This window comes from Mixophyes fleayi, chromosome 2 (assembly GCF_038048845.1).
Source record: "Mixophyes fleayi isolate aMixFle1 chromosome 2, aMixFle1.hap1, whole genome shotgun sequence".
NCBI classification, from domain to species: domain Eukaryota; kingdom Metazoa; phylum Chordata; class Amphibia; order Anura; family Limnodynastidae; genus Mixophyes; species Mixophyes fleayi.
This window is the reverse complement of record NC_134403.1, coordinates 325,632,860-325,703,023: the sequence shown is the minus strand read 5'-3', so window position 1 is coordinate 325,703,023 and position 70,164 is coordinate 325,632,860. Positions and strand designations below refer to the sequence as shown.

At 38.2% G+C, this 70,164-nt stretch overlaps 1 protein-coding gene across 1 annotated transcript; it reads left to right on the top strand.

Annotated features, from left to right (window-relative positions):
• The first annotated feature begins 17,638 nt into the window (after positions 1-17,638).
• On the top strand, positions 17,639-64,678 carry AIPL1 (AIP like 1 HSP90 co-chaperone). The gene is made up of 6 exons (XM_075196777.1): positions 17,639-17,752; positions 30,425-30,604; positions 47,577-47,765; positions 50,036-50,212; positions 53,032-53,173; positions 64,396-64,678. The coding sequence occupies exons 1-6, from the start codon at positions 17,657-17,659 to the stop codon at positions 64,596-64,598; spliced, it is 987 nt and encodes a 328-aa protein (XP_075052878.1). The 5' UTR covers positions 17,639-17,656; the 3' UTR covers positions 64,599-64,678.
• The last annotated feature ends 5,486 nt before the right edge of the window (positions 64,679-70,164 follow it).

Sequence of the window (70,164 nt, the reverse complement as noted above, 5' to 3'; positions counted from 1 at the left end):
CAGATGGAACAATAATACATTTCAATACAAACCAGTGCTCTTTTTATACAGTTTTTGAGACTTAGCATGGCAGGAGGTAATCCAGCCTCCTGTCCCTTTAACCGATCTGAGCTGATTCATGCAACCTGCAAGTGAATCAGCCCAGGGAGGTTAACGCCTTTTTACATAGAAGTTAGTGGCAGGGGAAAGTGTACTTCCCCCCTGTCCATGAGATACCAGGGAGAGGTGGGCTCAGTGCACTCTCCTCCCTGGTGCGATTCTGTTTGAGGCTGAAGATTTATCTTTTAAATCTCCCGCCTAAAGTTTCTTCCAGGGACTTTGCTCCAGGGGCTGGCTCTGCCCCCTGGCCGAAAATAGTACCAGGGGAGAGCAGTCAGATCCCGGGGCAGCAGTCCCTGCCCTGTCACTAGTTGAAGCTCTTTGAGCTCCAGAAAGCGACTTAGCCTCCCGGGTCCCCCTGGAGGCGCTGCACCTCCTGGATCTACTTTCATCCAGGGGTTACTGTGGAAGTCCCTCTGGCAGCCACTGAAAGCTGGCTGCTGGGGGGGTGAAGGATCCAGGGCTGCCCCTGCAGCCCTCGTTGGACCACCAGGGACAGGGTAAGTACTTTCCTTTATTGACATATATACACTTACATCTTACATTTAAATACACATTTACTTTATGCACATTAAAATTGCACATAGCTACACTCCCTTGGTGCACGCCTGCGCTGCAGCACCTATACACATTCATTTTTACATTTCAACATTGTACACTTGAAATACACATTTTTACACTCCCAGACATTTCAAAATACATTTTTATTTAATTAACGGACATTTTTATTAACGGACATTTAAAGATGGAACACTGCAGGGACCCGGCCACAATGTTCTCATTATAAATCTCTGGAGGCTCCATATAGATTTCCTGCACTAATTCCTCATTTAACAAAGCAGAGTCAAATTCTAATTGGTAAAGCACCAAATAATGCAATGTAGATAAGGCAATAAGTAAACGAAGTGTACTGTACCTTGCCTTGCGAGAAGAATCCCTGTAATCAATTCCGGATGTTTGAATAAAACCCTCTGCAACAAGACAAGCTTTGTAATGGGTAAGTCGTCTGCAATCAACTATTTACAGAAAGCTCATTTATTTATATTTGTTTTACGGTGGCAGTGCAGGTTTTGTTTTAATCTAGAGATTTTATTATTATTACCATATATTTATATAGCGCCACTAATTCCACAGCGCTGTACAGAGCTCACTCACATCAGTCCCTGCCTCATTGGGGCTTACAGTCTAAATTCCCTAACACACACACACACAGACAGACACACAGACACAGACTAGGGTAAATTTGTTAGCAGCTAATTAACCTACCAGCATGTTTTTGGAGTGTGGGAGGAAACCGGAGCACCCAGAAGAAACCCACGCAAACACAGAGAGGACATACAAACTCCTCACAGATAAGGCCATGATCGGGAATTGAACTCATGACCCCAGTGCTGTAAGGCAGAAGTGCTAACCACTTAGCCAGAGATCACATCTCTTTTTCTACGGCTGATTTCCAATATTCCCTTTCGTCACTGAGTTTTACTTCCTGCAAATTCTGTGGTTCTGAGAATGCAGTGTTGGCATATTGCTCAGTATATCTCCTTGGAGGTTTCCCTTTATTATTTCTTAAAGAAGTTATTTTCTCCTGGTGGTTGTCAAATTTTAAAGTGTCTGAATTGATGTACTGGAGGGTATATATTACCCAGTATTGTCTAATTAATGTTTGTTCCCAATTGTAAAGTTCTACAGAATTTGCTGGCGCTATATAAATAAATGTTGATGATGATGATGATGAGGGTATGAGTATATCAAAATTGCTACCTCTTCTTGAACATCATGTTGTATTTCTCCAGTAGGTGATGCTGTTTTGTGAAATATGACATGGATTTAATATGTTTCTCGTTAAAATGTTCCAAATCTTGTAAACTTTATTCTCAAGACAACATCCAAATAAAATATAGTCCTGTGATTTAAAGCCTTCTTTATTTAGGGATGTGCACATATGCTTTGATCCAAACACGTTAAGATGACTAACGATAGGCTTTCTTCTAGACCATGCTTTAATTGGTGTCTTGCCCTTTACTGCAACAGTGGGTGCATAGTTCTTTAAATAAAAAAAATGTTTGTACAGCTTCACCCCAAAACTGCTTTTCTAGGCCATAACATTGTATGTGCTCTTTCAGCTATCATACGATTTGCTCGCTCACACCATTTAGTTCAAGCGTGTGATGTTGAACTCCACGATTTCTCAGAAAGTCAACAAGGTTCTTATTCAGGTATTCTCCTTCATTATCAGATCTCAAAATGTTTCGTTTATGACCCGTTTGAGTCTCCACTAAAGTTTTGTATTTGGGTCTAATATGCAGGTCACAGGAAATACAGCAGGGAAGAAGTTGTCAAGGCAGAATCTTGAAGCAAGTGATATTTATTAGCTAATTGGGTAGCTGTTGCTATTAAAGTCCCTCTTTTATTTTGCACTGTGCATTTCCCATCTGCGAATTTTACTTTATAACCTTTGTTTTCTAAGACACTCAGATTAGTTCCTAAATCTGGTATGAATAAAACTTCTTTGATGCTTGTAAAACAAGCAACCACATGTTTGTATATTTTGCAAAATATATGGGATGGGGGAAGGATATAAAAAGGAAGAGGATGTAGGGGGTGGGTGTACAATATATATTTAAGCATAAAAATATACAGTAATTACATAGCCATGAAAAATACAAACTATACAGTAGGTAATAAAACTTTTTAAAAGCACATAGATCGACATTTTGAGAGCGGACTTGGGAAGGAATGGAAGAGAAGATATCTATGTAGGGGGGAGGGACAGAAAGGGGGGAGACCAGTGAAAGGTTAGAAAAAGCTAGAAGGGGAACCAGTATGCAAACTAAGAGCAGTTATTGTATACTAGAAACTGAGATTTAAGTGGTGAGCAATGGATTGTCCGCATAATAAGATGTCCAGGTGTTCTAGGTATTGCAAGGGATGATCGTGGAAAATACTGGTTATGTGTTCCATATTGTGTGTCTGTGTAATGACTTGCCTACAAGCTTGTGGCTTTGTATTAACAGCCCCTGCCTCCTGGACTATTGGACTTTTTCTGTGTTTCATTTTATGTGTCAGCAGCAGTACCTCTGATCACCAGAGGTGCTGTTATTGTGCCTGTTTCTTGTGCTTTAAGAGTTAACCTTGTGGAACTAATTATTCCTTATACTTGGGTTTTCCCCTATGTATACTTGTCACTCCCAGCATACATTGCTGGTTATTGTTGTCACATCCTGTTGTTCATTGTTGTTACTTCCTTCTGCTGTGCTCCTAGGTTTGTGCTGCTTGGGATCTCTCCTTACATTCTGCTTACCTGCATCATCTGTGAACCTGGTATTTACCTCTGCATTTGCCTGCACTTGCTGCTTAGGATCTCTCCATACCTCCTGTTTACCTGCAACACCTTCTGTTTATACTCTTCAGCAAATAAACATTGAATGTTTTTCACCTTATTCGTGGCTCCTTAGCTGTATTCCTGCATTGATTTGTGACAGTCTGCCATATTTTAAGAATAAGTGCTTGAGTACATTCTACAAAATGATAGCTAGAATCTGATTGGTTGCTATAGGCAACATCTCCACTTTTCAAACTCACCGGAAAACTCTCAGCTTGATACATTTACCCCCTTGCCTCTTACAGAATGTTGGTTAATTGAATACAGGATACAGGTTTATATATATAGTAAACAAGAGAGAAGTGATAACATGAGGTTGAATAAGAGCAAAAAGGCAGATGAATTCAGGTTCTTTGGCAGGTAAATAGCTCTGTGTATAGGTAAACTACTCTCTGGTGTGTGTGGTGTGTGTCCCCATCACTAGAATACTCTCTATATTGTATCATGGTAACTAGAATTCTCTCTGTTCTATATGGCAATATTTTGGATGCTCTTTATGCTGTATGGCTGTCAGTGGAATGGACTCTGTGCTGTATGACAGCCACTAGGATGCTCACTGTATTGTATGATTGTGACTAAGATGCTCTCTGTATTGTATAGTGCTCAGTAGGATGCTTTTTGTATTGTATGGTTGTAACTGGGATGCTCCCTGTATTGATTGGCCACAACTAGGATGCTCTCTGTATTGCATAGCAGTCACCATGATGCTCTCTGTATTGTGTAGTGGTCATTGGGATGCTTTCTGTAATGTAAGGTAGTTACTGGGATGCTCTCTGTATTGTATGGCAATCATTAGGATACTCTCTGTATTGTATGGTATTCACAAGGATGCTATTCGTATTATATGGTAGTCACTTGGAAGCTCTGTGAATTGTATGGTAGCTACTAGGATGCTCTCTGTACTGTATGGCAATCACTAGAATGCATGCTGTATTGTATGGTGGTATCTAGGATGCTCTTTGTATTGTGTGGTAGTCACTAGGATGATCTCTGTATTGTAGGGTGGTCCCTGAGATACTTTCTGTATTGTACAGCAGTAAGTAGAATGCTCTCTCTATTGTATTGCAGGCAATAGGATACTCTCTGTATTGTATTGAGGTCACTAGGATGGTCTCTGTATTGAATTGGGATTACTGGGATGATCTCTGTATTGTATAGGAGTCACTGGGAAGCTTCCTGTATTATATGGCTGTCACTAGGATACCCCCTGAATTGTGTGGTGGTCACAGGGATGCTCTCTGTATTGTATAGTCGTCACTATGATGCTCTCTGTATTTAATACATCAGGAGTATGTTCTCTGTATTGAACATCTGGCATTAGGGTCTTCTCATTACTGAATGTATCAGTAGAATGCTCTCTGTATTTAATATCTGTCACTAGGATATGCATTACTCTCTGTATTGTATGTGGTCACTAGGATGTATTGTATATTAGGTATTAAGATGCTCTCTTTATTGTATGGTGGTCACTAGGATGTTCTGTTTATTGTTTATAGATCACTAAGATGCTCTCTATATTGTTTGGCACTCACTAGGATACAGTATATATTGTATGGTGATCGCTAGAATGCCCTCTGTATTGTATATATGTTCAATGAATGATCTCTCTAGTGTACACCAGTACACCAGAGCCTAGGATGCTCTTTATATTGTATGGGATTAGCCAGCTCTCTGAATTGCATATCTATCGTTAGTACTGGACACATTTTTATGCAAATAGTATAATACCTGCTTTGTGTTACTTGCAATACATTTTGCATGAGAATATTTTTGTTTAATTAAAAATAGAAAGCATCTGTTAAATATTTGATAATAATGTTTACAAATAATCATGTTTATATTTATAAGTATTTTTTTTATGTTTGAAAGCCACATGTAGCTACTCACAGTGAGTGGGGAGTATGTGGGGAGATCTGAGTATCAAGTGGGAGTAAATGACGGACTTACATGATGTGGTGACATCTGAAGGAAGTTTTGGAGCAAATGTGGAATCTGAGGGTATGTGGGTCATTTTATGGCAATTATGGAGTCTGAATGGCACTTGGAAGCATGTTGTGGCTATTGGGAGGTCTGAAGGGCATTTTGGCATGAGGGACATGGGAGTGCAGAGCTATTTTTTGGGGCTATCTCAGAGCAGAGGATCAGGGGAGTGCAGGTAGTGTGAGATTATCATTTTTATCTCACATTATTCCACTCACAACTACATTCTAACTTTTTGGTGAAGCCTCTTAAAGCATGACAGAAGAGGAGAAAATTGTAAAAATTCAAATGAATGAAGGGGGTTGTCCTAAAATTATTTCTATAGACCCACCCCCTTCGTTCATTGATAGTAGACAGGACATTAAAGTCACCTTTTTATTTTTTCTGGCATGCCTGTTTGAGACCACAGTTCTTCAAATGGTCCTGTAAATTGTTTGCACTAGGATACTTGCCATAATGGTAAGCGGGCATGCACTGGGGAAGACAAATAGGTGCATTTTCACAAAACTAAATGCACTGTGCATTCACATATTTTACTGTTATTAAAACTTATTTTCAATTTATAAGTAAAATCTAACTGCATCACAAAGATTACCAATCTAACTAAGCTTTAATATAGCTTAAATTATTCAACATACAGAATAATAACAGATACTGAGAAATAAATCACGCATACACATCAAGAGAAATGCTATTGTGAAAATGTCCACACAGAACACCCACTGAGGATTACACAGAGCAAACAGCAAGAGAAAAAGGAAATGGTACTGTGCAATTAGTCCCTAGAAAAATAAGGAAGGCAATTTCTGGGTCAAGTCTTTACAAAGAGACTGTCACTTGAATTTGCAGATAGCTTGCAACTTTGATATTGTCCACAGTCATTTATTAAATGCGATACATTTGTAGGTTTTTCAGACAAAGTATATTTTGAACACAGGAGGGAGCCAGTATCCCATCTATATTTTCAATCCTACACTCAGCAGTAAATTGTTTTGTAGATGAGACTATCTCTCAAATGTATTCTCCTGTTCATTACCTGTAAATATTTATAATATTGCTGAATGCTGTCACAGTTATTTCTAAGATAAGACATTATTGTGCCATGGTTTGTAGCTGTGATGATAGCACATAGTCAATTTTTATTGCTGTGTTTAAATGTAAAAAATAACTCTAAGGCAGATAAGTTTAAAAACAAAGTATCAATTCTTTTCTATGAAAAGCTATAACCACAGATTCATACAAAATATAAACAGTGAAGGATGAGAATATCATGGAGGCACACTTAAAAGCTGTTAAATTTACTGGAATCCAGCATTCCCACTAATAGTAGACTTATCACCAGGTCCTCTGATTTAATTTTATTCTTTCACTCTATAGTGCAGTATGTAGTTAGTAAAAACAAAAAAAGAGGGTTCCTTTGTGTGATAATACCACAAAGTTAGGGTAGAGACCCAGAGAGAAGTCCTGGTATCTATGGGTTCAGGGTCACACAGTCAACAGTGTTATTAACTAAAAAAACAGTGATAAACAAAACAGTCCTTGGGTTCCAGACAACGAAAAGGGTTAGGATAGTTTCATGGTCCAGACGCGGTTAAAATATATTTTAGCGTAAAGTTCCAAACCCTCGACCATGCTGTGAGTTCTGCGCTCTATCCAGGCTATAACCGAGTGGAGTGGTCCTGAAGCTGTTACCAGGGTAATAGAGCCTTTGGACTCTCCGTACAATGATTTCCTTGCCAAGCTGTTCTTACGATTATCGGGACAGTTACAAACTCCCGGTCAAGCTGTTCTGGCGACATTGCAGCGGTAAGTACAAAACTCCCATCCAAGATGTATTTTAATATCCCCGCAGTACTCCTCAATAGCGTGATGTTCCCAGCTCTCTATCACCATGATAGGGATCTGAACCTCAGTCTCCCTGCTCCATCTGGTGAACAGACACACAAGCAACACTGGATGGAGCAGAGATTCATGGTAATAAGATATGTGGGATAGTTGCAGGTCAGATGCAGGAATCACAATGGAGCTAATAAGAGACAAAACTCTACACCAAGCGCAAGAAATCCTGGAACACCCTCTAGTTCCCCCTGCAGGCTCTTTTAAAGTGTCCAAGTTTGCCATGGTTCAAATCCCACACTGAAGGGATACTCTAAGGTCAGTTTGGTTCAGGATTGGCTGGGATAAAAAAAATGAGTTGGCGATGATCAGGGATTTGGATTCTCCCCACATGTAGCTCTTCACTGCTGGGCCGGTGACTCCAAGTCTGTCAGAGTGAAGGAGAGAACAATAGTGGTCAGAACTGGTACACAAGATTTCTAATCCCAGTTGATGAAGAGCAAATCCTCATTTTAACCCCTTACAATCATTTTTAGCATTGCAGGGGCTTTAGGGGTTGATGACTTCTTGTTTGTCCAGAGGGAGGGGATGGAGTCCAGGAAATTGTGTACCCACTATTTTGTAATTGTTAAAAGCAATAGGATAAATAGCTGCAACCCACCTGGCTTATTTAAGAATTTTGCAGGCATTCATATATTCATCTCCACACTAATTGTCCATAGCCCAGGGTTACACAGAAAAGGTAATAAAGATGAGAACACAAAGATAATCTTTTCAACAAGCAGTCCATATACAAACACTCCGTTGTACAGATCCAGAGTGACAGATGGGGAAGATGATGCAAATCAGACCTATCAAGTCACACCTTGTGACCCTCTTAGGCGGGAGAGAGCATTAAATCCAGTGCACTATTTAAGTGCTATGCTTTTACAAGGCCACCTTCTGAGTCCTCCTAGTCAAACTATCAAACTGCACTATGCCTGCTCCTGAGACAGCTTCTTCTACACTTCACAAGTCTACTGCTGTGCGTCTTGGAAGAAGTCAGCTCAGAAGCCAGTTTAGTGCGTAAAGAGAACATTAGACTTAATGCATTTTCCTGGGGAAAAGGGGTCACAGAGAATGTCATTTATTTATTTATTTATTTATGTTTTGCTAACTACATAGTGCACAAGGCACTATTTTGTAAGATTACAGACATCAGAAGTGTGGCCTGCTGTGTAAGTGCAGAATAAGATCCAGACAATTCTGTTATCATGTTTTTTTCATAGGTTGTAGTGGCTAAGATTTGGCCAGGGTAAGAACAGGATGTAGTCAAAACAAGCCAAGATCAAGATGAAAGGAGTCAATCACTTAAGCCATAGATGTAGTATTATGCAGAAGTCAGTACACAAAATAAAAATAGCAAATAAATAGATAAAAGCTGCATTGAGGCAAAGAGCAAAAATATATAAAAGTATAAGAGCAGAAATAGACCAGGCTACATAGTTCATGACCAGAAATGCTTCCATCAAGATGAAAGCTGAGATAATGTCGGATCTTGGTTAATGGTGAAATAATAATACGAAAGTTATGAGAAACTTTAGATTTAGAAAGCAGCAGGACTAATCCTTGACAGTCACATTTGGGTGTATTATTGTTTACATAGTGCCTAGTGCAGTATGTAATTTATGCAAATAATCCCTCGACTTGCAAAGAGCATAGAAAAACAGTGCGCATTATATGCAACTCAGGGACTCTTCTTGAAAGTCATCTCATATGCTGAAAAATGCTTTATCCATTGTGATGCCTTATGAGGTAGGGGAATTGTGATTTATAAAGCCGGGAGCGAGTATAGTTCCGAATATATGGGATGACTCTAAAACCAATTGGGACATGTTGTTTTTCATATCAGAGATGTGTCTATAGCTATTGATTCATATTTTTTCTAATTCAGCACATCTACTTGTATTGTGCATTGCAAATAAGCTTTCCCGTATAAATAACATCAGTATTGTCATCAATGGACAAGTTCATAAAACAACCTGTCTGGACTCCTGTGAGTCATTAAGGAGAGCAAAGCATAAAAAAGGAGTAACTTTGTACCTGGGCAAAACCATGTTGCATCAGAGGGGGAGGTAAATTTAAAATGTGATGGTAGATTTATAGTTGGGATAGGGCATGTCCTAGATCAACTTTACATTTATCTGTAAAAATAAAGCTATCAAGTATCTGTGTGCTACATGAAAAACACACAGTATTTAATGTATGTGCATAATAATAAACTAATTTTCACCCTTTGCATTGTAACATGGTTTGTCCAGGAGAAGACGTACTCCTTGTTTTTGCTTTGCTCTACTTAATGACTCAGGGCTCATGACTGCACACATAAAAGAATTGCCTACAAGATTATCATGTTAATTTACTTTTATTTCATTTCACTACATATGTTACAGTAAATTACCCTATTGAGGCCTTAACGGTTACCAATAAATAATAGCAAGAGAAAGCGAAGGTTTGCCAATCCTACCAGTTGTTAAGAAATAAGAGCTCTCTATCATCTGTGCAATGACTGCTACCACTAAGAGTAGGATTATGTCTGCAGTTCACTGATTCAGCTGGTTGCTAGGCAAATATTTAAAAGCTTCATTCAGCTCTTAGGCGGGGTACACACTACAGGAAAATTCTAATGATGCTATAGTTTTAGCAATTTTACCACTGGCAGGAAAAAAAAAAGTTCTGATCAGCATCCCGATTCATGTGTACACAATATACATGATTACCTTCAGATCTGTGCTCTTCATCTGTCATAGCCATCGGCTGCAATTAGGTAGTCCAGGCAAGGTAAAATGATTGGAAGGATCTGTAATGGGATGGGTGGTGAGGATGATTGACAAACACAATTCATGAATTCATGTAAATCACCCAGGACAGAGAGCGAATTGTCCTGCTGGAGGGAGCACTCAATATACAGGTTATATTACTCTGCCCATCGCTGGCTCAGGCAGTCTTCATTAAAAGCTTGCAAACACAGTAATGCACCCACCACCAAAATCAAATAGTCAGCAATAATACAGCTTCCCACTCCAAAAATACTTCTCACCAGTAACAATGTGCCTGGAAGAACTTCCTCCACTGATCAAGAAATGAACAGCGCTTGTGTTTTACAAGAGAGTGCACCAACAGATAAAATATATTGTTTCTATGGCCAGTATTTCTCCTAATGTCAATAATATTTATTGATTATCCTTATAACGCACCTATAAAGTTGTTATACATCTCCTCCATGGCGAAACAGAACAAAACCAAGTGCAAAATATGTCACTGTACCTTGCACCCCTCAACTGCTGTCTGATCCATAGTCTCCCGTATCATCGAAAATCATGGGACCAGAGAGGAATCACATAGTATTTTGGAGTAAATACTATATTGGCTGCAAATATCACTACAAAAGTTTTACTACCAGACGAGTGCTCACTAGGTACAGGAAGTGCTGACCTATCCTCGCAGGAAGTGAGGATAGGTCAGTATGTAATGTAATATGTAATACAGTCAAGACTGTATTGAAAAGACAATCAATCCTGCGTACACATGAGGATTGGAATGACATTGTTCCATCGTTAAACGGGATTTTCAGTTCAGTTTGAAAATCTCTTTCAATGATATTATGTGCTTTGGAATGATAATCATTCCTAGTTGCAGGGTACACACTACTGTGATATCGAGCCAATCGGACATTTCTCGTCTGATGGGCCCGATAATCGGCTGAAAACACAGTAGAGTGTACCCAGCTTCAATCTGGCAGCCTCAGGGGTGCAATCACCTACCACACTCATGTAGCTAATCATTCTACAGTTCTGATTGGTGCTACTGCCTTTATAAACCTCTTCCTGGCAGCATACTAATGCTGGTTATAGTTCCTGCTTGGGCTAGGGTGCCTTGTATCCTGACCTGTTTTGCTATCAGTGTTTGACCTGGATTGTTTATAGGAATTGCTTTCTTCTCCACTCCTGACTCTGGCGTTGTTAAATGGATTTGCTCTCATATCTCTACATGCCCTGACCCCTGGCCTGTTTAAAACATTTCGTTATCTTCTTCTACCAAATACATTCTGGTTGCTCACTACCAGTTAATGTGTGCTGTCACTCCATCAGACAAGTGCCAGACTATTCTCCATTAACCCTGGCCTGTCTGGCTCAGAGTTCTGATAATCTATCCTGGTTGCTCAATACCTCCTACTGTGTTCTGTGCTCCCCACCGGGCAGGTGCTGGAACAACATCGCTACTAACCAAGCCTGGGGGCAACTGAGTACTGTGGAACATAACAAGTTCCTCGGAAAGGGGGCTGCTAAAGGTGAACATCTCGAGAAGCAGTTCTATCAGTTGAGGATCTCGCGCTACCCTGCCCTTAACAACTGCTAACCAGAAAGAGTAATACAATAGCACATTCAGTGCATTTTTGTTTCCCAATACCGAAAGCTCCATCAAGTAAACATTTAGATGTGTAGACTTGTGTGCAACATCAAATCTGCTCAAAATATGCAACAGCTATGAACTTCAAGTGAACCTGTTGCCTACACACAGCGAAGATACCTATTTGTGGGCTTAACCTACATTCATGTGAATGCTGCTTATTAGATCACTAGGGCCTCATGTGTCAGTAATGTCACTTATTCCTAGTAAATTGATATGTTGCATTCACATGAATATAGGTTAAGACTTAGTTGGCAACATATTAAAATTATTCCCAAGGGCACAGTGCTGCTGCGTTGATGCATGTAAGCAAATTATACTGCTTCAGCAGGCACTGGAACAGAATTTGCATAATGTCTTGTTTACACTAGTTCATTATAATACACTTCTTGGAATTTTAAATATTGGAGTGACATTAACAGGCCTTTTCCCAAATGTTGTTATGGGGTCTGGCTGCATTAAAATCACTCACAATGTCCCTTTGATTTTCTAGGTTAACCAAACTCAACCATTGTCACGCTAGAAACCAACAAGCTATGGAAAACTATTAAAGCAGGGAGCAGGTCACTATAAATATTGATTAAAACAGTTCCAAGTTTGAGCATTTTTCTTTCAGTTCTCATAACAGTTTGGCCACAGGGGGGCAATGTTCAAAAGGAAGATCTTTTACCTTGGTAAAGCAAACAATATGGGTGTTGTTATAGAATATATATATATATATATATATATATATATATATATATATATATAGTATAAGTATGCATTAGTAAACGGACATGTGTTTTAGAGAGTTTTACATTTATAGATGTATATAATTACTTATTAGACTCAAGATGCAAGATTTTACCTGCTAAACATTTATAGACATAAGGGTGCAGGGACTGATGTGAATGAGTTCTCTGTACAGCGCTGCGGAATCAGTGGCGCTATATAAATAAATGGTGATGATGATGATGATAAGGGTGGGCTTTGTAAGCAATCTGAGAAGAAATGAGGTACTTTGTGAACAGTTATAGAAGTAGAAAGGTACTTTGTTAGCATTCATAGAAGAAAGATTAATACTTTAAGTAGCAAATTAGTTGAAAAGACCAGTTTCTCCCTTCTATGTAGTTCCTGTATATTCCACTAATTTAAGGGAGAGATTCAATTGCCAGCATTGTGAGCGCAGACATGGTGCTGTACATATTGACGGCAATTAAGGTAGGAAGCTTCACTCATTTTTGGCGGTGAGCAGAGATTCCAACTATAACATTGGCTCCAGGTGTCTCTGCGAACTCTCTGGAGATACGTTGTGCCGAATTGAACCCCCCTAAGAGAAGTAGATATTAGGGGCCTGTTTCAGATTTGGATATCCATTTGCGTGTCATATCATGCATGTAGAAGCTCTATGCAAGTTCCTGAATGGCAGAGCCGTGCCTTAGAATTCTAGCACCTGGGGTGAGAAAGACGAATTCCTCCTCCCTAGCCCTCAATTTTAACCAAATAAACCTAAAATATTCTTAAATTGCACCCCCATTCAGCGTTGCGCCCTGGGCGATCGCCCCTGTCGCACAGCCCTGAACGGGACTTACGCCAGTGATCGCAATTACATGCAATTTATGCCCAAACACAAATGACACAATGATTATAGCAGTTGTCATACAATAGGTTATAAACTGCATTTTAAAACTGATATCTTTAACAAATTTACTCACCTTTATTTATCACTGTTTCACCTCTGCCATTTATTAATGGAGACTACATTTGTGTGAAATCCTTTGCCAGTCTGTGTGTATCAGTTAGCTGACTAATAATCACCATTGTTCTTGCGAAACAAAGCTGCAAACATTTATACAAGCCATGTGGCTCTATAGTTGCTTCCCATTGTCTGAAGCAATGCTTTGTGTTGTTAAATGCCAGCTGAAGCAGTTGGTCACCTCTAATAGCTTTACACATCCTCCTGTAATTAGAACACCTCATATATTCTTCAAGTGCCTGTTTTTTTTATTCCATTACTGCTGTTATCACAGAGAAAGTTACAATGTATTGTGCTGATAATTAATGGGTTAAATAATTATGCGTAGTACAGTTAATTATACTAATTAAGGGAAATGAGTCTCTAACAAAATAATAGGTTCTTTCAACCACTGAAATTGTAATGTCATATACTGCAGATGAGAATAAGAAGCGGGAGCTGGCTGACTCGCAGAAAGTCTTTTCAGGTTTTAACACTGTAATCTTTTCAATGTCAACATGAAAGGACAACTAAAATTAAAATTTTCAATTATGAACCATGGAGATATGGGGGTAAATGTATCAAGCTGAGAGTTTTCCAGCGGGTTTGAAAAGTGGAGATGTCGTCTATAGCAACCAATCAGATTCTAGCTATCATTTTGTAGAAAGTACTAAATAAATGATAGCTAGAATCTGATTGGTTTTTCAAACCCACCGGAAAACTCTCAGCTTGATACATTTACCCAATGATGTTTAGTGTTACCAAGACCTTCCACTGTAGATTTTTCTAAAACTGAAGTATTAACTCCCCATTCCACAACTATTTAGGACAGTGTTCTGATGGAATCTCATTCAGGTCAAAAAATTGATACCACAGGCATTTAAGTTGCTGTGACATCACTAGCCCCGCCCATGTATATGAATCAACCAATCCACACAGTGCATTTCTGCTCAGCATAGTCTGGTAAATGTCACTCACGCTCAGGGCCGGATTAACCCTAGGGCTAACTGGGCTACATCCCAGGGGCCTCGGGCATCCAGGGGGCCCTTGAAAGTGCTCAGCAGCAGTATTGATCAGTCGGGGGCGGGGGCGCCCCCGGAGCGATCAATGCTGCTGAGCACTTTCACTGGGGTCCTTCCCCGGCGAGCTGTAGTCTCCTTACTGAGGAGATCTCATGAGTCTCACTCTCACGAGTTCTCCTCAGTAAAGAACGTACAGTGCACCAGGGAAGGACTACAATGCCAGGAGAAGGATGTAAGTGCCTTGGGGGCGGCCCGGCTCACCGGGGAGGGGGGGGGGGGGGTGTGGCCCGGATCACGGGGGAGAGGGCCTCACAGGGGAATGGAGGCCCCCTTAGCCCAGGGGCCTCCATTCCCTTAATTCGGCCCTGCTCACGCTCAGTCTGCTTAGTTACACAGAAGCGTCTCCCATCTAACATGGCAACTTGCTGCAGAGGTGTGAATGGAAGCATGGTGGACCGAAGAGTTAAATATAAACCCTCCAGTTATTTCATGCATATTATTCATCTCAGCAACACACTACATCTGCTATATGATAATGACAAATATGGGCTTTATATACTCTTTCATACACAGTGAAACTGCCTGTGTGTGTGTCTATAACATGTTCACAGACAATATACCAAATAATGTATTTTCTATATAAACATGAATTGGTAACAGAGATCTCTAACCTTCCCTGAGGTAATCCATAGTAATGTCATGCTCACAAAAACTGAATTGCCAAAGTCATCTTGCATTACTGGTAATTACACAGCTCTGATATAACTATTTCCTTGTTCAAATACAATTCATACTTACCTTACTGTGAAACAACATGTCTTCTCCCATACGTTTATTTAAAGGCATTATATGAATTTTAAAATATTACATTTATAACCATTAAAAAGTTTGTTTGGACAGATCCATAATCAAACCACTGAGCTAATCAGCTGTTAGACTCACAACTGAGCAGGAAACAGCAGCGAATCTAGAATATATTTTAGAGAGGGAGATGTGATTTATTCCCCGCTCACTTGTTTTTAGATTTATCAGTGGGCTTCCTGCATCTGCACAGTATGTGCAGTAGTGATGGGAAATCTAGTTCATTTTGGAGATTAGTTCATTCTGATCTAGTATACTCAAAAGATTAGTTAATTTGGTTCATGATCGAAATGATTCAAATGAGCCCAAAGAGCCAAATGAACCAGATGAACTATTGAACTACTGAGCGAGGAGAATGACTCATGACTATATAGTTCAGTGATCAGCTCCACAGAGTCCCAGACAATGTCTGAGCACAGCAGAACCACCTGTGGTAGTTTAGAGGTACTGACTCATGAGTATTACATGAGAGAGCTGAATAGCAGCACCACCTGTGGCAATTTAGAGGTACTGACTCATGAGTATTATTATTATTATTATTATTACCATTTATTTGTATAGTGCCACTAATTCCACAGCGCTGTACAGAGAACTCACTCACTTCAGCCCCTGCCCCATTGGGGCTTACAGTCTAAATTTCCTAACACACACACACACACACAGACTTGGGTCAATTTTGTTAGCAGCCAATTAACCTACCAGTATGTTTTTGGAGTGTGGGAGGAAACCGGAAACACCCGGAGGAAACCCACGCAAACACGGGGAGAACATACAAACTCCACACAGATAAGGCCATGGTTGGGAATTGAACTCATGACCCCAGTGCTGTAAGGCAGAAGTGCTAACCACTTAGCCACCATTACATGAGAGAGCTGAATAGCAGTGCTGCTCTGGTAACACCTACAAACCCACTAGCATCTTTAGCACAGATAGAAAGTGTAGGGAGAGGGGAGTTCAGGACCCAGTACCAAAGCCAGAATTAAGACTAATAAGACAGTGATTTTATCACAAAACGGTGAGTAGCATGAGCACACACACAGACACTCTCACTCACACTTAGGCTTTAGCTAGTCAGTGCAATTTCAAATGTTTTTTTTTGTAAATTAAATTAGATTTGTATTCATGGACTGTTTTGTGCTTTCTACTTTCCTTTTACAGTTAGGAACTAAAGAGCCAGTGTGAGCTAGACAGTGAGCGATGCTGCTGGAGCTGCTGCGTTTTATCTCTGTCTGACTCCTCCCACTTCTATTAGATCCTGATGAACTAATCTTTGCCAGAGCTGTGAACTAAATGAGTTAGTTCACTTTGAAGTATAGTTCATATTAAACTGATCATTCGTGAACTACCCATCACTAATATGCATGTCTGTGTTGGCAGACAGGATTCACACTAAGTGGCCGAGGCAGCACACTCCTGGCTGGGAGGGGGAGGGGGGGTGATCACCCCAATCACCCTCCTGGTTCCACCACTGGCAGGAAAATAGATTGGTGCCAATGGCTGGTGCAGCACCCAAGAAGGCTATTGCTCCTCGCAACAAGTTCCATTTGTTACGTCCATGCTACACCCCTGGTTCTGAGGTCTTACATACCTCTCAAATTACTTTGATATATTTTAGAAATTAATAGCTTAGTTCTGTAAAGAAACTCCTATATTAAAGATGTTTTCTACTATAAGAGCTTGTACACACTGGTGTTAAAAAACAGTGCTGTGTTCAGAAGCATATGTAAAACATTGTACTTTTTTGTTGCTTTAAAAAGAGTATCAGAAGTGTGTTCCCAAACCCTCCCTGCAGCATAGTGCACTATGCACTCAGTGAATGCTCCCTTTAGTCTCCCTTGTATTTTACTGTTGATATTGACATGAAGCAAATCAAAGTAAAGCCAACACTTGTCAAAAATATGTGTGTGTACAGGTCCATTTACTTACATTATTGTTGTGACTATCAGCATGACAGCACGTTTAATAAGTTTTAAGACTGTTTAAATTACATAAAATTAACCCCTGCATGTCAAGACATTAACTGAAAAATGAACAGCAATGCTTTGTAAATCAGTTGTGGAATATGAATCAACAAAATAAAAAAATACATACCTATCTGCACATATGTTATTCTTTTCTGCCGCATATAGACAGAGTTGAAATATTTGTTATATAAGAATACTAGGATTTCTGGCTAAGGCAGGCAATCTGTCCTAAGACTGTTAAATCCCCTGGTCTTATGCTTTCAATGCAGCTTTGTAGATCCTTCCTTATCTCTATATAAAGGTTAATCTTCCAGTCTGAATCCATGTTTATCCACAGATAGCAGCTACAATGGAGGAAGCAATAGGTATGAACCTGGAAGGCGTGAAAAAGAAAATTTATCATGGAGGAACAGGAGACCTACCTAAATTTATCACTGGATCAAAGGTTTGTCTTCCTGTGCTGTAACTTTGCCATGTGCACTAGTCATTGTTTTCCTAATAATATTACTATGTATCTCTTAAGGGGGCAGCGTAAGAGAATGCCACTGGACACCATAATATATTTCCTAGTAGCTGTTTGTTTCTCTGTATGTTGCCCTTAGTATATTGATCCTATATATAAGTTACCAATGCTGAATCTTATGTTGAAAAACAAAATATCAAAATGAAAAATACGGACCTTTATTGCAATATACAATATGATTTATATATTTACACTATTACATGTAATTTGGTTTTTGCATTATACATTTCTTTTATTATAACTTGCTCTTCGAATTCAGTGATTACGCTAATTAGTCTGTAATGTAGAACCTTCAGACAGATTTTCTAAACTAGTATTACAGACGCTGAATCTATACATTGTGACATATAATTAACAATGTAACAACTGTATATTTTTTTAAACCACCTGGGAAATCTTTTGCTGCATAATATGGTTAATGTGAGAATTTCAGTGGCATTATAAAATGGAGCTGCAGTATTACACATCAGCAGATGGTTGTATTCATACTTAATGACAATTGTTATTTATTTATTTTATATCCTTACTGATTAAATATACATTATAATAGTAGTGGAATAATCATCAGAAACCAACAGCAAAGACACTGGACTAAAAGCATCACTGTAGAAGCCACACAAAGAAACATATTACTTATGCTGTGAGAAGGTGGCTACCTCCTTTAAATTAGTCAATATAACTACCTCCACATGAATACTTGACCATATACTGTACTCTCCAAAAGTGTATTTATTGTGTGGAAGAATATTTTTACTTTTACTGCAGGAAAAAGAGGTGTGGCCTTTTGACAAAAAACAGTTTGGGGGAGTTTTTGGCAGGACTAATATACGGGTATGGTCAAGTGTATCCTGATTTTTTTTTGTACTAGGAATGATGGCAAACATCTATTTTAAAGTAGAAATCATGTTTTTTTATATTGCTTAAATTATTATAAAGTGTGATTAATCATCTAAATATTAACAATCCCAATAATCAGTGTTATAAGTAATAGAATATTGTTTACTAGCAGAAAAACTCTGTCTTGAAGTAAGATTTATGCAGTAGTGTGTGATGTCACAATCACACTTATTACCTAGCCACAAAAGGTACTTTTTATAATTCATTTCTGAATTGCTGAGGTCTCTGGGCTATTTGGCTTCTAAGCAATGGAATGAATTTGTTTTTTTTCTGGGCTGCTGAAAGTTTGTCCTGTCTTCATTTTTATTTTGTAAGAGATTACTGTGTGTAACATAGGCACCCCTGCCACTCAAGGTTTTTCTGGGATCCTTGGAGACCTCAGCAGTCACAGACATATAGGCTACCGTATGTTCTATTGAATTTTCAAAGGTGTCTGTACCGTGGCAATAACTAAGATGGCTACAGACACCCCGCTCTGTTTCAAAATTCTGCAGATACTATTGACTGGTAAAAAAAATTGTCAATAGGGTGTCAGTGCAGGGACATGCACAATCCTTCTAATGAGGATGAGAGAGGGTCCCTTAAAAAGACATCTCTTTTAACAGAACAAAGTTAGGTGCAAATTATAAGTAAAGCAAATCTATCCTCTGCTCATCATCACTTAGACTGTGTGTGTACACAGTGCACTGCAAGTTGGTAGCACTTCCAGTTGGAAAACTGCATATCAGCTAAAATGTATACAATTTATTTTATTTAATAAATATTTCTTCATTTGGTGTACTAGAGGTCTTACTATATTATGAATGATTTTTTGCCTACTGGCTATTACCTATTGATCACTGTGAGAATTACACTGTCCTGCGACATTCCTTTATTGTTTAGGGTTTATAATTATTAATTGTGTAATATTGGACAGTTATTGTTCTCTGTTTCCTGTGACATTACATTATTGTTTATGTTTTAGAATGACCAATTGTGTGATATTGGACATTTATTGTTCACTGTTTCAGCACACTTTTTTGATAGATCTTTTTGTTTGCTCTATTAATAACTAGCTGATGTACCCAGCAGGCGCGGGCTGGGAGAGGGAAGCCCGGGGCCGCATCCCCTGTCATGTGATGCGGCCGCCTGTGCGCGGGGGAAGTGCTGTATTTTGCATCCGGGGGGGCGGTCGGCCGGCCGGCCTATCCCCCCGGCCCGAGTAGCGGTCTGACCGAGCGGCCCGGGGGGCCGCTGCCCCCCAGGCCAGCCCGCCCCTGGTACCCAGCGTTGTCCAGGTTTAAATCATCAAGTTACTAAGTTATCAATGAGTTGGATGTAACTGTCAACCTTTTAAAACGAATTAGCAGCTTAGCAGCTCTTCCATCACACCCATGAGGTGGCTGCCCAGTGTCGTTTTTGTTTTTATATTAATTGTCATCCAAATCCATCCAGTGGAAGGATCAGAACAGGCTCCCCGGGTCAAAGTTCTCCCCAGCGTACACCAACGGGAGGTCTGACTGGGACCCTAACCCCGCTAAAACCTGGCCAGGATCCAACTGGACAACCTCGCATTGACTTCATCCCAATCGGTGCAGGGATATTCGAATGCATAACTAGACAGACAAAAAGACAAACAGACCAATGATTTTTATATATAAGATGTTAATCAAATCTACCGAAAGAGAAAAATAGTGCGTTTAAATAATGCCAAAAGCTTGACTTTTAAGCTAAGTAAAAAATAGGACACTACTGCTGTACTGGTACCTTCAGCGTTTGTAGGAGTAACCCATCTAGCGTTGATGATGATGATGCTTTGCAGGGAAGCTTGCCACCAGTAGCAGTGCCAATGCCGATGATGACCTCTTCATATATAGGGGTTTTCACCCTAGGAGAAATATAAATCTAAAAAATATATATCAGATAATATATTTATCTCTATTATTTCTCCCTCCTTCTCACTCTCCTTTTGATACCTTTTCTCCCTCCTTTCCCCCTCTGCTTGCCTCCATGTTTGTCTCTCTCTCTATTGGTAACTTCTAACGACAGCCTTTTATAGTGTTTTCTGCATTCTGCGCCAGCGAAATGTGATCCTTCATGACGCGAAATCAACGAAATGGAATCAATAAGGGAGATCTGCAGATGGAACAATAATTATAAGGGAAATTCCGTGTGAAACATTCCGCTGTAAGAACATGCAAAATTCTGAATCTGGAACTTAGGCAAGTGTTCAGTGGAACAGATTTCAACAATTTTCTCAACACTATGGTCGATTGTAAATCGTCTTGTGTATTTTTATTTTAATTAAGTTGGTTTTGGGTGTTTACAATGTCACAGGTTTTGTACACATTTTTCCTGGTCCATTTCAAAATGTAAGGAGGGGATTAACGTTTACGTTTAGTATTATATAAGCCATATAATGAAGTAGAAAACATGATGAGATACAGATTTAGAGATGCAGAAACCATTAAAGCAATACTGTTGCATCCCCTATCTATGTTGCAAAAGCTTAAAACATTCTTTATGCACATTCACTATTGAATTATATGAGTGGTCACCTCCAAGGTTGTTTAGAATTGTGTTCCAATACTGGTATAAAAAAATGTAGAATGTAGGATGAACATGACAGGAAAAATGCATTAACTTGGAATGTATACCTCGTAAGGAGAATGAAATCTACCCATCATCTCACTCATTGCTGTGTAAAGTGCAGACCACCATATGAAAAAGCCAAGGGTGACAGCATCTGAAATTCAGAGAATTACTGTAAATGTGAATGTCACTCAGGTTGTGACAAAGCTGTTTTATAGCAATACTCTGTGGATTTATCCTCAAATATGTTTTTCTTGTTCTAAATAACTTTTAAAAGAGCTACATCAGCGTATTTCTTAAGCTAATTAGGTTAAAACAGAAATGAAATAACTCCCTTGATCAATTCCATTTTTAATTGTGTTTTATTGCCAGTGTTATATAGGCCCATGGTGGCAGCACTCTGCTACAATGTGTAATTAATCTTGTTGTGTTTATGAGAGCACATTACTTGTACTTAAAATTATCAAAGGAGAATGTACCCGGGCTGGATTTAAATTCTTTTCTTTCGTAGACCTTGTTTTCTCTGCTATCCCAAAATCCCAGCCACCATATTTGTCCATGGGCACAACCACCATTTGTTTAAAACATATAAATGAAAATACTGTAACTCAGGTGTCAGTATGAGGGCCCAAAATAAAATATTAAATTGATAAATAGAAATGACCATGATTTCCCCTCAGATATGTCTGAGAAATGTTAAGACAGTTCAACACTTTAGGAACAGTTTTCAACAAACCCTAGGTGACACCCAGGGGACATTTCCAGCCCCATATTAGTAAATAATGCCAAAAGCTTGACTTTTAAGCAAAGTAAAAAATAGGACACTACTGCTGTACTGGTACCTTCAGCGTTTGTAGGAGTAACCCATCTAGCGTTGATGATGATGATGCTTTGCAGGGAAGCTTGCCACCAGTAGCAGTGCCAATGCCGATGGTGACCTCTTCATATATAGGGGTTTTCACCCTAGGAGAAATATAAATCTAAAAAATATATATCAAATAATATATTTATCTCTATTATTTCTCCCTCCTTCTCACTCTCCTTTTGATACCTTTTTTCCCTCCTTTCCCCCTCTGCTTGCCTCCATGTTTGTCTCTCTATATTGGTAACTTCTAATGACAGCCTTTTATAGTGTTTTCTGCATTCTGCGCCAGCGAAATGTGATCCTTCATGACGCGGAATCAACAAAATTGAATCAATAAGGGAGATCTGCAGGTGGAACAATAATTATAAGGGAAATTCCGTGTGAAACATTCCGCTGTAAGAACATGAAAAATTCTGAATGTGGAATTTAGGCCAGTGTTCAGTGGAACAGATTTCAACATTTTTCTCAACACTATGGTCGATTGTAAATCGTCTTGTGTGCTTTTATTTTAATTAAGTTGGTTTCGGGTGTTTACAATGTCACAGGTTTTGTACACATTTTTCCTGGTCCATTTCAAAATGTAAGGAGGGGATTAACGTTTATGTACTATACTCTTCTTAGTATTATATAAGCCATATAATGAAGTAGAAAACATGATGAGATACAGATTTAGAGATGCAGAAACCATTAAAGCAATACTGTTGCATCCCCTATTTATGTTGTAAAAGCTTAAAACATTCTTTATGCACATTCGCTATTGAATTATATGAGTGGTCACCTCCAAGGTAATTCATACTATATAGATAATGTAGCCAAGTTGTTAATTTTTTCTTTTCCTAATGGGGACCTTTGGCAGTTTTGAATTTATGAGAGTTTGCTGAACCCCTGTTCTCCAGTAACTATGCTGACTGTCATAGTACATAATAAACTAAGAGCAATGCAAAGTTATAAAAACAGTTTTCAGCTTCATTGTGTGGATCTCATTCAAAAGAGCTAATGGGAGATTCTCTTTTCTTACAAGGTGGGAAAAGTTGCCTTGAATGTTGACTTATTACATTTTCAGACAAGTCCTCAGGATATTTAGAGATAAGATGCTGATGATCTGAGCTCTCTTTAGTGGAAAGTGTGATCTTAAAAATAGATTGAAAAGTATGGCCTCTCGAACTGCTGCAAAACAGAGATCAAGTTGCGCAGTGATTTGATCAATTATGACATTAAAGACATATATTTTTTTTAATATCTTCTCATGCTGTTTGCTGCTTTTTTATTTCCAAAAGTTTGGCTGTACTCTTCCTCCTTTACTTCTCTATGATTAGCAGGTGTCCAATAAGGATATATGCAAAGCGAACGCTGACGAGCGTTTTGCTTATTATGCTTTCTCTGGGCAATTATCTGGCTAATTACTAATAAGAATATATTGTTGAATTATAATAATAGTCATCTCTTTCCTCTAATATAAAGGACATTAACATTAGTTAATGTCCTTAATAGTTAGTTTGTTCTATTCAACAATTGAATAGCAGGTGTATACACTGGACACAAATGGAGGTGTTTATTAAACAATAAAATAAAGAGATAGCAAAGCTAATTGCAGTCCTTCTGTTATTTTTAATCACTATACACCGTTTAGCAAATAACTACACACTTTACACCAATTTGGTTTTTAATAAATATTTCGCTATTGTTTTTGAAACAAACATTTTTATTTTAATGTATATCAATAAAATGTATGATTTTAATGTTATGTGGACATCCCGGAGTGCTTCAATATATACTTCTGCTTCTCCAATTTATGTCTATAATTTAAGTATTAGGGAGCACCCTTCAGGATGATATATAAACTCAAACACTATTATCCTGAACTAAAATGAGCGAGGATCTTATATATATTAACTATTAAAACTGACCTAGTGCGGTTATTTTCAATTATTTGAGCACCCTCCTCCGCATCAGCAGCATATGCTCCTAGTTTCCGATAAGTCATTATCATCAGAAGTAGCTGCACCTGCTCTCTAGCAGGAACATATATGCCTCTTAAGAGGTGTATATGAGTGCTTCAGCAAGTCGGCATGAACCTGTACTGTACTCGATCAATGCTACAATGCCCCTTTCTTCCCAATCTCACCTCTGCAGGCAGTTCCAGAATTGGGCAATCTTTACAGGCCACATTCTGGGCATGCACAGAGCAGGATACACTACACGCCCCACTCTGCATCAGCCCCATAGTGGGCATATAGCTCATTTGGGCATAACATTGATCAGTGCATGGCATTTCGAAGGGGGGGGGGGGGGCATCTGGTTCAGTGTCCATCTAAATACCACTGAAATCAAATCCAGGGACTGAAACTTAAAAGTAGAGAATACATGTGGAATTTAAGTATGAACTTAAGAAGGGGTAGTTAGATATAATTAAAAATTTATGGGGATGGAATTTTTCAGTCATAAAATTTAGTGAAGCAATATACTTAGGGGTACTGTAAATGGAAAAATGAAGGAACAGTTTTATCCCGGAGTATCTAACAAGCAGGGAAAGCTGTGTAGACGATCTTTGTTTCATGATACATTTTCATCTGAGAATTGAAACTCCTAGGACATCTGGATTAAGACGTATAATGGCTTAGAGTATGGTAATTGTTCTCTCTTTAACATTAAAGGAATGCAACAGGTTTTATTACAATAATTCCACCAAAAACTGAAAATACTGTTTTGGGTGGAATATCCCAAGTACACCCTGGTCCTAAATGCTCCTCTCGCTGCTGCTGACAGCATGTTGTCTGATAGAGATGACTACAATTGTTATGAACTTGGTTGTGGGCCCAGGCCCTGGGTCTTTTGAGTCCAACAATTCCCCTAGCAGCCACTATATTTTGTAGGCAGGTCCAGCAGTTGTACTTTAAAATGCAGTGCTTACGGCAGTTGTGAAAGAGTTATGTGCTGCACCACGGCGGAACCTCTGCTATGTGTGCTGAACTCCTCCAATCATGCCTTCAGACAGGCTCTTCTGAGTTCTGATGCTTAGTCTACGCACATTAAGCAGACCTCAACATCTGAATATCAGCGTTAATGGCTCCAAAAACATACTAGTAGGTAAATTGGCTGCTATTAAATTGACCTTAGTCTCTCTTGGTCTGTGTGTGTCTATGTTAGGGAATTTAGACTGTAAGCTCCAATGGGGCAGGGACTAATGTGAGTCAGTTCTGTATACAGCGCTGTGGAGTTAGTGGTCCTATATAAATAGCTGCTGCTGCTGATGGTGATGAATGGATCCTCACTGCCCCAGTACTGCAGGCTCACTTTACACAGAGAGAGAAAGTTACCTGGGAGTAGAACATTTTTGAATAAACTTGATGGGGAAGTAATTTAGTATACTCAAAAGCAGGCTAGTACTATGCAACCTGTTGCCCTCCAGTTGTTGTATGCTGGGGCTTATAGGTTCACAAAAACTGGAGTCAAGTGAGGATGAGGGATGATAGGAGTTCTCTGTGGGAATATGATGTTGTCTGAGACCTGGCAAGGGAGCAACAGAGAATTAATTTATGTCCTATTTACAAATGATGCTGTTTCTGTGGATCATAGAACCTTGCAAAGGAAATGCAGGAGAAAGGAATTTTGGCAGGAAGGTATTGAATGATGAAAATAGTGGGGGAGGTATGTTGCCTAGAGCCAAATAGAGTCTTAATGTGGCTCTGGTGTCATTGATAGACATCATGCTGCCTGGACAAAAGGGCATCTATGGGAGGAGTGAGGAGAGTCCCAATACCTGCTGCAGTCCAGGGATTCTCTCCAGACTCCTGCCAAGAAAGGATTTTATCATACCAGCAGTGTGTTGTCCATTAACTTTTGGCAGAAGCAAGGACAGCATCCATTGAAACCAGCAGATGTCTGAGAACTTTGCTTTAATGTTTGTCCAATTTTAAAAGATTCATTAAAATATTTATTTGACTACACTATATAACTTTTTTTCTGTTCCATCTCTTTGCATATTTGGTGCCTCCACAACAGGAAAATGAGATCTATTTGAATGGATCAAGATGATATTGAGATGGTCTTTAATGTTTATATATCTGGTATGCTCTATCAATATCCTGGCAAGTGGTGGTGTTGTGGTTACCATACTTTCACTATTAGGTGTCTTCTGTGTATTGTTCCCACTGGGATATATATGTGCTCAGAATGTACATAAGAAAAAGATGCTTGTTAAAAATAAAAAAGCATATTTATGTGCATGTGTTGAGTTGGACACATCTCAAGATGCATCCATCTCAAAAAGAGTAGCATTTGCACCAGGTGTATGTCAGGCATAGCAAGTGTGTATACTTACACCCCTCGATAGCATAGAGGTGGCTTATAGATAGCCCAGACATGCGAGAGTGTTTTAGGAGTATATGTCAAGTTGTATTATCCTGTTTGTACAAAATGTAATAATGTAGTGAAATGTCATCAACACAAGAGAAGATAATAGTGACAACGTTATTAATACATGTGAAAGTCACATGTTTCATATGAAATATAATACAAACACAGAATACAAATTAAAATAAATGAAAAATTGTGTTGTCCCCCTTAAACAAACAAATTAGAATCTTTCTCCAGTAGTATTCCAATTGGGAGTGACAGTTAGGCAATACAATTTGACAGCTGGAGGGATCAATACACAATCAGCCAATCAGAAGCAGTTAGATAGTGTTGTTCATAGTCATCATCATCCTGTATGGTTGCACCAGCCCCCAGCACCTACAAGAGATATAAAAGTTGTATCAGCGAATGCGTCCATGTCTAATTGGGTCACAATTATGGGCACAGGCCCTTAGTGTATACGGCTTATACTTCCTGATCCCTACCTGCCTCCATCCACCTCTTTAGACATAAGAGGATGCAAGTCAATGATACGCAAAAGTCTACAAATGGATTTGTCATTTTTAGTGTCCCTTCACAGTACAGAAATGCGTATCTTATGCAAACAATATACCCAGATAAACGACCAATTGTCAATGAATCCCTTCGAGATTTTCAGTGCAGAGATTGTTATATAGTCTGTCTCTGTGAATCCTTAAAAGTTTTAACTAATCAAAAAGTTGGAAAATTCAGAACTTTCAATTCCCACTTATGTAGTGTCCTTTATTGACTCTGACACAAGAACAAATGTTCATTGACCACAGTTTGTCAAACGCAATGACATTGCGGTGTCACTAGTGTCCATGTCAGTGGAAAGGGCCCTAAACATCTGCATTATTTAGAAAGTGGATTTATAGATTTTTGATCCACTGTATCATAGCTTAGTAAGAAAATGTTCTAGGTACACACAGTGTCATCAACATGTTGACAATCCCAATTGTTATAGCTTTTTTTTTTTAGCTATATTTATTGTTCATGTCTGATTTCAATCAATAAACTTTTTCTATGTACACTTTTCTAACCTATTATCATGTCTGATAATAGACAGGGTGGATTTAATATTTGAGACACTTATATTCTCTTTATCGTTTTCTTTAACTTATTGACTAGGAATAGAAACTGACTTTTAAGTTTTAATTATCACCAATAAGCGAAAAATGTTTGGATAATTTTGAGATCATCCACAGTCTGACCTTATCAATGACATTCATACAGCATCACAAAGATCTTCATGAGTTTATTACTTAGGCATAATTGTTCCTTGAAGCCTTCTTAAATAAAGCTCTAACATTATCACAAAGGAACATCTGAAATAATCAAGGAGAATGTTCCTTACAAAACAGAGATAAGAAAAATGATTTAAAGGTATTATAAGAGGAATAGTTAGGTGCAGTGTATACCAGATACTGAGATTACAGTTCTAAAACTGTGTAATCGCACAAATGCCACAAGCACTTAGGAGTGCAGTAAATCACTGTAGGATCTGAGTCATTACCATCCTGCAAACAGTGAGATACCGCCAACAGCCTTTCATGTTCCTATCCTCAACTTATCCTAACTGTTCTCTGGATAAAATGTATAAATCTGTAGTGTTTCTAATCTCCTACTTCTGCAAGAAACTTTGTATATCACCATATTATAATGCATCATTGTATGTTCACTGCACAGTATAAGTTGTAGAAAGTACTAATAACAAGTTGGGTGTAGGAACTTTGTTTCATATAGAGATTTATTTGACACTGCAGTCTTCCTGCAACAGTTTAAAATGAGCCTCACATTACTAATCTGAACTGAAATACTCTGTGGTTGATGTTATTATTCAAATGCTTAAATTGGCTATACTGCATTCACTACATCTCTTATTTACCTGGGGCCTGATTCATTAAGGATCTTAACTTGAGAAACTTATTTCAGTCTCTGGACAAAACCATGTTACAATGCAAGGGGTGCAAATTAGTATTTTTCATGTAGCACACAAATATCAACTTTAAATTTCAGTGTACAAATAAGCTATCAAGTATTTGTGTGATACATGAAAAAACAGTCAGTATTTAACTTATATGCAAAACAAAATACTAATTTGCACCTCTTGCATTGTAACATGGTTTTGTCCAGGAGACTGAAATAAGAAGTTTCTCAAGTTAAGATCCTTAATGAATCAGGCCCCTGTTTAAAAACCTGGTAATGTGGGGGTGTTACAATAAAATATCCCCTAGCCTAGTTCTTGCAGCTATACTCCCTTGTCTCCCTGGTGCAGTAGGGACATGGGTGTATGGCTATGTGGCCTTCTGTTGTGACGGACCATGGGCCATGAACTGGCCCCCAGCCAAGTACTAAGGACCTAACAGAGGTGACTGGGTTGCCAGTCTACACCATTCCTCGTAGAGGCAATGCAATCATCTGACATCCTCAGTCTAGTTATGGAGGACCTACCACAGGCAAAATGACACAGTATGAAAATAATGTAGCTTAACTTTTTCATGTTCTTTTTTTGGTACTGGATGTCTGCTGAATCTGTCTCCTTCATTTGCATTAGGGACATGGGACTGCTAGCAAAGAAGAGGCGCTATTGTACATTATTGAACATTTTCATGTTTTAAATTGAAGTTTCAAGAAGTGGCATATGACATAAATACAAATGTAAATTGGTAAAGGTTGTGAGTGAGGTATGCCTGAAAAAATCCCTGCTGTACATTATATAGAGGTCGAATGATCAGTAAATGTGACAGACACACTTCCAAATATCTGCACACCTCACAAAGTCTTAGGTTTTTATGACTTTTCTGTTACATTAGGACAAACGCAGCCTATTATAACCGTGTTACATTCCATTTTACAGAGAAAGAAAAAGATTACCGCACCAGGTAGATTCAAACTTCTTCCAGAGAGATAATATATATATATATATTTATATATATATATATATATATATATATATATATATAGAAAGGAATATTATAGCTCCCAATAATGGCAATCCAACTGGAAGTGGTGCAACCACACATTCAAATTCATAAAGATACACAGAAGGAGGAGGAGAAGGAATGCATAAATGGGGCACTCTGAACCCTATATTAATAAAGTTTATTTTTGAATTTTATTAGTATGCATTAAATAATACCAAAGAATGTGTAGTAAAAATAGCGAAATATTAAAACTGTAATTGAAAAATGACAACCTTTAATGAAACTGTTAAAACTAGCAGATAGTAGTGCTAGAACACGCTGCTCGGCTTTATTTCAAATATAGACAAGTGTATTTAGTAATCTTTGTCCATGTCATGGAGATAATAACCCTTATTAACGTAGGCAATATTGCATTATCACAAATAGAGAAAATGCTGCTCCCAAAAGTCGAATCTAATACATTTTATAAGGAGTGCAGGTAAGGATTAATGCTTTTACCCAAATAAAATATTTGGGATATAGAGGAATAACGTTATTCCTTAAATCGGAATATACTAATATATGTAGCCTCCAAAAGATGCACCATCTTCAGTATTAAAGGGTGCAATCAGATATACACAGCATTGTCTGTGAGACTAATGCATGATTGGCTTAGAAACCCCTATAGTGTTAATATTGTAGGTTAACTATAATGTGTTAATCCTACATTCGCTCTATAACGCAAGTATTAATCACAAAGATCTTGGTTTGAATAGGAGTCTTTGATATCTTCCTAGCTAGTAATTAATCCATAATAGCACCTAAATCCTTAAACTACCGACTAGGTAGAATGATCAATAAATGTGACAGACACACTTCCAAATTTCTGCTCACCTCACAAAGTCTTAGGTTTCTCTGACTTTTCTGTTACATTGGGACAGACGCAGCCTATGATAACCGTGTTACATTCCATTTTGTTAGGTGACTTTCCATTTTCAAACGTTAAAATGCGACAGTGAGAGAACAGTCATTGATGACAGCAAGAAAGTTGGCATCCCCATGGAAATTATTATTGGAAATATGTTTAAGCTGGAGGTTTGGGAGATGCTGCTCGCGTCAATGAGGATCGATGAGGTGTCCGAATTCTGGTGTGACGTTACGGTGAGTATTTACTGTCCGTATTCTAGAACAATCATTAGTTTTTACTTCAAAGTCTAAAGCTTTTTATCTATTTGTGATTGATGTATTTGTTAGTGATTTTAGTTATTTGTGCATAGTACTAATTCTAATAAACTTGTGCAGTACAAACATATATCAAACATTGCACACAACTGCAAACTAAACATTGATAGGTATTGTGTGCTGCTTCCATGTGGCTTTAGATGGTGTAGTGCTGTAAACACCACATGTTGTCTTATGTCAGTATAGCCTGCCACTAAATGAGGAGGATATTTTTGCACACTGTTCCACAAAATATTTGCCTCTTTGCGTATTTGTCCACAAAATTTCGCACGTTTCACCAACGGAATTTGGCCTTAAGTGTTCTCACAAGCAAAAAACACAACAGAATAAAATGACTGTTGCCGTCCCAACTCTATTCATTCAGCGAAATGCAAATTTACAAACATAGGGGCAGACACTGCGCAGTGATTTTTTCTAGTGAAAGCCGCGTAGAGTCCCGGAACAGCCGCTAGACACTATGCAGCGATTTATTTCTAGTGGAAGCCGCGTAGAGCCCGGAACAGCCGCTAGAAACTATGCAGCGATTTTTTTAGTGAAAGTACTGCTCACTTTTGCTCGCACCCCATAGAGGGGGGTCAAATATGCATGTTAAATGTCCCAATATTTGCTTGAATGAATACTTAAAAAGCTCCAAGAATGTGGCATGACAAAAACCCCAAAACGCATACAGTGTTTTTTTTAAAAAGAGGAACACTTAAAAGTATCACAACAATTGTGAAAGAGAGCTGCATTCGCTCTCACCTAACAGTCACTCACTTGAGCAATTCAATGTATGTAACAGCTTAGTTCTTGAGCATAGGCGAGTGTTTTTTTTTTGGTTTTTTTTGCATGAGAAGACCCTTAATATCTAGATGTGGTTTGGATCCATTGACTTTCGAGAATAGATATGAGCAACATTTTCAAAAATATTTGCCTCATGCACTTGTTCATGAACAGCGAGGCCTATCCAACCACACAATTCATAGACTCTAATTTTTGCAATGTCAGAATTTGCAATTACAGTGTGAAACGGCACTCTATGAAAAGACAAAGCAAAAGTAGAATTTGAAGATTGCATTGCCGGACTTCGCACGTTAGTATAATCGCTGAAACTCGATTTGCTCTAAACATAGGTTTGAGGTTTCGTTCAACTCTACAGAACACACCAAATGCAAAAGGTGTCATTTGCCATTAGCAAAACACACCTGAAATATTAATATATTTGCAACCAACAATTATATTTAAATAGGCACAACAGAGAAAAAAATATTTGACTGTAGAATCCCATTCCAACATTAATTCTGAGATGTGAATACCAGAGGAGATGTCTTTTTGCAGGGGGCTTATTTACTAACATAGATACAAATAGTTAGCACAGCACCTACATTTAATATTTTAATTAAGTAACTTGAAGTAGACTGAACTAGTCTGCTAAAAGGTAATCACTTGGTTGGTACCGGTAGCTTCAGTTTTCCTTTTAATTTAATAAACAATTATTTTGTTAAATTACCATTATTATATTAATTATTGTCTTACCTGTGTGAGCAACAGGTGAAATATTTCAGAACTTTATTTTGTTCGATTCCTGTGTATGGGGAAAATAGTTATTTTTAGCATTACTTTCGCCCCTGTTGTTATTTCTAAGTATATGAAAGGTCAGCGCCAACCAGCAGTAAATATAAAGTGCAGATCCCATTATGTTGAGTGGGCAGTTTTTAAAGGTCATCAATCCAATAATATTTCTGGGCATTTATGGTCTGTCGTACGTAAATATAAAGACAATTGCTTCCTTTCAGACAGAAGTGGCAGAAGTGCACAGTAAGTGGTATCACAAAGACTTTGAAAGCTTTTTACTGGCGCTAACAGTTCTGGAATGATACAAACATAATAAAAAAAAATAAACATACCTAAAAAGCATCTTTAAATTTAATATAGTAAAATGCTGATATTACTGAAGACAGAATATGTTGAGAAAGAAGAAAAGTCTAAAGGAAAGTGAGTCATGAAAAAGTTTTAAATAAATAAGTTGATGTCTTTTATGGCAAGTAATATAACGTAGACATAAGCATTAAGGGGTCATGTATGGAAAAAAACTAAGGGCTGCCAAACGAGAGTCATCCAATATATAAAATTATCTTAAGAAATGTGCAACTTGAAATCCAGCGTATAGATGAGGCTGAAGTGTCCAGCGGTGCCCAGTGCAAAAATACGCCAATAATCATCATCACCTTGATAATTATGATTGGCTATGTTAGATTGTAAACTAAAAATAAAGTGGTCACCAGCACCAGACTAGGAATTGTCCCATTATAACAAGGAAACCCACAGCGTAGTGGAAACCATTCCCACCCGTCCGGCAGGGGGCTCCAAAAATGAGAGAAGGCCTAGAACCAACCAACCTCCTAGAACCAACCAGTCCCATGCTGAATAGCACTAGGACTCTTTCCGGCTCCAGTGTGGAAGTGGTCGCCAGTGTAAAAATAATATTAAAAAGATGGGACCACTGGAGTGTCAAATATGCCACCCAAACAGTACCCCTATTCATTACATGGAAGGGGAGGTGAGATGTCCAGAACTGGACTTCCCCTTTAATGGTTTTATAATGTCAGCAAGAAGACATAGAGCAGAACAACCTGTGGATAAATCATCATGAGAGCATGCTTTTTCAAGTAATACTTTTCACACAGCGAGGGTCATTTACAAAGCTGCAAACAGTGCGAAAATGTGCCTATGTGTGCACCATCTACAGACACAGGTACATGTCCTCATTACTTTTTAGAAAAGTGTCTCAATGCAAATGGTTTGGCCAACCATTTGCGGGATTGTGTGCTGAGATTGGAATGTGCATGAAAAGTAAATTAAAACGTTTACTTCAAGCCCCTGCCTGCTCTCAGTTTGGGACCACCACCTTAATATCAACTTTTCCAATTGTCTCCCTTAGTTCTGCTTATTAGCGGCTCATTAGTGTCTTTAATAAGTAACTAGAGTAAGGGTATATTAGAACTGTTTTCATGGATTTGTATTGATATATATTTGTAATGTATTTCATTGTATTTTTATTGATATCTGTGTATAGACACTGGAGGTTGGAAACGTAGACGAGCCATGAGATTGATATAAGATTTGGAAATGTTTAAAATATTCTTAGTCAACAGGATGTTCCTTTGAAGGCATGGGAGCTTCACCCGGCACTAAGTAAATCATGCAATAGACCCTGACCCAAAACCTACAGACCTTGGTGCATGATCCCCTATTAGGCAGCCCTGTATTCTCAGAGCCATATCCCAAGTGTGATATGTAATTAGGTCAAATATGTTTAGTCTATTGGGGACCCTGTAACATCTCATTAAAACTTGGTACTAGAATTAATTAGACCGATGTTAGATGATTTATCATATGGGTTAGATAATATCATTTAATGGCTTAGTCTTTAGGACTTTCCCAATGTCCCTCTCCTCTGCTTATCCATAAATAGTCTTCGGTGGCTGTTGGAGACAAAATGCTTAAATGAAGCCCTTCCCTATGGATACTTTAATGTAAAATTGCTGACAACTTGTTATTATATCTTCCTGTTTTCTGGAAGTAGACAGAGCACATTATTAAAATACAGAATCAGAGTGATTTGGATTCGAGACTAGCAAAAATAAGCTTTCCATATTATAGCAGCACCCCGTCACATATTTATCTTATCAGATTTATATGGGAAGGACCTCTGGCATATCAGGATGGGTAGCATGTCCTTCTGCAGAATAATCATGAAGGTGCCTATTTTCTATATGCTTTTTTATGTGTAAGCTACTGGCACAAGTTAGTGAGACAGATCCACACGATAACACTTATGTTGAGAAATATAGGCACTTAACAGTGAGAGTAACCACATTGGTTTATAATCTAGCTAAAGAGAGCCGCCACATTGGTTTGCATGCATATTAAAAGGTGCATAACAGAACTTACAAAGAATCTCCTTCAAAAAAGGTGTCATGTTCCTCTGCGGTGCCCCATGTCACATATGGAGATCCAAAACCACAGGAGAACATTCACAAAAATTGTATAGTAAAGAAAAATGCAATCTGACTTACATAGAGGAAAAAAAGTTGCACAATGTAACGATAATTACATTTTGCAGAGAAGCAGGCTATTTTGCAGAGGTACAAAGTTGCAGCAATAAAAACTTTTTTTGCATTGTCATTCTTAGGAATGGCATTTTGCACTATAGTTGTAAATTCACACTTTGTAGAAATTATAGTCTACCAATAGAGCTGGGATGATAATGTCAATTAATTCTGCTGTGTATTGTGTGGTTGGGGTAAGGCTGGGAATGCAACCAGCAAAAGTGTTAATATGAGTTATTAGATGGATATTCCACAAAACAGTTTTTATACTTTTCTCATCTCTAGCTCTTTTCCATGTATCATTAGGTACTCATTGGTAGGGCAAATAATTGCACACTTAGGGGGCAATTCAATTAGCTGTGAAGTGTCTTGCGACCATTCCGGAGACACTGCACAGCGGATATTTCTACAGAAATATCCGCTCATTTTTTCTTGCGCCCCATAGTGGTGCGAGGAAAAATTAGTGGTATTTCTACCGGAGTACCGGTAAAACTGCGCAGCAGCGATGTTCTGAGAAACATTGTGGCTAATTGAATCTGTCCCAATAAGAAAATTAATTAAATTATTTCATTTTTTTTCATTTAGTTAAAAGCATTATTGTACATTTTTACAATCATGTGCTGGGATATAGTAAGGATTTAAAAAAATACCTGAAACAAGAATTCTTTTTGAAATCATTTATAATGCGGCTGCATCTTGTTTATGAGAAGAGTCTGTCAATGGTTTATTTTGGGGCCTTTTTTAAAATCCTTTTAACTGCAGGCTCATCATTTCCTAAGAAGATTACAGCAGTCCTTGAGTGATTGTGAAGATCAGATGCATAACATATGGCTGTTCTTCCTCTCCTCTCTGCTGGCAAGCAGCAGGCTGCAAAGCGTGCAGGTGCAATAAGCTCAATGGAACCTTAGCACATACAGAGTTACCAGGGGCTACAATACCTACAACCTTACAAGCCAAAATGAATAATGCATAGGCATCTGCACATAATGAGTTTATGTTTCCCCGGAGCTTGTCAGATAGCTGTGCTTTTAATGGTATTTCATACCTGACATGTTCACATCATGCATTATAACCTTATTTTACCTCTTCTAATGTATCATTTGAAACAGGATTACAAGTGAGGAAATTGGCCCTTATTGACATAACACATAGGGATCTATTTATTATTTATCAGTACAGCAATAGCACTGCTTTCACTGAAGGTAAACCCTAACCTTGCCAGCTCTCAAAGCACGGGGAAGTCTATTTAACAAGGATCACGGTGGCACCTCCTTCTGCTATCGTCATATTAAGTATATATTTAAATATATATTTTTAATATATTTTTCTTTTTTATACAAATGGAACTGAGAGCCCAAGTCAGGGCTTTTAGTTCCTCTGTGCATGCGTATATCCCTGCACACCGGGCTGCAAAAGCAGTAACCGGCACAAGGCAATGCCAGGCTGGCTGGTCACAGTATAACAGGGTGACCCTCAGTGTGGGGTCCCCCTGTCATAATTTGAATCAGCCCCAGCATATTCAGCACAGGGCTGGAGTACCTAGAGATCTTGGGCCTGCACAAAGTAAGCACCCATTTCCAGGGCCGGATTAAGGGAACGGAGGCCCCCCGGGCTAAGGGTACTGCTTCGGTGAAGGAACACTTATAGAAATCAGGGCTAGTGTGATGGATTGTTGTGCTCTTTTCTTGTCCCAAAATTATTTGCTAAACTTTTCTTGGCTGCTGTTTTGCCGACTGTACAACAATATGTTTATTTATAGAAGCGTGAAATTTAGTGAAATGCTATTTTCATCTCTGGTTGTCATCAAAATATTCATATTCATGGAATACCAATCACATGTACTGTAACTTGATTTTCTACGGAATGTGCAGGTAACCATGCATGGTAATTCAATTATTGTTGATGTGCGCTTAAAATGAATGATTAGTGTAATTTAAATTGTAATTAAGGTACATTCGCATGTAGGGGATAAGAGTCTGCACGAAATGAGCATTAAATGCTTATCATCTCAGACCAATTAAACAATTACCTGATCCAGATCTTATGATATCTATAAAAGTGTGTGTAATCAATGCCCCAAGAGCCCTGTGTCTCTCATTTTATACAGGGAAAGAACTGTTGTTTTATTGTTCTGTTTCTATTTCTGTTTCAAGAATTCTTAGAAATGAAACTCGTCTCCTAATAAAAAGCTTCAGTTCAATCAGTAATAATTATATGAAATTCAGTGCTTTGGCCAGAATCCTGTACAAGTGGAGGACAATATAATTTTTTTACTGCCCCACTTATGAGGGTCCAGTTACCTATAGCCAGGAACCTTAGTCTTTTATCATTTGTTTAAAAATTAATCAATTATTTCACAATGTACTCCTATAGGTAATTTTCTCCCATTATGTAATTTATTTGGAAATAAAATAAAAAATATACACATATACTTTAAACAACATAACTGTTCTCTAGGAGCATCCAGAGCATAATGAATGGGAACTGAACTCACTTGGCCACTCAGTCAACCACAAGCAGCTAGTGATTGGCTGAGTGATGAAGGCTTGTCTGGCTCCATTTAACTGAATGCTGTTATGTGTTAATGGTCTGACTCCATACAGATGCACTACTGTATTTCCACCACTAGTGGCCGCCATGAGGCTCATGTGCCCTAGAAGATGCTGAGCTGCCTCCCTCAGCTATACCTGGTAAACCTAATAACTACCCCCTTAAATAGAAGCCTCTTGCAATCAGGCCTGGCAGGATCATTGTAGTTCTTGGTTCCCAGCTTCATGCTATTTCAGAAGTATTCATCTTGTTATACCTAACTTTTTACTTTGGCTTATCTTGACCATGCTTCTTATCTGGGGCAGACCTAGACTTTATTTTTAGGGGGCGTCGGCATTTAGCATAGTCACGCCTCTCCTTCATTCTGATTGGCTGGTCCCGGTTGGCCCAGTCCCTGGTTCCATTTGGCCCCACCCCTCCTTTGGTTTGGTCTGCGTCTTGGCCACAATTTGAAGGTATGCTTGTGCTGCTAGTGGGGGCGATTTCCCAGATCACCCTACCCTCTGGATCTGCCACTGCTTCTGATTCTCTGGAAACATGGCAAGTGTAAAGGACTTTGTATATTTCTGAACTCTGGCTGGTTATTTTGCTTATTGTGCATTGCTCTGTGGATTTTGTGTACTTTGCACCTGCATCAGAGTCTGCTTACATCTGTGTTGCAGCACCAGTATATTCATCATATACTTGCTTTGTTCTGTCTTTGCCTGACCGTTTAGCCACAGAGATCCTTACCTTGCGTGTTGTAATCAATAAATATTACATTATTTCACCTTGATCATTGTTTCAGTTTGATTAAGGGTTCAGGCCGTCACAGGCTAATACGCTTGTATCGCCCCCTCACTTTCCACACAAGGCTAATACGCGGTAGATAAAAACAAACTTGTCCTTAACTTAAAATCTTGACTTCCCCTATCAATGTTTATATTTCTGTGTTTTTTTGAAATTCAACTCCACTTGGCTTTTTAGAAGGTCGCAGCGATCTTTGTCTCTCATCTCTTTTCAATAAAGCCGAACTCCATATTAGAACAGAGGCATGAACGAGCGCTATTGAGGCTGAAAGCCATCCTGATCTCTCCTACTTATCCTTCAGCGCCCACCTGAGGATTAATCATTTTCTTCAGCCTCTAGCAGGAAAATATATCAAGATTAAAACCTTATTACATTTTTTCTTTTGTTTTCTTTTTACATTGGAGAGCAACTATTTTCTTATATTTTAAAATTAATTTCCCTTTATACCTCTCCCTCACAATTTGGCACCCCCCTCCCACCCTAAAAAAGGCCTTGTACCATAGGCGGCAGCCTTGTCAGCCTATTGGATAATGAGGTCCTGATTGTGGTCACAATAGAACCTTGACACAGTGTCCTAATGAGCAGTTGCATATGATTTTTATTTATCTATTTATACTTTTTTTTGTAGGGGCCACCCACATAAACACTAAGGAATATTTTTATTTATTTATGATAAGCTCTGTTATATCTTGTTGCAATCTTCTAGGATGAAAATACAAATCATTCCATTTCATTCAGCAATTCATAGGCTCTGTCATTGTGAGAAGCTCTCTGGAACATTGGTTTTTGAAATCCACATATTTCCATGCTTCATCTTTCAGGGTATATTAAATTGAGCTTACCTTTTAATACAATGGAAGTGGGACTATGTCTTGGGCAACATTGAACTAAAGAGTCGAAACCTTTAAAAAAACAGGCCTGTCAGCAATAATATTACTGCCCATAACTGTACTGGGAATATGTGTTTGGCAAAATGTGGCTACCACTGACTAGAAGCATTTGCCAACTTTATTATCTAACATGCTTTGCCATAGTAAGACCTGATTGTAGTCATGGACACCTAGCTTTACCAGATGCTGATCAAACCATGCCTGTTAGCAGCTCCCATAATAACTGTAGTTTTTACACTATTTAAGGATTGTAGCTCTGTTAAGAGCAGGTGTCTAGTGCATTAATGTTTCTGAATATATAAATTTTCAATCCACTCTCATATTTCCCCTTTCTGAAAATCACCTTCCAAATAATGATAATGATAATGATAATTACTTTCCCATAACAAAAGACTGTACTTCAACCAAACCATTGGGGTCCCATACTGATCAGCTGTGTCAACAAACAGCATCTGCAGGGGCTTACATGCAAACTCCAGCATAGACGTGCGCACAGCACAGGCTGTGCCCAGACAAACCCTACTGCATAGCTGAATTTCTGTGCCAGGGCTGCATCTCTCAAGCTGTCAAAGATGGCAGAAACTGAGCTGCTAAGCATGCCTACATATGTTTTATTAATATGTGTTTAATGTGTGTGTGTGTGTGTGTGTGTGTGTGTGTGTGTGTGTGTGTGTATACATGAAATTGGGGACACTGTGTAGCATAATATGGTTTGGAGACACTATTTGGCTTAATATGGTCTGGGAGAACTGCTGTTTGGCATAATATGAACTGGAGGCACTACTATGGCATTATATGAACTGGGAGCACTTCTAGACACCCCTCCTATGGTAGTGCTAGATACGTACCTACGACGGTTGAGCTGTGGCGCACTGCAGCCCTCACTTCGTTTTTCTGGGTGCACACCATAATCAAGTACTGTGCATGCTTATGGACTCCAGGCTGTGAACTCTGGAACATCGAGGGTCGACCAGGCATGAGTTTCTCCGGAACTTCGGGATAACTGACGGGAGAAGAAGCAGGTTTATTTTGTAGACTGAGAACTGTTTTGCTGCTTTAATTTTTAATTTTGGGGCTGCCCCCATAAAAAGCAACATTTTATAATACGCATATTTCATAATGTTTTCCACAGCCTATCGGCTTCCACTTCTGCAAACAATTGACTCTCCCTCTTCCAAGTAGAGTCAACAAGGATGTCAGTTTGTGCATGGTTGTCCTAAGTAAGAGTAGCGCCCAAAGCTTGTTTTGTTATTGTGCCTGAATTTCTAAACATTCTGAAGTTCTTCATTTATTGCAGGATCTTCATTTTCATACATTTCTCCCTATGTGTAACACCAGTGAGACATCCCACAAAAGTAAATCTATGCAAAAGAGAACGTTTAAAAACATCTGCTCCAAGGCCTGGTTTAGAGGAGAATAAATAATATTAACAAGCATTTTTAAGTAGCAAAGTGAAAAGAACTAATACGATTGTAACAAACTGATACAATTCTTTACAATGGTGTATAAAATTTATACGGCAACGAGAAAAGAACTTGTCTTTGAATTGAATAGATTATTAATTTCATTACCAGTACGTGCAGAGATATATACAGTATAATAATTATAGTAGACTATTGGGGAAAAGGGGTTAAATAAACTTAAAGAACTCATATAAATTAGGAACTTAAACAATTCTCCTTTTCAGCCTTACTATAAAACAAACTAATAAACATGGAGATGTTTTTGTCTGGTTTACAGCATTGCAAACATTAATACATTTCTTGAAACCATTTTGCTCACATTTTATTTTTATATGATAGATCTTGGGGTGGACATTAATCTGGAGTGAGTATAAAATGTAGTTCTGTATGTGTTTAAATTCATTAACAATTTGCAGTTAAATGCAACAAATCTCCAGCTTTTGCTCTGCAGAGAGTAAAGAATATCTTGTTTCTTCCCAAATGATTCATGTGATGATCACGGTTTAGGGCATAGCTAACATCTCTTTAGCAGGGAAACACAGGAGTCCATTGTTCCTAATTCCCAGAGATGGTTAAAAGTTATAAAGATTTGTTCAAATAATGTCCTTATTTATCAGTATTGACCAACCATACAGAACAATTGTTCTTGATCTGTACATAAGAAACAGTTCTCATTATCTATTTTTCTGTGAGCTTATTATAAGCAATCATGAGAATTTCCAAATGCAACAAAATCACTGATCATAACGTTCAGTGATCATGCCTTCCTTGGGATTGTATTGAGTTAATTAGTATCTGCTCAGCAGTAGTATCCATGGATACTGGGTCAGAAACGGAAACCGAACATAAATTGCATTTTTTTAAAAAAAGAAACGCACGTAATTCGGAAATACGCACATCCTTATTCAACTACAAGCTGATCTGAAGATACGTGTCTTGTTGAATATGGGTCTAAGAGCGTTCTGCTTTGACAGACACAACACACTGCCGGATACGTCCAATACATATGTGAAAGATAAAGCCTCAAATGGACACATGAAATACATTTCTCATGATGTTACTAATGTCTACTGTACATAAAATTCATTTTTACAGTTGCTCCTGATTACAGACATGTTCTAGCATGTATACACAGCCATGATCAATATCAATTGGAACTTAACCCTGACCTGTAGCCAGGGCCGGATTGAGGGAATGGAAGCCCCTGGGCTAAGGGGGCCTCCATTCCCCCGGGGAGCCCCCCTCCCGCCCCCCAGAGAGGCCCCCCTGTGAGCCGAGCCGCCCCCAGCCCCCAAGGCACTTATCTCTTTCTCCTGGCATTGCAGTCCTTCCCTGGAGCACTGTACGCTCCTTACTGAGGAGATCTTGTGAGAGTGAGACTCATGAGATCTCCTCAGTAAGGAGACTACAGCGAGCTGGGCAAGGACCGCAGTGAAAGTGCTCAGCAGCGTTGATCGGGCCGGACCGATCAATAATGCTGCTGAGTACTTTCAGGGGGCCCCCTGGATGCCCGAGGCCCCTGGGCTGTAGCCCAGTTAGAGCTCGGGTTAATCCGGCCCTGCCTGTAGCTGGTGCAAGTGATATAACAGAAAATCACGTAATTTGAGATAGTCAAAGCTTGAATCGGGCGTGCCGTGTGCACTCGAGCTTGGCACACCCTTACTATACATTGGCTACGTGCATACTCTGATTTCCCTCCCCATTCTGCCCATGAAATTGTAGGCTGTAGTAAGGGTCCTTTCTGCTCGAAGATGAATTGGATATTACTGGATTCACTGATGTATATTTCGGTTCTGGGCATGCACAGAGCAATTTTACGCAAAATTTACCACGTGTTCCTTAATGAAAAAGGCCCATTACATTCACATGCAAATGTTGGCATCTGTGGGAAATGGTTCTTCCTACAGTCATTGTGAGGAGCACTGCTAAACATGCACTCAGACCCCCACTTACCATAAAATACCGCCACATACCCTCAGAAACGCATAAGCTGTTCATTGATACTCACTTGCCACTCAGATGTCCCAACATGTGGCTACACCTCCCCCACATGCCACTCACACCTCCCCCATATGTCTACAAACACCTGCACAGACAGAGCCCCCAGAGGAAGTAGGGCATACACTGCACTTGCTCTCCCCTTTTAATTGGATAAGCTGCATGACATCCTTGCGTTGTGCAGAGGAAGTCACATGACACTGAAACCAGCTGCTCCCATTTAGTTTTATTCTCTGCTTTATAACAATAGGTCGGACAGGGAGCACAGAGCTTGGGGCTTTAAGTGAAGGCACGACGGGCCTCTTGTAACCTACCACTGATTTAGTGTTTCATTTAGAGATAGACGGAAATCCTTACCTGGGCATCTATGCATGCATTTCAATGCATTTCTGAAATGTTGTTTTATTTTGCTTGCAGAGATAACTCTGGTGATTTTGATTGCAACATACAAATACAGGGCAGCTTTATTTTAATTCTGGTAGGACATGCCAACCTCCCAACTTTAAATTTATCTGCATGTTTTAAATCACGACCCCCTAGCGGGTACATACACAAAAATCACATTATCAGTACTTGTGTCCGCTGATACTACATCTGGTGCATTACCCTTATGTGTAGAAGGTGAATGCAGCAGCAGTTCTTGTATAAAAAATAATCTATTGCCCACTATGGCAATTGCTGTTTCTATAGATACAGCAATTTTAACAAATGCCATATGGACCAGCTTTGGTCAAAACTTTAATGAGTATAGTTACAGCACTATGAAAACAATTCACTTAACTAACACTGTGAGGTCACAGAGGTCATCTAATCCAATTAGCAGTTAAGCACTTATGCTTCAGGCACATGAGATGAGGGTAGTTGTGGTGAAATTTAATGCAAATTGAGTTTCATGGCAGAACAGGGCGTTTTGCAGAGTTGTGAAGTTCAGTCGACATAACCTTTTGAGTTTAATTTTTGCTTCTATATTCCTAGGCAGAATGGTGAAGCATTTGGTGTAAGAATGAAGACAGCTGGGTCGATGAGGGTTAATTCATTCTGTGGTGTGGTTTGGGTAGGACAAGGACCACTTAAGGCAAACTCTAACAGCAAAATGTTCAAAGTTTGTCGCCAAATAGGGAAGGAGTCAAAAATTCTGTGCAATAGTTTTTAAAATGTAATTAATCTCTTGTATCCTTGTTTTAAAATTTGCATTCCTCTTTTACAATAAATATTGTAAATTGTTTTATTTCATTGAATATTTCAATATTTTTTAAAAAAATATAGTCTTTCTAGAATACACTGGGTAAAAATTTACCTCAGAAATCCACATTAAGTCAGGTATATTTGGTTCCATAGCGGGATTTTTTTTGCTTTATAAAGAACATGACAACTAACTGATGAAATAACATACATTTTAAATAAATAAGTATTAACTGATCGCCATGGAGGTGGCTGGTGCATATCTTTAATGTGAGTCATACCTACCACCCTGCGTTTCTGCCACAGTAAATTAAAACATCATCTGTGGATTCCGATGCAGAATTAATACAACAGCATCATCCGAGTGACCATATGGGGCCTGATTCATTAAGGGACGTAAACACTGATTTTGTGTGTGCAATCTACACAATTACTCGTGCCCAGAACAGGACCATACACCACAGAATGCATTAATGTTTAATTAATCTTTGAGCACAAAGGATACTTACCACAACCAAGCAAGCATGCAAGCAGCAGTATCCGATTCAAGCTCTGGGCATCTCTAGGGTATGTGTTTTTCTGTCATACCACTTTCACCAGCTACAGGTCTGGTCTAAGTGCTGATTATTAGTGAAGACGGTTGTATATACATGCTACAACATGTGTTTGCAATCAAGAGCAACTGTTAAAATGTATTTTATGTACAGTAGACATTCATACAATCATAATAAATGTATTTCATTAAAAAAAAAAAAAATGTGTTATCATTAATGCCCCATGATTCATATGCCAACACAAAGGGACTTGTTCTAAGTTGAAAAAATACATCACTTTTACCTATTTAAAACCCATGTTGGAAACTAGAGATGGACAAATTTACTAAACTGTTCCATATTCGGTTAGAAATTTTTTCAAATTTCTTTGGCGGAATGAAGTGTTTCCAGACCTACCGAACCGCACTGCACTGCAGGGTGAATTGACCAAGATTGTCCCACTTCTGTTCACAACCTAATTTTTGTCGTCTGTTCCTCTGTAAAATGAATATTGTGTGAAATTTTGACAAAGTGAATAGGTGAAATCTGTTATGGAGGAACATTTTTCCATATTTAGAAAAGTGTTGCTTTTTAATACTGAATTAAAATTTTCACCTGTTCAAACTTTATATTTCTCATCACTCTTTATGGAGGATAATGTTACAATTGAGATCCATGGGGAATAAACCATCATTTTAGTCAATGGAGCAATTTTCAATGGAGGAAGGACAATAGCTTCCATGCAAAAGTTTCTCTATTCTTTACATATTTCATCTTTGTTTTTGTTTTGTATTTTTATGTAGTATTTTTGTTTATCCAATGATCTTTTTATTTATTTTTCACTTTCCTATTTGCCCCTCCTATTTTTTTGTTGCTGTCTTCTGCTTGGTTTAACTTTATCCTTTTTTTTTGTGATCGTTATCACTATCACTGTTGTGTGGTTTCAGACTGTATAAATAAATATTGGGATCTACATGTAGTTGGCAGTGTGCAGTGAAATTAATAAAAAGCAATGTTTGAAATGTACCGCTACTTTATAAATAGGCCAACTGCAACGATATCTGATTCACATGTACAGGCTTTAAGATAATTTCTCTTTTGTTATTCTCCACTGATTGAAGTTTGTATGCGGCAGACACCTTATAATAATTCCCTTTATGTTTGCTAGAGAATCTGCAATATTATCTTCCTTTCACTTTGATGGGAAGTTTAATTATGCCTTCTAACAGTGAGCGCTTGCAGTATTTCTGCCTTCGGAGACACTGACATTTAATGGTGTGAATATCTGCATCTTATTTAATTGAAGTCATTGCTGGGAGAACAGAAACGTGTTTTAAATGTTTAAATATGGCCAAAATGGGATGATTACACATCAATATACATACTTTTCTCATTAACTATTTAAAAAACAGAAACTTTCATAAATGCATTTTCTTTATTATCTTGAGAGGCAGGCAAGGGGCATGCATGTTTAAAAGCTACTGGAATATCTTAATGTTATTGAGTAATTTGCAGCACAGAAGGGTGAGCAAAATAGAAAAGCTAAATCACTTTTAAACATCACTGTGCTGTTTCATGTCATTGAGCCTTTACATATAATTTACACACATTCCTACGTCAATTTGTGCAGATGATTGGGACGTCTATAGTAAATATCCTATTGCCAGTGTTAGTACTTAACTGTGTCACTGCGTCTGTGTTGCCCCCCCCCACAACTGTTTAAAAAATACATTACCTCAAAAATATGTCTCAACAACATAGCTTCTGAAGTTGGACGCACACACTGCTTCACGAGGGGGGTCTACAAGATCTTCCTCCTCCGCCTCCGCCTCCTCCTCCCCCTCGTCCACCCCAGCAACCTCGTCCATGACCCCTGGAGCCCCACTCAGTGGCGGATCGCCCCGATCGCCCCCCCTAACAGGGACTTGCTGCTGACGGCTGCACACTGTGCAGGTCTGATCAGCATTGACAGTGTGCTGCCCGGCTGCTCTGATTGTGTTTTAAACACAATCAGAGCAGCGGGACAGCACACTGTCACTGCCGAGCGGACCTTCACATACTGTGCAGCCGCCGGCAGCCTTAGAAATAAAAAAGGGGGCGGGGCCTAAATCGCCCCCCCTAAAATCGCCCCGGGTAGAGCAGTTGCCTAGAACCGCCCCTGGCCCCACTCCTGATGGAGAAAGTGGTCTAAGAGCCTACATTAAGCGTACGCACTAAAGAATAACGTATAAAAGTCAAATTAAATACGCAAATGCGCAGATCTCGGCCTAAGATTCGCTTTCGCGATCATTCATTGTTTTTTTTGTGAAGTCTTTTTAAAAAACAAATGTGGGTCAATGTAAGCTCTGCCCATAACTTGCCAAAACCCAATCAGCCCGGACAAATCCACATTTATATTAAACTACACCCACTTCAAATTGCTATACCCCTTTCTAGGCTCGAAATGCGGGAGGTATTGTGACATCATAAAATAGCAGCTGTAGTCCTTCAGACCATTTTACAGGGCCACACGTTGATAAGCATGGCTTAGTAAATATACTGTACAGCCTGTTTTCCTGACTGGTAGATTAGGGTATTCCTAAATGCATGAATGGGAGATATTCACAATTGTGTATAATACTATGCACAATATTGCAGAAATGATGATAATGGGATAATGAAAGGGGTGGGAATTTTGCATAGTTGATGACAATAATCATGTTGCAGATGTACAGTTAATTTGCAGCACAGGTAAAACAGAAAATGCCCCTGACCCTCAGGATCTGCCATGCAGCGGGTCCCATTATCTCCCTGGGCCCCGGTGCACAGCCACTGCTTGGTGCCACTGCTTTCAGTGGGGTGTCATTTAGTATGGGCACATTATATAAAGCCTGCACTTTGTCTGCACCGTCAACCTCTTATGTATGTACTCTGCTTTTATTTATGATTTGTCTTTACAGGTGCTTTGTTTTTGTATGGTTCCTTATAACTCTTGTCCGGCACTGCTGAGTTTTGTGGCACCTTACAAATAAGTAATGATAATTGTTCTTTACAAGTAAACCAGTGTATTATTACTTAAGCTTGCTGTTAACAAATGGATATTTAGAATTTAAGTGCAGAACCTAATGTAACACAAAATGCATTTCTCAATAAATTTACCTATGATACATAACCGAGCAATACTTTACTATAAAAATGGAAGTGTTCACATTCATTTTGGAGAGGTCCAAATGTGGAATTAGTACTTTAAACTGTCATTTCGACTTTTGCAAGACCATCACAGCTTATATGTACGTTGCATGGCATAATATAATGTAAATGTAACATTGCATGCCAAATATCTTTTCTACTTATAAGTGTTTTGTTTTGATATCATTTTTGCTTAAAGGCTATTGATCTGTGTCTTTCTCTGGCAGCACACTGGTTTATATCCACTGGTCTCCAAGAGCTTGCGACGTATTGCAGAAGGAAAGGACCCCACAGACTGGCATATGCACACTTGTGGACTGGCAAATATGTTTGCCTACCATACATTGGGTTATGAGGACCTAGATGAGCTGCAGAAAGAGCCTCAGCCTCTTATATTTGTCATTGAACTGTTAAAGGTAAATTCATTCATACAATCGCTCTACCACAAGCAAAACTTGGTCTAATTTATTATCTGCCGTAAAGATATGAAGGTTGGTGGTCGCGGTGGGGTGTCTAGCTGGTATCCTTTACCTGTCTAGTAAAACACATAGCTGAACACATTAAAGTTGGGCAGATCTTTTTTTTTTTATCAGAGTAGGCTTTATTTGCACATTTCTTATTAAAAAAAAATAACATTTTTCACAACAGAGAACATATTACTATTTATATTTGCATTTAATAATCAGGTTGTAGAATGCTATACTTCATCCTCGTGAAAGGTAAAATCAAATAGCAATGCAACAGTTCCCCACTGTGGTCAAATTCTAATGAAAGATGCCACAACCCTTGCGTCACTTTATTAAGAAATAACATTTTAAATAAAGTATCTCTTAGACACAAAACTATCCATGCAGATTTTGGGCAATCCCTGCTATTTATCCAGTCCCTGCAGTCCTTAGCTCCAGGACCTCCATTTTTGACCTGAAGAAGAGTATGCTCTCAGCATGAATGGACAGAATATTCAAGCTACCAATTGTCTTGCTACACCCTTACACATTCATGGAACTCTTAATTACTCCACGTTCACCATGAGGATATGAGACACGGTCCCAAACAGTGTGTCACGTCTTTTACTGGAATTTGCTACTGACTGGTGTTGGCGCGACGAAACTGAGAGGCGAGGAGTCTAACGCACTTCCGGTGTTCACCAGGGAGCCCCGCAAGGAAGTATGGACTTTGCTGCGTGAAGTGCGCAGGTCGCGGTTCTCCCAGATAGTCACCAGTACAATAGATAAGGCGTAGTCAGGCAGGCCGAGTCGGAAACCAAATAGCGCAGTACCACGGAGGTTAGGCAGAGAGTAGTCAGGGACGGTAAAAGGGTCAAATACCAAATGAGCAGCGAAGTACAGAAGGGAGGTACGGAAGAGCAGTCAAAAACCAAGCCAAGTATACAGGAGTAGCCAGGAAAACAACAAGGACTGCAGGGAAGCTGGAGTATGGGAACCAATACTCTGGCATCTACATGGTGCCAGAGAGAGACTTAAATACTAGAGAGGAGGAAATGAGTGGAGATGGACTTCCGGCTATCAGCCTCAGCTGATCGTCGGGGAAATCGTCCGCGTTGCTAGGGAGCCAGGTCGGCAAGTGCACATGCGTGCGCCGCGGACATGTGACCGAAGACATCCCGTTGCTAGGCAACGCGACGGGAGGTAGTGGTAGAAGGCGTCCGTCTCCGGCACCTGTGGGAGGTGAGGAGACGGCGCCTGACACCGTGAGACCATAAGACATGACGGGTCTGAGAGTAGCAAGGGCTGTCTACAAAGGGACAACCTCATTTAATGTGCCTTGACATGTCAAGACAAAACACTTCTTTTTTATGTCACTGATATTCTTAACAGGGATCCTCAGAAAGGGATCTTACAGGATAGTCATTTGTAATAAAAATTATTTTCTGTTGCTACACTGACAATTCATTCCACAATGACTTCTCTGATATTAGTTTTCCCATTACAGTAATGGCTACACTGACTTCAATGATAGTAGTTTTCCAATAGAAAGTAATGACCCCATAGAAAGTGATGGTGCTTATGTCTGACCAAGAAAATTTTTTTTCCAGGAAATTCATTGGTTAATAAAGTATCAAGAATATCAAATTAAAGCTTTTTTATCTTTTATTTTGATACAGCGGTAAACCTGATCAATGTTTGCAAATACAATACGCTTTTATAAATAGGCGAGTAATGATACCGTACATATACGAAGCATAAAGTATGGAAGCACCACTTTGATCCTGAAAAACAGACCATGCTAGTACATTGATACATATCTCTTTTATCATATATTACTAGGAATAACAAGATTAATTACAGACCATAATGCAAAGTGGCAACACATTCTAGATATTTATATATACTAAATAATAGATATAATACTCAGAAGAACTTTTAACAAATAAATTAAATTTTATTTGTATGTGGCGATGCTCATATCCTGTTTGCCTTCAATGAATCTTAGGAATTCAATTATGTAACACTATTAATATGAGTCAAGGGACATATTTTTCCATATGAACCAAATAACAAAACTGCAATAATTGTTTATGTTTTTATCCTATATCTAAATACCTTCGTAAGATGGCTTTCTGCTATCGTTTATTTGTATATATAACCAGGCTAGATTCTCTCTTTCTATTTGTTTGCCTGTCTAACTCCCACAGAAAATCATTCCTCTATTATCTCATTGACAGGTGGAATCTCCCAGTATGTATAAAAGAGAGACCTGGGCGCTAAATAATGATGAAAAGTTGAAAGCTGTTCCTATCCTTCATGGGGAAGGAAACAGGCTGTTCAAGCTGGGACGCTATGAAGATGCAACCAACAAGTACAGAGAAGCTGTCATCTGCCTAAAAAATATTCAGACTAAGGTACAATATTTGGATATGAATAAATCAGACATTAAATTGGGAACACCCTCAACCCAGGGGCATAACAATAGGGGGTGCATGGATGTTGTGGCTGCCCGCTTCGGAGCTGAGGGGAACCGCAAGGTTACCCCCCTCTCTGAAGTTCCACTCCCCCTATGGCCCCTGCTCTGCTCTCAAAAGAGCATACACTGGGCCACACAAGCTTAGAATTGAGAGTGGCAGGTAAGGGGGAGCAAACGGCATCGCCGGGCTCCTACCAAAATTTTGCTGTGGGATCGCTCCTAATCCAACTCCAGCCCAACTTCCACTGTTAAAAGATAGGATGGGTTGGTTGGCTGTACAGGTAGAATGCCAACAGGATAATATGTTGCATTGTTCAGTACCATTGCCTTGCTTCTTGTATACTTCATCTTCATTATCTGGTTCTCCTATGTAGGAAATCGAAGATTGGGAGAGGAGAGGCGATGAAATTTTTCGTATTTACTCTATTTCTTTGCACTTCACAGATTAAGTTATTTTATTACATGACTTTAATGATATTTACCTTGTAACTACAGTCCAGGGCTGACAACTTGTATATCACTGATCAAAGTGTACAGATCACAGGTTCCTACGTAGAAGTATTCTTATAGCATTTGATTGAACTTCATTATCACCTATAACTGTTTATAATGTGGTATTATAGCACATCATATCGTAGAATAGCTCAGAGTACAGCAAATTATAATCCGTTATAGTTATCAGAACGCAGAGGAGCTCTTGTTAGAAGTTTATAACACCTTACAGCAAGACAGATGCAGGAAGATAGTGGTCAGCGCAGGGCATCAGTTACAAGGTAAGTATAATAATATCTTGGGAAATAAGTTACTTTAGTATTGGGGAGAGATAGTGGTAATAAAAATACCTGGACAATCCCGTCATGTCTTATTTATTGCTGGGTTTAAATTGTTATCACTTTCAATGGTCCACAACCCATTTTTATTTGAAGTATGTAGACAGACAGATCTGAGTTTTCTCCATATTCTGTATCTATTTACAGGGGAATATTTATTATTGAATTGACAATTCATTTTGACACCACTGGGTGTACCTTGCAAATGAATGGAGCAGCATAGCAGAAGGCTAGTTCTTTATATATATTTTGACATTACACATCTACTTTGAGACCACTGTGCACCTGTGACTATTATTGTTTACCATGCAGGACTTTTGGGAGACAAGAAGGCAGCTAGTAACAAAAACTCACAGGTCTTCTCATTCTGATCAGACTTTCTTTATGAATATCAACCAACTTGCTCTCCTGCTCAAAATCACCAAATCCCATCATTTGTTGAAACCAAATTTAACCCCCAAATTGGGTTTATCTTAAATCATATCTGTAGATCTTAGTGGAACTCCTATTCTGCAAATCATTACTGCTCTTTACACTTAAAACTCACCAGTTGCCTAAAATCCCTTTAACTTCTAGCACTTACAGAAGTAATTTATGTAGGGTGTCAAAACAGAAACAAATACCCTTTTATATAACAAAGGATATTTATTGTACAGGAAGAAAATACAATTTCAAAATAATACAAATAGAAAAGTTACACCTTAAAAACTGTGCGAACAAATATACATATACAAGTATATGTACAGAATAAAAAAACATGTGTGTAAACTGTCTTTAGATATAGCATGTGTGAAATTCTTTTTATATCAACGTGTATAGGTCTGTGAGTGTATAGTGTGTGTGAGGTCTACGTGGAGGGCATTGGCGGAACTTCCACCACAGCAGTGGGTTTGGCTGTTACGGGTCCTGGAGGTGATGGGGACCTGTCAACTGGGCATATTTCTGCGGACACCGTTCTGCTCTTCTGAGCATGTGTGGGGGTTGAGGCATGTGCTGGGTCCACACCTGCTTAGAAGAGCAGAGTGGAGGCCTCCAGATGGGTGGGCTGGAATCACTAGGCTCTCCCCCAAATTTTGTTATGGGGCACAGCAGTGGTCTCAGGGTACACCATTCTGCTTTATATGCCCCTGTTTGCTACTGGAATACATTACATTTACAAGACAAGTTTTAGATTAATATACGGAAAACATAATTTTCCTTCAACATATTTTTATTTATGACTATAGTATTAAGAGTTGTAAATTTTCTCTATTAAATATATATATTTTTTGCATACGTTCTGATGGGGCTTGATATTGCACAGATGCATGTGCATACCCTGCACTGTGTTCTGTCTGCATACGACAAGTAACGTATAGCCAGATCTTATTTATACCAATATTCAAATTAAAATTTCAAATAGTGATTCATTGTTACTTGAATATGGACATACGTGTGCAATGTACAATCTGATTTTTTTTTTAAACCCCAGTTGCGTTCGAAGATGAATCATGCCCATTATGAATAAGTATAAAATCAGATGGATTTGTGATTTATGTTTTTAATCACTCAGCTGACCCATAACCATTTGATAGTAGTAGTCTCAATGATTTTCTACTTGTAAGCCAGAGGTTTGTTAAAAGACACCCCAATTAAATAAGAGACCTGTATAAGAAAGTCTGCATAAAACTTTTATACTTTACACATTGTTCCTTTATGAATATAGACAGTAGCTTGAAGTAGACTTACTTGGCAAGCAGTCACAATGATATTGATTTAGCTTTGCTGATCTTAAAATGCCTCAGGAGGTCACAAAATCTTATAAAATACTTCACAAGTTATCATTAGATGCCAAAAGAATCAAATTTATAGTAGAACAGACATAGCTCTGACAAGTTCTTATTTAAAGTCATTGCAGCGTCCCTGACATACTGATTTCTGCTTTTAGGAGAAGCCCTGGGAGGTGCCTTGGATGAAACTGGAAAAGATGATCAACACTTTGATTCTGAACTATTGCCAGTGCTTACTTCGCATGGAGGAGTATTATGAAGTTCTGGAACACACAACCGACTTAATTCAGCACCACCCAGGTAATGAGACTTATGTGGACTTCCAGTTAGCAGTAAGCAATCCACTGTCTCCCAGAGGCACATGTATGTACTGAAAAAAATACTACTATGATGATGATTACTAGGGTATGTTATCATTAACACCAGATGCCACCATTATACTGATTTGGCTGTACACTTATAGCCATCTGCATTAAACATTTAACTACTGACTCCACTGTTTTGAATAATTGGTTATCTTTTATCCTCGTTTGTCCAAAATGGGAGTATGTATTTTTCCCCAATATATTGCATGTAATATGTTCACATAAACATAGTATTGCCAGATTAATCAAGTGTTTACTATGTCAGTCATGCCCTAGAATAGTATGCAAACCACAAAGTCTAATAAGTAGGCAATTGAAGACTGAGAGGACTCTGCAGCTCCACTTTCTGGCCCCCTACCCCAACATTTCAGAGCGTAAAGTCAAATTACAAAAGTGCAAAACACTTGCACAGAGCACTTCTATATGTGCTAATACACCTATTTGTCTTCCTAACACATTTATAGGTGCATTCCCACATCCTGATTTTGGGACTGCCTTGGAAAACCAAACTGCTCCTAGTTTTGTGGGATTTTGGGACTGATTGAAAAGGTGCATGGTTGAGAGAGTGAAAACATAACTTCATCCTCTAACCACATTAGTGCTACCCCCTCAATTAATTACAACATTTCTGTTTTTCTTTTAAAATTTTGCTGAGTTAAGCCTCATTTATGATGTGCCACTTTTGTGTGTTTAAATGTTTAATGATTACATTTGTATTACAGTGTTTGAGATGCCCCTAAACATGCGGTTTTCTGTAAAAGTGCACCAGGAAGGTGCAATAGATGTCCCATTGATATTGTAGGCTGATGCCTGGTTTCCACTACCTCTGAAGATGTGGCAAAAAAAATCATTTACCCTAAAATAGGTCTTCTCCATCCTTCAATCTTATTTAAAAATACTCATCCCTCAAAACGGGATCTGGTTACGTTCACAGTAAAAGTTCAGATCCACCCAGCTCTTACATTAGAAGATGTAATATTTTGCACTGACAACCTGGCTGACAAACTTATATGCTTCCAATAGTTTATTCAAAAATGTACATGCAAATATGTTCTGGGAGAGGCACATGTTTTATACTTTCGTAAATAACTGCTCGTATATATCTTCTAAAGAAAAATTCAGACACATGTAAATCACCTGATATGTAAAATGCAGGAAGATCATCTTTCTATAGGTCTGTATCAAGTGCTAGGGGGGCAGGGGGGCATTTGTCCCCCAGGCTGGCCCCATAGTGGACTGCCTTGGGCTGTGTCACTGATTTACCTGCATTTTTTTTACTTTGAAATATTCCTAATAGCCGAGTCGCACCCCTCCCAGGCTAAACTTTGCCAGCCAGCAAGCCCCTGGTCTTATCCATCTTGAAAAAGATACCTTGAATATCCCATGTAATTTCTTTTGGTCAGTTTATGAAAGCCATCCATTCTTTCTATTCTTTCTATCAAGTTGGATGCAGTAACTATGGCTCCCCAGTTCCCCCCTTTTTTCCCAGAGCAGTCCTGTTTTTTTCTACCCAAAATATCTTTAACACACAGAATTTATTTTCCTGTTAAGTTAAACTCCTGATAAAATAAAATTAACAGGACAGGTTAGAATAAGTATCTGTAAGCGTTTTCCCTTATTTGAGAACTAACAGCAAGTGACGGAGTGGGGGGGGGGGGGTTCTTTTAAGATATAAGCAAACTTCAGGACACATAGATGCCCCTTGTTTTTATTTTAAAATTATGCCAGCCCACTAAGACTATTTCCATAAGTTTCCCTATTCCATATTTTAAAGGGTTTCACATACATGAAACTGGATTGAGAAAATTAAACAATAAGCATGAGAAAATCTGATCTGTCCTTTAAGGCTGGATATGGTGATGATCGACCATATGTCTAACCCCGCTCAGATCACTACTATACAATAATCGAATTAAAATACTTTGTTGACGCTCTTTATTTTTAAGATATCAAAGTACTCAATAGTGTATGTTTATCTAACCTGATCTTAGCAATTCTATCTCTCAGCATAAAAACAACATCCTAAAAGGGATGGTAAACATCTAAAAATAAAGAAAGAGAAAACATCCATTTCTTTAAACATTATTATTACTTTGTGCCATATGCAACAGTAGAAAATAACATGTGTTAGCTAGAAAACAGTGTGCTAACCATAATTGCTGTCTGTTATTTGCCACTGTTCTTGGATTGCAGCCAGTGTAAAGATAAGATTATACAGACAGGGATGCTGCAAATGACTGCAGGTGAGGGAAGATTTGTATGTGCTCTCTCTTTAATTTCCTTTCAAAGGTCAGAGGCTGGCACTGTTTGTATTTCCACTTGGCTTGGTTTCAGACCATAATCCAGACCAAGATTCTTTACATTTACTGCTTTTATGTTTCCCCTCTAACTCTTTGTAGCATCATAATTGTATTGTGTGAATTTATTTTTACCTCTATCAATGGGCCCTTCCAGCGTGTTTGGTCTCTAATTGACTGTATAGCCAATTTAATTTACTTAGATCTCTCTGGACAATTTGATCCTCAACACGCTAACAAAACCAGACATAGCATAGCATGGTAGTCAGGGACACTACAGTTTATCCGAAGGGCTCTCTATATATTTTTTTAAAACCACAAAAATGATTGACCTGCATTATTAAGGAGCGTAAATGCCGATACGTTGCGTATTTGCGTAAAATCACTCTGCACATGACCAAAATTGTAGCATACACCAGAAAACTCAGCAATGTCAAATTCACCTTGGAGTGCAAAGGACACTTACAACAGCTTGCAGTCTCAGGGACGGAAAGGGATGGGGAGGTGGCGGATCCACATAGACAATGTACAGTAAAGGCGTTCCCTGGCAGATATGTTTGACTCAAGCTCCAGCGCGCTCAGAAGTACGCTGTTTTTCACAAGTAAGGTTTGCACCTGCTCAAAGTCAAGTCTAACTCACGGATGATAGTGATGACCAAACACAGCATTCTTCAATAATGAGAGAATTGACTATTCACCTGCACACTGATCTCATATAAGACCGACAGAAAGAAATTACTATGGTGCCATTTCGTTTTATTATATTGGTTGCTGAGGATTATAGGATTGTGATATACCAAAGAGGTAGGTGCCTTATTTTATATTTTGCAAGCACTGCATACTTGTGCAAATGTTGAAATTGTCTGTTCTTCAAATTATTTTTATGTATTTGTAACATAGTGGGAACATTACTAATGATTTAGTCTGTTTTAAAATGTTATGTGCACGTTGCGGTTGTGTGCTTTAAAAGCTTGTGAATGTCTTGCCTATGTTGTCTTCTAAGTATGCCTATGTAGTAGCATACATTTGTAATTCTTTTTATTCTTAATAATTTAATTTGTCACATTTCATAAAATTCATGTCATGCTTACTATTAGATATTTTTGTACTATTTTACAAAAACTTTGAGATGAACATGGATAGATCCATGCTAGTAATAAGTATGTCTATAATGTACAAGGAGACTACAAAATCTGCAAGACATTAAGTGATTTTTTTTTCCTCACATATATCCAGGTATGGGCATGTGGGAAGACCAAAATCTGGAGGATGACAGGTGTCGTCTCCTCAGAAACCAGCAACTGGTACACCATTACCGGCACAGGGGCCGTGTCTTCAGGCCACATGTCAGCCTCTTTGGGATATTTGATGCTCAGGTGGTCTGTCATCATGGACACCCTGCGCATTGTGCAGAGTGACCTAGAGACTTTACACAACATCCTGACAGCAATACCGCCGCTGACCAAACTCTTGACGGTAATGCGCTTCTTTGCATCTTGATCATTCCGGACTACAGTGGGTGCATCGGCAGGAATTTCCCAAACCACCGTCAGTCATGTACTGAAGGTTGTGCTAAGGGCTTTCCTGTCCTGCATTCAGCACTTCATCCATCTGCCACTTGATGAGTCTCTTGTGCCCATAAAGCAGTAGTGTGCCACCATAACCAGCTTTCAGCACATCATAGGGGCAGTAGATGGTACACTCCTTTGTCTTCAGTCAATCAGGCATGTGGTGCAGACTGCAACAGAGGCAAGGAGGTGCAAGGTCACATTGTGATGCATGGTTATTAGATAATAATTTCTATTGCATTATTTACAAGTAACCCTTTGTTGTCCTAAATACATTGGTAGGTGTTGTATTCATAAATGGTAGGTCTATCACCTTTGCAAAATATCATCACTCTTTGCATAACGGTGTACTTTTAGAATCAATTGTCAACTATTGTAGCATTACAATAGCACCATATCATGTCAAAACATCTCCCTAATTGTTTTCATGTTTAGTTACTCATTGCTAATAATTTTTTTCCATTTCTTGTCACTCCTTATAGAAAGCAAAGCATTCCCTTTTTGACCTTGTTTCCTTACTCCCATTTTAAATCCACACGCAGAGAAAGAAGTCACACACAATTTGGAGCATACGTCCACCAGATCAGTCAGAGTGGACTTTTGGCCTTTTAAAGGCCAGATTATGCTGCTTTGACCGGTCTGGTGGAGCTCTTAAGTATGCACCCAATATTAGATGCAAAATAATTGCTTTGTGTGTGGTATTCCATAACATTGGTATCAGGAGTTGGGTTCCATGGATGAAAGATTCTGCGGATGCTGCTCAGGAAATGAAGGACGTCCTTGTCCTTCAGATTCCCAAGACTATTCTGGGAATAAAGAATGTGATTTCATCATACGTTACATGTAAGTACCTTTTGGACTTTGCTTAAAATTTAAAGCTTAAAGTAAATGGACCAATAAAAACAAGAAATACATTTTTTTTCTTTTAAAATATGGGAAAACAGAAAACAACAAAAAGTGACAAAGCAAACCACACGTGGAAATCTACATAAGAACAGAAAGTATTTACATTTTCAGCCACACTTGTCCTCTGGTCCAACATTTTTTGTGGTGGGTCACTTAGTTTGGCTCTGCGTTACCTGTAATATAGATTGCATAGGTGGTGGAGGGACAGGAGAGGACAGTGGGGCTACACAGAGTAATTTTGTATCTGCTCCTGGGTGCAAGAGAGTCTCGCTCCTCACCAGCTGTGGGGGTTATCCAAGATTCCGTGCAGGTGGATCTGTCACCAGCTCGGGTAAGCAGTGAAAGGTAGCAATGGGGCTGCGTTATGATGATTTTTCCAAGCTCCTTGTAGAAAGTGTATCGTAGGCCCACGTGCGTGACCAGACTCCGGGGAAGAAAGAGAACACTCCTCGGAGAGCACACAAACCTCCTCCATGATCTTCAGCGTTAGCTTGATGGCGTGCGGGGTATTTATATGTATTTTCGTGCTCCATAGTTTATAATGGATTTAATAGATTTCCCAAAGAGGTTCAGGAGAGTTGATAAAATGCGGCCATCTAGGTGTACCACCCACAAAAAGTTCCTATTGCAACCTTTATTATCTGTATGTATGTGTGAGACAGAGATAACATTTATAAATAAACTAATGTGTCATATTTAATCCAACAGAGCGCCTCAGCTGCCATCTACACAGTCAACATCAGGGGGTTAGGGAGGAGGTCCTTGGAGGAGGCCATGGAAGAAGATCTGGAGTAGGGCCATGAGGAGACCATGGAGGAGGGCCAAGAACTTTCTCTTTCCCCAGAAACCCCTGTGTTGATTTCCCTAACCCCTGAGGATTCCTTTTCAACACCCCACCACTAATCCCATTCCCACAGCTTTGAGGAGGCCCAATTGGAAGAGGCAGGGAGTCAATCCCAGGTCACTGCAGAAGAAAGTAACTATCTTGATGTTATAATCTAGTCTAATAATAATTATTTTATTTTGCAGCTTAAAAGTGTAGTCCTCAAAAAGCCTTTCTTTCCTGACTGTAACTTTTCCTAGGCCTAGGTAAAGTTTTTCATTCCACAGGTGTTTGACATCATGAGCCCAATAAGTGTGTGCTGCCAAGTATATCTGCACGTGCCTCCAAAATTCAAGTCTGCCTCTGGCTACTACAGTGTTCAGCATAACATGACCCTTTACAGAGATTTTCACAGAATGTACAGCCTCTGAACTGTGCTGAGCTTGGAAAATGTGTGAACAAAGTCCACCCATAGAGCTAAAATATGTTTTCAAATGTCATAAGATTGCGATTGTAAAATGTTTTTTTCTCCAGCTGGTGAACAAATACCGCTGGATATCTCCTGACAAAGAAAATCAGGAAATACCAGAGGAAAAAAAATTAAAACTAATTCAAAAATATTATTTTCATTCTGAAAGTTGAATTTTATGTTTTTGTTAAATTTAATATAAAAATTAGTTTATAAAAAATGTGTGTGTGTCTTTTATTTTTGTAAAGAAAATGTGTACTGATATACATTTGTTCCTTTTAGGTACGTTGTAAATACTTTTTCATATCAGGCAATATCATACAAACACATATATACTGCATCATAAAAAGGGTTAATAATTCGGCTTAGTAAGAAATTGTAATCATAAAATATGAGTGTAAAGAAGGAGTTGCACGCCCTTCATTCCTCTGTCAATCGGCAATATAAATGCATTCCTACACAAACATTCATCTGCCAGGGAATTAGCTAGAGGGGCAAATTAAAAGCGCAGCTATGTGCGCCAGTTTTTACGCCCCGTAAGTGACTTAGTACCGTATTCTTCAAGAAACACATTATTAAAATATGCTTGAATAAATATTCAACAAAACGACTCTTTAGATCTGTATTCAATAGATTTATTTGTGTATCATTATCTTTTTTCCCCCTCGTTTATTCAGTACTATTGCGTTTAGCCCTCTCCTCTTCTTAGCTGTGGCTCAACAGGTTTATACACAGTTCCAATAATGGGATATCCACAGTTTGCGCCCTTTAAGAAACATGAATTTTTATAACATTTTTATTTACATTTTTTTATATCTGTTTATTGTCTGTTTGATTTATAATTTTATATTTGCTAGTGCGTGCCATTGTGGTTATTCCAGTTAGGAATATCATCCAACTCATGACATTAATACATCTTGTGTTTTTATACACTTAGCTTGGTATATGTTTACATACAGTTTTTAATTCATTATTTATACGATCTCTTCAACCGTTCATTTTATAGAGGTAACTCTATATATGTTATTAATACTTTTGCATCCTCAATATCGAATACAGACTTTTATTTAGAACACTGTTGTCTGTGGATTTGGATTAGCGAGTGGACTGGCCACCCACTCTGAGTTGCACTTAAGGTTAACCTGCGATATATTTGCAGCTGGGAAACATTACAACAGTATGGAAGTCATATTACATGTGCAGTAGCTATATTTCGGTTATTTATGTATTTTATAATAGATGCTTTTAATTTACATAGGCTCTCCGCGATAATCTTTGCATTCCGTTATTTATGTATTTTATAATACATGCTTTTAATTTACATAGGCTATCCGCCATTATCTTTGCATATTTTTGACAATTTTATGGTTGGCGCACTGTTCTACTTTTTTTAGTACATACGATTGTGCATATGCCTGATGTACGTGAACACATTACCTGCACTTTACGTTCCTTGATGAATGGGGCCCAATGTGCTTGTTTGCTGTTTGTTCAAGTTGGTTTGTTAGTAGAATCTGCTTCTTAACTTTCAGTAGTATGCACAGTTCAAATCTAATTAAAAAAGGAGCCATATATAAAATAATCTTCTAAAGAAAAGTTTTTCCTATCTCACCGATTATGAGAAATACCCTCTTTATTATTTTATTCACAGATTGTTCTATTGAAATATATGAGAGGGGTGCTACCATTAACTAATGTTGGAAACGAAGGGAAGGATAGACTAGAAATTGATTGATTTGGTGCATTAGGATTCCCAGATCAGGTATAATCATAATAGATGAAGGAACATCGAGTAAATAAAATATAACTTTTATTCAAGGCATATTAAAATTGGATTAAAATTAGCGAAATAATTAGTGATATTTGTGAACAATGTGAGTTAAAACTCTGGATGTACTGCTGGTATACTTCTATCATATTAGAAGAGGACAATATCTATTAATAATATATGTAATAGAATTAGGCATAATATAATGCTGAATAGTTCTGAGGATGTCTGCGTATATATGCTCATGTATCCGAGAAGATCTAATATATATCTAATACTTATAAGAAACTATCACATATTGCCTCTCTTGCAAGTACCCTATGATAAACTGATAGATACAATGTAACACTGTACAGAGGTGGCTGTTATATAGTGTATTAATCTGGTCTACATAGCCTTGAGTATTTGTATAGGGCATTCTTGCAGCATGTCAGCAATCATGGGTCTATTCTAATAGTAAAACAATCAAACTTAGTAATACAAGCATCTGGTTACTGGATGCTTGCATTTCTCAGCCATTTGCATCTCATCCTGCCACTGTTCTTCAGAGATACCAAGGAAATGATTGGGGTATAGTGGACAATAGGCAGGAGGTGATGAAATTTAAGAGCAGGGCGGTATCTTACGATCTGTTTTTATAATTTTATGCAATCTTGACATCTTGTTCATACCACTTATCTAGACATCTTAACTGTTTTGTTCTTCTTTTTGCTCCTATAAGAGAAGCAACTTTATCTCTGACATAGTCTGGGGATTCTACATTAAAGGTTCCACTCTCTGGAAAACCTGTTTTATGACTTTTAGTCATTTTTCTCCACTGTTTACAATACTTTACATAATCTGGATTCAGACTTTCTATAATGCCACAGGCACTATTTTGCAATCATCCTTTTCTTCCCTAACTATGATAGCCCCCATAACTGATTCTGGTTCTGTTTGGGTCTATTCAATTATAAGGGATACGTCTATCGTATAAAAATGGCTATTCTATTCTCTTCTATATTCTCTTATTAATCCTACAAATAAGCTAATGTCCTTTAGCCAAGCATGGGTGATTAGTCCACTTTGTCACAAAAGTACTTTAAAACATCAACACATTCAATTAAATGTCAATATTTCCCTATCTTCTACCTTCAGCAATAACTTTACAACTGTCTTCACACTCTGTCTCAAAAACACTCTAAAATATGAAATCATAAAATATGTATCGTTCTCACCAAATGTAATGAAGTGTTGGTCAATGGTCTTCTTTCCCCCGTTGAGAGAGCGTAGAAGACAGCAGCAGTTCGTGAAGAAAGGACGAAGCTCCCAAGTGTTGTATTTGGATTTCTGTAGGTCTCAGATGTCTCAATAATAATGGAGAATGAGCAGTCTTTGTTCCAATATAGTTGTTTATTCAGTACAGGTTACAGAATTACTTACATGTTACAGAGCAGTCAAGATTTTATAAGGTACAGCATTTTATTTTCAGTACTATTAAAGTAATTCAATCGTTTTCAAATAAGCATTGCCCAAGCAATTATACGACTTCGACAGTGCAGAGTCTTTTAATACCTAAAATGATACAATGACATAATGTTTATTAATGCTAACTTAGGCCCTCCACTGATTTCTTGTTATGCTTATTCTTAAAAAAACTTTAAACCTTATTTAGACACTGACTAGAAGCCATGCTATTTTTTATCTGACATCATTAATTTGATTAAGCTGACATAACTTATTATTATCTCTATCCTGTCCATGTTCCATATATCGTGTGTCCCTTTAATTTCCTGACCCCTGTCCATCCTGCAATTCATTTTATGAAACTGACACATTATTTATTGGTATATTTTCTTATACTGGGTCACAGAGACCTTTACCTAAAAATATCAAGTACATAATTGTATTCCTTCTTAAAGTGAGAGAGTATAATTATATGATTATTGAGAATATGATTCTTATACATAGATTTGTATTAAAATATCTTATACTCTTGTGAATTAGTTAATGTTGGTTTAACTTGTTAATGTTTATGGGAATTATTACTTTCACAAGATCTTCCTTAAGTTAGTCTCTTTCACTAAATGAAATGAATACTAGCCTAGATTATTCAGTGTGTGTGTGTGTGTGTGCATGTATGTGTGCGCATATATATATATATATATATATATATAGATATATATATATATATATATATATATATATATATATATATATATATATATATATATATATTATAGCAAAATTCACACAAAGCTTCTTTGTGTCTATTGTGTCTATTTGTTCCACTGACAGTTGTAAAACTGTAAGTATATTACAACCAAAGATTAGCTTCTGAGCTGGGAGATTAACAGTACTTCAAAGCCGGAGAATTTGAAGGACAAAGATTCAAAGAAAATTGCCCAATTTACAGATCCAATATTTTGTATATCACATCTTGAAATCATGCAGTGTACATAACAGCCTATGCGAAGCACTCTCTAAATCTCCAAGTGTAATTAATTTGATGCACTGTAGCTCTTTATATTGAAACAAATGGTTCTCTGAATGACTCAAAGGTTTATTCTCCCTTTCTTCAGATAAAAATAATAATTGCCACTCAGAAGGGATTAATATTAAATCTACTAAAAAAAATACAAAAAAATACGTGCAGGTCAAAATACAGCCACATACCAGGTACACCAGTTGAGTTGTTGATGATGACTGGTGTTTAACATGTAATAAATAAATAAAAAGGCACATCAAAGCCCCCCACCACCCCCTCCTTTTACAAAGTGAATCACTCATAGCCTGGGGAGGTTATAGCTATTGGGGGGAATAAACCATGTGAGGTCCCCACCAGACCCAGGTCAGGCTGGGCTGATCCCACTTTAGTAGGGACAACCATAGCTTTGTACCTCATCTGGAGTAGTCACAAAATATATACCTGTTAACCCATATATGATTTTTTTTTAAGAAATGTTTTTAAACTACAATATAAATTATATACTTTCAAAATGCTTCCATGTTGAATTTAAGTTAATAAATAAATCAGGTAATTGAATTCTTAATTCAATGCACTTTTTGGGTGAGAAGGCAACAGAAATGAAATTCTTACACGTTGGTATGTTATACTCTGAACTAATTGTCTATGCTTCAATTTGTGGTGCATGAGGGACTAGACTGACATTGTTAGAACTATTAATATAGACACTAAAGACAGTCAGACACTAAAGTACTGTATATTGTGTAATGCACACAATCAAACACAACACTGTTGCGAAAACTATGATATCCTTAAAAAAACCAAGAACATTTTGTCTTTCATGGATTTTAATCTGAGTTGATGACTATCTCTAACCCAGGTTTGGCGAAGGCATACTACATTCGGGGTAAAGCCAATGCTGAAGTCTGGAATGAAACAGAAGCAAAGAAAGATTTTGAGAAAGTCTTAGAAATGGACCCAACTATGAACCGTCAAGTAAAGAAAGAAATCAGGATGTTAGAGAGTAGGATGCAAGATAAGGAAGAGGAGGAAAAACTGAAATACAGAAACCTCTTTCCATAGTGGATCAAAAATATCAGCTTTAATTTGGAAATGTCATTGGTAAATAAACCAATCTCTACACTGAGGATAACTTGCTGCCATCCTGACTTCCATAAAGAGCATTCATTTCTGCATTTAACAAAGACAGCAAAATTAATTTGTATTGTAGCCAGAAAACATTTATTTTCACAAATGGCAAGAATTGTTGGACAGTTTCCTTTTCTGTATCAAACTGGTTATTACTTATTATACTGCTTTGAAAAATGTACCAATACAAGTAAAACATTAGTAAAGTATAATCCTAAAGTACAGCTATTAACATACATACCAAGCTATAGAAAATGCCTTGCAAAACTGTTCCCCTTCCCCACTGATTTGTACTTTTTGTTATTTTGCCTGGAGAAAACTAATTAGCTGCTGTCTGGGACGTTCTAAGTCTAATATTTTGGCAGCCAAAATCAATGACTGTCATGAGAAAATCTGTTTGCAGACAAGGGAGTATATTTACTAAACTGCGGTTTTGAAAAAGTGTAGATGTTGCCTATAGCAACCAATCAGATTCTAGCTTTCATTTATTTAGTACATTCTACAAAATGACAGCTAGAATCTGATTGGTTACTATAGGCAACATCTCCACTTCTTCAAACCCGCAGTTTAGTAAATATATCCCATGGACTATAGTGAGAGTCTGAATATTCCATGTACATGTGCATGCTCAAAGTGCTCCAGAGAAACTTTCTGTGACATCATCCATCTGTAGGAAGTCTTAGTTTGTAAGTTTCCAGTTTATTACACAGACTCGTGAAATTGACTCAAATAATCACATGAGATTTGCCTATTCATTGATCATTTGCTACCTACCCTAGACTAGTCCAGCCACTTTGTCTCCGCACTACAATCAAGTTATTGGTTGACCTTTCGGTGTGTTTTGTCTCTCTTCTACTAATGGAATACGTCTATGTTGATTCCCTTCCTTACTGTAATTTCCCGTTGGCTACATTTTAAGACTTAGCCTATGGGCAAAATGGGAAGCACTACGCAGAAAATCTCTTTGGTTCCTGGTGGGGTGCAGTGTTTTAGGCGAGTCATTATATCTATTATGCTGTAGTAGAAAGTACTTAAGGACCTGACCCTTAGCTTGCACTAGAAACTCTGCTCTCTATTAAATGCAGTATCATCAGGGTAAACATTTCCCTGTTACACATTTCTTTTCTGATATAAAACAAGTTTTTTTCCTACTGAATAATTGGATGATCTTCCTAATAGTGGAAGATGATTCACTCACAAATGATTAAAGTTCAAAATTACATTTCTGAAACAAATGAGTACTCATTCAAAGTAATAACTGTTCTATTAAAACTATTTGATGAGAGACAAATTTGGTTACATTTGAAAACGAAATAACTGAGACATGAGTGATTATTGTACAAGACCAGTGTATAAGTGGTGTAATAATCAGAGGTAAGGGCAGATCGGTCAAGCTGCAAATTAAACCCTTCTCACTCCTAAGTGCAAATGAGCAGATAATAATTGCTTATTAGGAATAAAGTTTTTAGACACAAAATCAAGAGGTACAGAACCAAATTAGCATGGATCAGCTTGAGCCAACGCTGAGGCACTGTTAACAATAGACAGAAAACATGGAGAAAATGTTTTCTCCTTAAATAGCCAAAAGGATAAAAGACATTTTATGAATTGCTATCTAAAAGATTTCATATTTTTAGTATGCTGTGTAAAATTAATAATTATATTATTGCTGTCATGAAACAATTCCAGATTGTTGTTGTAGGTATAGAGCTTTTAGTCCCTAATTAAATATTTTAATTGACAGCTTAACACTAGTGACACATGCCGGCAATACAAAAAGTTCTATTTTACAGGGAAAAGATAAAATACAAATTGACACATATGATAGTTTGTGATGCAGGAGGTGTCCCGATTGTCAGTATGTCATGAGAAGGAATCTTTTTACCATTTTAAGGAAAATTGGACTATGTTGATTTTTGTTTTACTTTCATGTGGATCAACTGGGGGTTTTGAGGTTGCATAGTTTAGACCTATGGCCATATATCTTTTTTCAGTCTAAACAGGTATATGACCCATAGCACCTAAAATATTATATTGATAAACATATTTCAAATTAGGTAATGCAAACACATGTCTGATTTGTTTCCATTGGTTTTTGAACATTTACAATTTTCACTTTTGTTACCCCCCCATGCCACACACAAGAAATCTTCAAATTACATAAGGAACCTAACAGTGGCGGAAATACAATTGGTGTGGTGTACTGGGGCCCATGGAGATAATGGGGCCCGTTGCATTGCAGAAGCAGAGGGTCAGAACTAGTGAGCTGAGGGCCCCGGTTCCCTCCTCCCCGCTCCCCTACACTGGGGCTCACAGCTCGCTTGAACCTAATATATTTAAAAATATATATTTCAATAACTGTTTTCCTGTGAAAATGTGCTAATTTATTATATAACTGTAAACAAACTATAAACTACTAATACGTTAATACACTATTTCTGAAAGCAATAATAATTCCCTTTTTTGATGTTACAATATCTGAGCAAATGTTTGCCATACATGGTACATGGGGTAGTGGCTTCCGATGTTCACCCAAATGACAAAAAAGAAAATCATATCCCCCAATTGATAATAAGATGGGTTTCAAATCACTGTTAAGTAGTAACATAGAATTTGATAGCAGCAAACAACATAACATATATAAATTCCTTGCTTGAGCCTAATTGGTTTGACAGTTCAAAACAAAATAAAATATTGGGCAAACAAAATAATTAAAATGGAACCAATGGAACATTTTCTCAAATTCAATCACACGGGGAACCATTGAAAGTACATCACAGCTCCCATTTGTTCTGTAAGGCTAATGTACATATTTAACGTGGAATTCTTGTGTTTTTTTTGCATTCGGATACCCTTGGTTTACTAATATTAGTGAATATATTTTGAATTTAGTGCAATTTGGCTTCCAAAATGAAGCCTAGTTTCTCTATTACAGACTGAGTAAACTTGCCACATGGCTGTTTAGTTCAAGTGTAATATTTACAAGACATCCTGACAATTTTTAATATTTACAACCCAATTTTTTTAAACCCCCCCCAGAAAAAATGGATAATTTTATTACATAATCTTCTCTACATAGCAGTTTCATTAACTATTAGGGGCATAGTCAGGGCTGGATTAAGGGAATGGAGGCCCCTGGGCTAAAAGGGCCTCCATTCCCCCGTGAGGGCCCCCCCTGTGATCCGAGCCACCCCCCCTGTGAGCCAAGCCGCCCCCATGGCACTTACCTCCTTCTCCTGGCATTGCAGTTTTTCCCCAGCGCGCTGTACACTCTTTACTGAGGAGATCCCGTGAGAGTGAGACTCACGAGATCTCCTCAGTAAGGAGACTACAGCGCGCCGGGGAAGGACCGCAGTGAAAGTGCTCAGCAGCATTAATCGCGCCGGGGGCGCCCCCTGCCCCAGACCGATCAATAATGCTGCTGAGCACTTTCAAGGGCCCCCTTGATGCCCCAGGCCCCTGGGCTGTAGCCCAGTTAGCCCTATGGTTAATCCGGCCCTGGGCATAGTCAATTGTTACCGTTTCCCGCTGCGTTAAATATATTACCGGTATTACTGTAATCCTGAGCCGAATTTCAGCTCGCAGCTCCCTGAAATCCAGTGTTAAAGGTACCGTAATAACGGTATTTACGCGCACTATTACCGTAATGACGGTAATAGTGCAAGCGCCGCGTTACTTTTACATGTAACACCAACAATTGAATATGCCCCTTATAGTGATAATAATCTGTTATCAGTGAAGTGAGGAAGCAATAGGAGCTACATGGAGAAATATATCTATAGACCTAACCAGCAGCCTTCATGAAGCTGTAAACTAGGAGAGATGGGAGTCACAGATGTAATCTCTGTATAATTCTTTGTTAAAATCTTCATTATAATGGACCCATTGATTGAAAATAACTGCTGTCATGGTACCATATTTGGATGGTATTGAAATTATTGAACACATAGTTGTTTCTACATTTTGTCACAATCTGTCCTTTATGTTCAACAGACAGTTTGAATGATTGTTGAAGACCACTCAGGCATGTAAATAACACAATGTCAATCGATATTTTGTAAAAGGTAAATTGATTTTCGGTGTGACTTAACACCTTCTACAGAGCATTAGCTGGTTACATACTTGTAGACATAAATAAAAAGATCATAAACAAATGAATATAGATTTGAAGCTGTTAAATGTATTGTTGTATGACATTATTTATAGGGTAGGTGTACAGTCCACTTTTCTCCACATCTACGGATAATGATCAACAATTTGCAAAATGCTAGTACAGTAATTAAAGGTGAATCTTATGTCCCGAGTGGTACAGATTTATTAGTAAAAATGTCTAATACCTGCAAAAAATAAATATTTGCACATTCATTTCTTTTGTGTATTTTTCTTACTATTTAAGTAAAAACTGGATCACTTTTACTACAGTAGTTTAGTCTGAAAATATTTGTTATATATAAATAGCCACTAGGAGGCGTTATTGAACAGCTATTCAGGATTCCAATAATTGCATCAGCACCATGGACAAGGATTTCACTTAACATTCTGGGTAGATTATTTTAATTTGTACTAATTTAAGTACAGTAATTTTCTAGTTAAGCGGACATTGTACTGTTCATCCTCTTACAGTGCAAGTAAGGGGTGCAAGCAAGCAAGAGAATCTTTTCCGCTATTGGTAATGTTAGATATACTCTACTAGAGAGTGTATCCAAGCTATGATTTTCGTTAGGTGGGCAGTACCGGTAATATAAATCTGTAAATCAAAATTAATTGTAGGCACCTCTTAGCAGACCTCATTGCAAGATTCATTTTCACACTATGTCCAGATTCCCTTTTTTTCATTGTATAAATAACATATACTGTGTATAGTATGGCAGGAGATCATGTATTTAGCATCAAATTCTTCTGGATAAAGGTTATGGAGTAAATGAGACCACTGAATGTTATCTTAGTTGTGAAAAAGATAATGATACTATGTATATTGTATATTGTATTGATTTCCATGAAGGGAGCCTTTAAATCAGGTAGGTTAATGTGATTTTAGAAAGCAATATTTATAAAGTCACAGGGTACAGCTACAATGTTATTACATTATTGTTTTTTTTTATCTTATTAAAATTGTAAGCACTATCTGAGTTTTGGATTGCTCAGCCAACAAATCTAAATGTTGACTTTAAAATCTATATGAACTTCAACTTTGTTCTCATTGACTTGTATATCAATTTGAACTTGGCACTTTTTAAATATTAATCAGGGAAATCTATTATAAAATAACAACGCTGTAAATTTTATTTACAAACACAAATGCTGTGAAATTAACTTTGACGCGTTCATTGACTAGCAGAAAGCCTAATCATTCAGAGAAAGGCCAGGCAATCCATTAGCATATTTGCTGCTTTTGAAGCATGGCAGCATACACTGACAGCCACTAGGAATCAGCAGTGCATGAGTAAATGTAGGGCTTCATGTAGCCTAATCCTATTTTAGGGGCATAATTATAAGTAGC

Bases quoted from the DNA above. Each gene is read 5' to 3' on its own strand.
- AIPL1 (XM_075196777.1), top strand. From the start codon at position 17,657: ATGGAGGAAGCAATAGGTATGAACCTGGAAGGCGTGAAAAAGAAAATT. The intron at 30,605-47,576 runs GTGAGTATTTAC...TTTCTCTGGCAG, and splicing joins AATTCTGGTGTGACGTTACG to CACACTGGTTTATATCCACT. The intron at 50,213-53,031 runs GTACAATATTTG...TTCTGCTTTTAG, and splicing joins TAAAAAATATTCAGACTAAG to GAGAAGCCCTGGGAGGTGCC.